Genomic DNA, 70,450 nt, shown 5'->3' on the forward strand with positions numbered 1-70,450 from the left:
AGACCCTGTCTCTGAATAAAATGCAAAATAGGGCTGGGGTGTGGCTCAGTGGTTGAGTGCCTCTGAATTCAGTCTCTGGTACAAAAACATAAAATAAAATAAAATGGAGGGGAGCCAGAGGTGGTGGTGTGTGCTTGTAATCCCAGCAACTCGGGAGGCTGAGGCAGGAAGTTCTCGGGTTTGAGACCACCCTGGGAACTTACCAAGACCCTGTTTCAAAAGAAAATAAAGAACTGTAGAACTGGGGCGGTGTAGTTCAGTGGTAGAGCACCCTTGCATTCCCACCAACACTTGCCGCTTTCTGTTTTGTGCCCATCCTTGTGGGTGTCAAGTGGCATCTCGTTGTGGTTTGGATTTGCATTTCCCCAGTCATTAAGGAGATTAGCTTCTTTGCATGTCCCTCTTGACCATTTGTATTTCTTCTTCATATGTCTATTTAAAACATTTGTTGCTTACTTCTGGGTGCAGTAGTGTACAACGGCAGTTCCAGCAACTCAGGAGGCTGAGGCAGGAGGACTACAAGTTTGAGGCCAGCCTGGGAAATTTAGTGAGACTCTAAACAACTCAGCAAGACCCTGTCTCAAAATAAAACAGACTAGGGGTGTGGCTCGGTGGTCAAGCTCCTCTGGGTTCAATCCCCAGTATATATACACACACATACACATAAACATGCATGTTTGTATTTTATACGCTACTCTTTCTACCCTCTCTCTCTCATGGATTCCTGAAAAACAACTTCTCACTGAATAACTAAGAGTCACTTCTTGTCCAGGTATTGGCAAGGATAAGTTACTCCTGGATGCATTAGTCAAGGAAACACTTGCTCTCCTGATTAATTAAGTCTTAATGATTTACTTCTTAACGATTAGGCCTTAATGATTCGACTCCATCCCAAAGCCCTGGCTCTCTCTGCACCCTCCAGTGGCTGTTCCAGGGCTGGACCTTGTCTGTTCCCCTCATCTGTAGGCCCGGGCTCTTTCTGTCTTGCCGTTCTCCACCCTTAACTCAAGGCTTCAGGGACTACTGTGCATAGGGAAGGGAGAAGAGTGGGTGGGTGGAGCCTTTCTCTGTCCACTCTTCCATGGCCAGGGCTCAGTTACCTGTAGGGGTGCTGTCAAGTGGAGCTGAGTTAGAAAGGGAGAGACCTCGGTCTGCACACGCCCAGTGAGGATCACACCACCAGCCATGCGTCTCACTGGGTTATTTTGGAGTCAGGTGAGACCCAGGGTCTGCTTTGTGATCTCTTGCTGGCTGATCTCCAAGGAGCCAATGTGGGGGGGGGGGTGGACACAAGGATCATTTTTATAAAAACCGAGGTGGCGTCTCACTGTGTGTCCAGGCTGGTCTTGGACTCCTAGGCTCAAGTGATCCTCCCACCTCAGCCTCCTGAGTCTCTGGGACTCAGTGTGCATGCTACTGTGCCTGGCAGTGTCCCCTTCACATGGGAGCAGTTTGGAAAGGCACTGAAGATCTTTCAATAGATCCACTGATTGACGTAGCCATAAAATTTGGTGAGTGGGGCCAGGGGGCCACAGCACAGCATGAACCTTTCCTGTGACTTCCAAGTGTGCTGCTCGTCATCGATCCAGGTGGATGATCTGAACCTGGAGCTGACCGTTTGGTTCTCACTGGGTGCCTTTTCCTTTGGGCTATTACACACTCTGACTCTGGTGGCCCAGCCACGCGGCCCAGCCACCCTTGTGCCCCCTGCCCTCCCAACCTCCTGATCTCTGCCACATGCCAGGACCTACTCCGGCTTCTCTGCAGCTGGCGTGTGCGTGGTGCAGTTAGTGTTGGGGCGCAGGGACCTTGGCAGGGCGTCTCCGGAGCCCAGGGAGCCGGCTGGTTCAAGTGCTCTCCAGCTCGTTCTCACGCTCTCCTCTCTTACGTTGTGCTTTAGGGTTTGTGCTGATTTGTTTTGAAATCGTGGGTGCAGGTTGGACATTTTGTCTCAGGATTTCATTTCAGGGCAGTAAAAATGCTCTGGTAAGAATGGTCAAGTTGAAGGTTCTGGTCTGACAGGTTGGGATGGGTGATTCCCAGGGGGCTGCGGGGCTTGCAGCGGCTGGCTGACAGGCCCACAGGGGGCGCTCTTCCAACAGCTGCTGAAGGGGCGGAGGGAGGACCAGCCGATGTAAATGCTTTAGTGCACAGTGGTGGCTTAGGGTAGATCTGTGCTTGTGCCAGGCCCTGGGGCCAGCACCCAATGAATGAGTGAATGAATGAATGAATATTAAAATAGTGTGATCAGAAAACACCCGGAACATAAATCTAGTTTAGATCAGTCTCATGGGGCTGGGGATGTGGCTCAAGTGGTAGCGCGCTCGCCTGGCATGCGTGCAGCCCGGGTTTGATTCTCAGCACCACATACAAACAAAGATGTTGTGTCCGCCAATAACTAAAAAATAAATATTAAAATTCTCTCTCTCTCTCTCTCTTTCTCTCTCTCCCTCTCTCACTCTCTCTTAAAAAAAAATAGATCAGTCTCAGAACACTCTGAAGTCAAAGCTTTTTGAGCTGCTGTTCATTTTCCACTTGGAAATCTCACACTTAATTCTAGACCAAGTCAAAGAAAAACAGTATATACCACTTTTTCTAGTCTTATTAGGAAAGTGCTAGAAACACCAAACACATGGCCAAATGGAAGAAAAACATTGAATAACTTCCTCAAGTAAAGGGCTAATGATTCCACTGTCACCAATAAGAGAAGTGAAAGTAGGAGCCTCTTACTCAGAAAAATCACATTAGGGGGCAAAGAAAGGAAAATCATGTGTCTTGAAAGTTTATTTATAGTTGGGCATTTTTCTCTTGAAAATCATGTGTCTTGAAAGTTTTATAATCCAAACTACTGGGAAGGCTGAAACAGGAGGATCACAAGTTTGGGGCCAGCATCAGCAAATTAGTGAGATCCTGTCTCAAGATTTCAAAAAAAAAAAAAAAAAAAAGTGGGGGGGCTGAGGATGTCTTTCAGTGGTCAAGTGCCTCTGGGTTCAATTCCCAGTACTGGGGAAAAAATTTTTCCAAGCTGGAGAGCTGGGCAGGGCAGCCAGTGGAGACTGCTTGGCTGGTCTACCCCTGTGAGAGGCTCAGGTGTGGCTCCATATTCCAAAGTCAGGTGTTCACAGATACTTCACCACTTCCCCAGAGGTATGGAGTCTACTTTTATTTTTTCCAAATTAATTTTTCGATTTTATTGCCTTTACTCAAAAATGTTGAACAATATATGAAAAAGAATATTCAGGATTTTTTTAATTACCTAAAGAAATGGAAGTGCCTTATCAGTTCCCATCAATTCCAGGCCTGGGAGTGAGCCTCCTGTGAGAAAGAAATCATTCAGATGAAGTGAACTCTGTCTGTCCTCTCGGTGAGGCCTGGAATGGCTCAGAGGTGGGCGGAGTGCCCAGCGTATGAGGCCCTGGGTGGGACCCCTAGTAGCACCAAGGAAAGGCGGCCAAGGACAGGGTCATCAGCCCTTTCCCTGGGGAGCCTATTCGACCTGCTTGAACCCGGAGAGACCAGTCTGGGCAAAACAACAGGACTCGGCTTCAAAAACAGCAACACACACGGCAGGCCTTGCCAAAGGTCCCTCACACCCCAGGGCAGGGGTCGGCAAGGGTCCCTCACACCCCAGGGCAGGGGTCACCTAGGATCCCCTCACACCCCAGGGCAGGGTCACCAAGGATTTCTTCATACTCCAGGGCAGGCTTCCCAAAGGGTCCCTCACACCCCAGGGCAGGGTCACCAAGAGTCCCTCACACCCATGGCAGGGTCGCCAAGGGTCCCTCACACTCCAGGGCAGGGTCGCCAAGGGTCCTTCACCCCCGGGGCAGGGTCGGCAAGCATTTTCTTTCCTTTTTTCAGAGGCATGAGCAGATTTACTTAGGATAGTGGAGACCTAGTCCAGGGAGAACGGGGCCATCTCAAGACGGAGGACTCTGGAGTACAGAGAGGAAGGCGCATCCCGGGAAAGCGGCATTGGCTTCTAGGGGGCAAGAGGGCAGGCTGTCGCTGAGGACCGTGCTGGGGCTTCTCCTGGAGCTCTCTGTTCTCCTACACAGCGCAGTCTGTGCCTCTGGCTGGCGCTCACTGTGTGCCGAGGACCCTGCGGGTCCTGCACCAAGTGCCCCCTGTTCCTGGGACTCCTTGGGCCCTTCTTCAGCGATGTCTTCTCCTGGGACAACTCTGGTGTGGTCCACATGGGGACCTCTGGAGGCCCTGACTTGGCCTCGTGAAACTGGCCTACTAGTTTAAAATCAAAACTTGGAGACCAAACCCAGGGAATGAAAGGGCTAAGGAAAAGCAGCCCAGGGGTTGGCCCTGGCCCTTTAAGGTCGGCCAGGACCTAGGACATCATGGACCCCCTAAGGCCTTGTGACTTCAGGGAGTCTCCCCATCTCCCAGTCAGGTGGATTGTGAGGATCCCTGGGAACAGGAAGCCAACATGTGCACATTCTGCAAAGAGGAGGGTCAGAGAGGGAAATGCTCCTGATTATTCCAAGGGGGCCATGGGTGCTCAGTTAGACCCTGGCCCATCCTGGTGGCTGGCACTACTGATGGGGGAGGGCAGCAGAGCCAAGAGGCTCCTCACAAGGCCCCAAGCATGACCCCTGGGCAATCTCAGCTGCCCTTAACCGTAGGTAGGAACCAGTCAATTTTTTACCAACCTGGCCTTAAATACCTGGAAAGCATTTTCTTAAAGGGCCATATTTTTTCACCTTTGTGGGTCTGGTCTATTGCAGATCTGAGGTGACCGCATGGGTGTGGCTGTGTCCCAGTGTAACTATCTACAACAACAGGCAGAAGCCAGCTTTGGCCACGGGCTGCAGTGGGCCGACCCCTCACATCCCTGGGGAATGTATTAGTTGACTTACTATTGACCATGAATGTCCAGTCCATGAATTCGAATGTTACGTTTATTTATCTTAATCATTAACACATATAACGGGCTTCACGAGGACACTTCCACCAGGGCACAGATCAAGCTTTGGTCATGCCCATCTTCCTGCCCCTCGTGCCCTACCTCCTCCCTCTGACTGCCTTCCTAAATCCTAATAGCTCCTCTTCTACTTTCAGGGCCTCCCCTGCTCCCCCCCTCCCCGTTTCCACATAGGAGAGGAAATGTACAACAGTCGTCTTTCTGTGTCTCCTTGATTTTGCTTAACAGGAGGTCTTTCAGTTCCATCCATTTTCTGCAAATAAGAGGATTTCATTCTTTTTGTTTTTTCCAGTACTGGGTATTGAACCCAGGGGTGCTCTACCTCTGCACTGTAGCCCCAGCCCTTTTAATTATTATTATTATTTAATTTTGTGACCGAGTCTTATTGAGTTGGTGAGGCTGGCCTCCAACTTGTGGTCCTCCTGCCTCAGGCTCCTAAGGACCTAAATTTATAGGCATGTGCTACCATGGCCCGCTGACCTGGTTCCTCTCTACGTACTGAATAATGCTCCATTGTTAGGCCATATTTTCTTTATCCATTCATCTGTTGATGGGCACCTGGGTTGATTCCATATCTTGGTTATTGTGTGTGGGTGTCTCTTTGTATGATGACCTCATTTCCTCAGATATGCGCCCAGCAGGAGTTCTGTTTTTTCTTTTGTGAGGAGTCTACATCCTCTTTGCACTAATTTACGTGCCCACCAACAGTGTTGAGGGCTTCTTTTTCTGTGCAACCTCATCAGGACTGGTTATTTTTTGCTCTTTTGCTAACAGGCTGAAAGTTAAAAAGTTGCAAGTGACCTTTGGTAGGGATGCAGGAGCTTTGATCCAGGAGAGAAGCTCATCTCAGTGTTCTGCTGCCCACAGGCCACCCATCATTTTTATATCTAAATTAGCACATTTATTTCAGCATAAATCTGTTGACCATCCTGCTGGGCTGTTTTTCTTTGTGCACAAATGCAGGAGTGGGAGGAAGGGAATGTAGGGCAGGATCGGGGTGACCGACAGTAGAGAGGGCTGGGGTGGAGGGTCAAGCTTGGTTTAGGTCCTTCAGCGATGAGAGGTTATGAGTCTGTCTGGAGTGGTATCTACATACACATGTGCATATGTATCTATATTATTTTACACAGTTCAAAATGTTCTCTGAGAAATGGGTCTAAAATCAGCTCCTTTTCTGGAACCATTATGGGTTGCAGACTTAGCTACATGTGTGTAGCTCTGCTTGAGCAGATTGGAACCCTCTTCTGCCTCCTTCATCTTGACCTTGAGCCCTGCTCTTTTGCCAGACAGAAATCTGAACCTGGCTCCATACTTCTGCTGCCCTACCTTGGGCAAGAGGCTGCCGATCTGGTCTCATGGATCTCTCAGGAGTCACACTGACCTCCAGGCATTTTGAGGATGGGGTCAGATGGTGTGTAACACACTGGACTGTCACTGCACCACCTGTGGTCACTGAGCACAAGCTCTGCTTTCCAGCCCCAAACATTCCAGGCATTTGGACACTGAAGAGCTGAGCACTCAGGACTCTGGCACAGGGAACATGCAGTCTGTGGGACAGAAAAACAAATAGAATGGGAAATTGTGCTACTTGTCAAAGGATGAAATGACAATGATTTAGTTTAAAGATCTTAATTCATTTTCCGTTCTATTCTAGAATGTCTCCATACTTCCTTCCATAAAGGTGAGGACACACAGAATAGAAGTGGTTTTACTGACAGAGAAAGGCCAAAGAGAGCAGAAACAACAGAAAAAGCAAATTGAGCCTTTCAAAGTTACTTTCCTTGTGAAGTGAGGAAGAATAATAGAAAAACAATGGACGTGGCTAACACCAGACTATTTTGGGTTGCTCTGCCTAAGGATGTAAGGCTGCCGGGATGAAGGTAGAGCAGACAGGGTCCTCACCTTGAGCCAAACTGCCTGGGAGAGTAAACTCCTTTTCCTGGTTTTAGGAGGGCAGAGAAGCAGCTCAGTTTGGGTTTGATGACAACGAACTTCAGCGCAGGTGACTCCCCTTTGATGCTTATTCTGGTTTTGGGGACCCACTGCAGGAGGATCCTTGTCCAAAACAATGGTCTTTGTAAATTTTATTTAACAAATCAATGAGCCTGGTGAGGAAACAGGGGCTCAGGTGAGATTCCAGGCTGGAGTGTGTGGGTACACGTGTGGCTGTGTGGTTATGTGTGGAAGATGCATGTGTGTGTGTGTTTGCATGCAGAGTTTGCTTGTCTTGCTATTTAGTGTTCCACACATTCAGTTCTGCTCTACCCTACCTGGAAGGAATAGATGGTCAGCAGCTCCTACAGCCTGAGCCACCCGTGGGAAGCCATGCCCAAAGCATGCGGGCGGCGAGGGCAGGGACCCAGGCCTTCCTTCCTCCTGAGCCCCTTCCTCTCTGTCTCTCCCTCCTCCTTCCAGCCTCTCCTCCTGGGTCAGATTTCTGGCAAAGATGGAAGGCTCAGTCCTGGGCTCTTTGAATTCCTGGGAGGATGAGCTAAGCTCCAGAAATTTCCTTTCCACACACCCGAGCCCCTCTGGCCCCGACCCAGCCCTCAGTCCTCAGTCTGATGGGGACAGCCAGCTCCAGCCCTGATGTGGACCCACGGGAAGCTCTGCAGATGGTTGGGAGCCCAGCTAAAATGGGCACCAAGTTGTTACTCTTCTGGGTTAGACAGGGCTGACCTGGGCCCTCCTAGAAAGCACCTAGGGAACGTTTCCCATGTCCATACCTGCTCTAGACTCAGTGGAGCACAGAGCCTTCCCAGATTTCCCCCTGAATTGCTCCCTATCCCAGTCTTCACCCCAGCCCCAACACAGCCTGCCTTGGACACAAGAAGCCTTATTCAGGCTCCTTTCCACTGTCAGCCATCACCCCCCTTCCCAGTTTTCCACAACTGTGTTCCGAGAGAGAATTTTCTTCAAAGCTTAAATAATAAAAGCTGAATTAAATGTATTTATTAGAAACTAACACTTCCCATAAATAGGAAGTGATTGTTAATTTGAAAACCAGGAAAAGAAAAACTGAGGTTAGAGAGGAGATCTGCAGTGCTCCGGGGGATTCAAGGTTGGCCAGCACTGGAAGGAGACTTTATGTCTGAGGGCTCGAGGAGGACAGACTGGATGGGAGGACAGCCTGGACAGCGGCAACCTTCCCTCGTCATCTCATGTGGTTTGATGTGTCTGTAAATTACCTGAATGAATATTTGTAAACTGATGGGATCTCAGAGGACCTTGGCTAGTCATCCCTGGCTCCTCTGGGCCCCAGGCCATGAGTCCTCATTGAATAAAAGGGGACAAGACTACACCACCTTGCCTATCTTGCTAGGTTGTCCTCAGGGACAAAGGAAATCAGATGGTGATCTAAAAATCACAGGAGCTCTGAAGGGTCCAGTCAGGCATAATGGGTAGGAGCAGGAGCCCCTGGGGGCGCATTTTGTAAATTCATGGTGGAAGACCTGTGTTGGTCTTCCCAGTGTTGGGGTGGAGGGGGCTGCTGGCATTTAGCAGATGGGGGTAGGGATGCCAGGAGTTCTGCAAATGCATTGATCTATACCTAGACCAATGATTAAATGACAGCTCCCACCCCCGTCGGCCCTCTGGCGCCCCCTATAGGCAGAGACGAACATCAAGCCATGGGTCGAACCAGACCCTGGGCGGCCCAGCTTCTCAGAGCAATGAAGTCACTTGGATCTAAGAGTGGTACCTTCAGCTCGAGGTGAGTTGCCTGCCCTGCCCAACACGAGCCCAGATGGAGCTCAGTTACACATCAACGGCTCCCTCCCTCTCTCCTCTTTCTTCCTCTTTGTCTCTATTTCCTGCTATGCTGTATCTCTATACCTAGACCAATGGTTAAATGACAGGTGAATGTCTACATTTTCTTATTGATTTGTAGAAGTTATTTGTCTAGTAGGACTATCTTGGTCAAAGCCAAATCAGGAAATCAAAACCACACCAATAATTTAAGCAGAAAAAATTAAATATGAAGAATTGTTAGCTATAAAAGATGGCTAGCTACCAAAAAGGTACAAAAGTCTATTGCACATGCCTGTAATCTAAGCTCCTTGGGAAACTGAGATAGGAGGATCTCAAGTTTCAAGGCTAGCCTCAGAAACTTGGCAAGAACTGTCTCAAAATAAAAAATAACAAAGGGCTGGGAGTGTAGCTCAGTGGTAGAGCAGCTCTGGGTTCAATCCTCAGTGCCAACAAATGCTGGGTTTCTTTTCTGACTAAAACGCTCAGGGATTACTCCAGTTGAACTGGGCTGACTGGACTGTGCAAAATAACCACACAAGAGACACAAACACCTTTTTCTTTGGGGTCGCTATGACGGCTCCTCTGACCTTAAGGGTCCACAGAAAGAGAGAGAGCCCACATGAGCTGACCCCCTTTTATTGAGGAGAAGCTATTCAAATGAGGCAAGGGGTCAGTTTTCAGGGGGCTGAGTCTATCTTCATGATGTCCACTGTCAGCAGGTTGACTGACATCTGGGTAGGCCACACCCAAGGGCACAGTAAGAGAAGGGGACATATACAAGGCACTTCCATGAAGATTCTAGCCTAAACAGGGCAAGGGATTATATTACAAAGGAATAGGTGAGCACAGCTCCACCCACGGGGCTGTCGTAAGACACACCCAGGCACGAATACACAGTCACTCAACCCTGGAAGAGCGGGGCAGACTAGCAGCATGGGTGCCTGATGCCATACCGCCCAGTAGGGGAGTTAACTCAGTCACATGCAAGGTTGGTCTCCCACAAACACACACACACACACACACACACACACACACACACACACACACGGGACAAAGAGCACAAGAGGGCTCTGAAGCAGGGTGGCAAGCTTTTCCTGCCAAGGTCTGGGCGGCAGACATTTGGGGCTTTATGGACAAGAGGCACTATCAAGGATACATGTTCCTATAGCAACACAGAAAACAAGCATCTACTGTCAGGTAGACTTAGAACAAAGCAGCCCGCAAGGGAAAGGAACATCAATCAGGTGCCTACAGAAAGCCTGTCAATCAGCGGGATCTCCTGACTAGCACCTGTCAATCAGCAGGACCCCCTGGCCAATCCTGGAGTTCAGCCAGCTCCCCTGACCAACTCCAGCGGGGCAAGGGACCCTAAAAATCCCTTTTCCTGTCCCAAGCCCTTCCCTTCCTGCCTAAGCCCCATAAAATCCCAGTCCAGTCGAGTTCCCACGCAGTTTCTCCTCAGTCCCTTCTCCTGTCCACTCTATCAGTCTGATTGAGTTCCGCCCTGGTGAGTCTCAATAAAGGCTCGTTCAGCGGCCTTTTAAAATCTGCCTCCTTGGGCTGGGGATGTTGCTCAAGCGGTAGCGCGCTCACCTGGCATGCATGTGGCCTGGGTTCGATCCTCAGCACCACATACCAACAAAGATGTTGTGTCTGCCGAGAACTAAAAAAAATAAATATTTAAAAAAATTCTAAAAAAAAATGAGGGAAAGGGTGGGATGTCAATTAAAAAATAAATAAAATCTGCCTCCTCTTGGTCACCCCATGTCCTGATCTCACATCTACAACATTTTTATTGATGGGATCCAGAATAAAATATTGAGTACATGTTTTGGAATGCCGTTCAATCAATGAGGACTGGTTTAACATTTTGCTTAGTTGAGGTCCAGGTGTAAAACCCACCCTCAGCTCAAGGGCAGTGCAGAAGCTGGAGTGGACTGATGGCTTTAAGCCCTACCTGTGGGGCCGGGCACGGTAAGCAAGGAAGGACTGAGAAGGAGGGCATCTCCCTGATGACTGGGTGTCAGGCTCTGCAGAGAGAACCGGGCCCTCTGCCCAACAATACAGACTTGTTGAGGGCACAGGTGGGAGGTTGAGGCCACACTCCTCTAGAGAGATCTGCTCCAACCTGGGCAGCAAAGCCGGTCCTCCCAGCTCCCACCCCCGTCGGCCCTCTGGCGCCCCCATAGGCAGAGACGAACATCAAGCCACTGGGCGCACCAGACCCTGGGCCGCCCAGCTTCTCAGAGCAATGAAGCCACTTGGATCTAAGAGTGGTACCTTGAGAGTGGTACTGGAGCACTAGGTGATGCACATGATTTTCTCAGTCTGTTTGACTTGAAAACATTTGTGTTTCATAGGACGCAGTATTCAAAACGGAAAGAAATAACACTTCGAAAAGTTAATCTAGCTCCCACCTCTGTGCCTGCTCACTCAGTCCTGGCCCCCAGAGACTCTGTATCTTTATTGAGTGCTGCAGTCTGGCTGGGCACAAATAACCGGGCCACCACAAAGCCTTGTAGGTTCAAACAGCAAGTCTTTATTCCCGAACTCTCACCGGCACTCTACATACACTTCCTGGGAACACACTTCTCCCGGAACCCTGGGAGAACTCAACGCCCAAGGGCAGCAGGATCCGCCCTAATCCCAGCAGGATTTGCCCTAATCCTGAGCCGCCCTATTCCTGGAAGATCCACCCTAATCCCGGAGCCGCCCTAATCCCAGAGCAGGGTCACCTTTCAACCATTCCCTCTAGCAAAATGACAGGCGTCATTCCGACTAAACTGTGGCTCTCAACAATTGAGCTGTTCTAAGTATGCAAGCAATGCTTATTTTTAAATTTCTGTTTTAAAGATTTCACAATAAAGTCTTCTTCTTCATACAAATTCTAAATACTTTGGCAACTATGTCTCTTAATTTTTCTCATTTAATGGCCTCTGGCTAAGGTGTCTTGTTTATGAGGGACATCCAAACACCAAGATTAAAAGCTATTTTCCATATTTTCTTCTATGACTTTTGTACTTTAGCTTTTCCTTTCCTGCATTTAAACCAGCTGGGCTTGACAGTGTGAGGTGGGGATGAGCTTCTGTGTAGTGGTGTTTCCGAAAGACCCGTCCCTGTCCCCTATGCCAGTCCAGTAACGAGGACTTGAATTTGACAAAAAAGAAGGTTATTGCTTTGCTAGTGTTACCGCTGTTGACCAGTGACAGTCCTTGCTTCCCCAATGTTGAAGAATAACACTAGAGAAGCACGCCGAGGCAAGGTCAGAGTAGAAATTAGAAGTTTATTAAAGGACAGCAGAAAAGACTTCTCCTGGAGAAGAAGGGGACCCAAGAGGTGGAATCCGTGGAAGTGCAGTTGTTTCCCCTTTGTATAGTTCTTTCAGTGATGGCATGTAGGTTGGAAGGCCGGAGGGGTGGGACACAGGTGGGCCAAAGAAGTAATCTGGGCAGGGAGGACTTTATTAACACTTCTTTGGGATGGGCTATCTCCAAATATTTTGGGGGCTGTTTCCTGGGCTCCATTAACCTTCCTTTGGGATGGACTTTGGGCCTAGGGCTTTTTCGGGACTTCATTAACATTCCATGAGTTGTCCTGCGTTTCCCGGAATTCATTCAACATGGCCTCCATTTTAGATCTTACTCGATATTAGACCCGATTTACCTAACTACACTGACTACCTAACTTTAAATCTGGCTTCACTAGCAAAGGAGACACAGGGCACTCCTGTCCCAGAGACTGTGATCCTGCCATCAGTGGGAACTGGGGCTGTTAAAGAGGTGACTCAAAGGCTGCATTCCCCGTGCTCTCTGTTGGAGTTAAATTGAGAGATGGTCGTTTCTGAGACGTTCTGGTGCCATCCCCAAAGTCTGGAGGACTTCTTTCCTATGGTGGGTGTGTGCTCAGGGACAGATACCTCTGCCTAAGATGGGCCAGAAAGGTGATCCTGTCTCCCTTGAGATTAGGGAGGAACAGGGAGAGATTAGGGAGGAGCAGGGAGAGAGGAAGAGAAAGAACCGTGTCCATTTAAAAACCAGTTGCAGTAGCAGAGCAGCAGGGCCACATTCAAAGCCTGAAGTGGATACTGTTATAATGGGAGGTGGTGGCCATTACCCAGGTCCCTCTCAGCTGCGCTCCTTGGGCTCCACTGCCTGCAGACTGCTCTATGCCTTGCCTTCTATGTTGGCTTCTGTCTTGGATGTCCCTGGGGCCAGAGCCACTTGGGAGAGCCCCAGGCTTTTGAAATGCTTGAGACTTTCTGGCGGGCTGGACATTGAGGGCTTGGTCCTCAGCAGTGGGCGTTTGCCAGCTGGGCAGGTGCCTGGCTTTCTGTCCTTTGCAGCCCTTCCTGGGAAGCAGGGCCCTGGTGGCCTCCTGGGGGATGTGGGGCCATGTGCTTCCTCCTCATCCTCAGGGGTAGAGTCCTGGTCACCCTCCTAAGCCACACCTTGGGCTATAACCCTTTGGCTTTCTGTTTTCTAATGTCAGTCTCAAATTCATGTTGCAAGGGTCTAGGGTTTTCCGTTACATTGACCAGGAATGAACGCTCTCCGTTGAATGCATTGCTTGCTAGGAGCCCCTTCTTGTCTGAAGAAGGGCAAGCTCAAATTCCTAGGGGAGAGGATGCTATATACTGTAAATACTCCTTGTCATTTGTGCTAGTCAGCTTCTCATGACTGTGACCAAAATACCCAACACAAACAACCTGCAGGAGGAAAAGATCTATTTGGGGCAGGGTTTCCAAGGTCTCAGTCATGGTCAGCTGGCTCTGATGCCTGGACTGAGGTGAGGCAGAGGTCATGTGGAGGAAGGCTGCTCACCTCATGGTGGGGAAGCAGAGGGAGACAAGGGAGAGAAGATGACCCCTTGTAGGGTATGGGCCAGGGACCAGCTTCCTCCCTACCTCCTACCTCCCAGGCATCCAGGCGGTCATCACTGGGGTGATTCCCTGAGGAGGCCAGCGCCTCATAATCCAGTCACTTCCCCCAATCCTACCTATGAACCCATGGGGCTATGGGGATGTTCAGGTCCAAACCATAACGTGGTGGATCTTGAGCAGGCATATTTGGTATAGAATGGAAATCATGAAACACAATGGACTATGAAAGTGAATCTCAAAACACTGTGCAAATGTGAGTTTTAATATATAATAAATGTAACTCCCATTCTCCCAGGAGTTCATGTTTAAAATTTATCCCTGGTTACCACAGGTTTGAAGATCATGGATAATGTTAGTCTTTCTTAATTGTTTTAATTTTTGCTATAAATACCATTACTTTGTATATAAAAATAAATGAGATTGAGTCATTTTAAGAAAATAGAAGCAGACTACCAAGCAACTAAGCTCTGGTGAAACCAAGCCAGGCATGTTGGATCAGGCCTGTAGTCCCAGCTGCTTGGGAGGCTGAGGCAGGAGGATCACCTCAGGGGCCAGACTTGGCAACAGCCAGACCTGTTTCTAAATAAACAAACAAATATATATATATATATATATATTTTCATTTGTAAGTTCTACAGAACCAGAACTGGTCGTCTTATATGCCAAGAAGGAAAAAGCAGACCAACCAACACGTCCCAAGCACACGTGTGTACTTGGTCCCTCCGTGTCACCTCTCTGCATTGGACCTGAGAGCTGGGCCATGCAGAGCTGTGTGGCCAAGCTCCTGCATCAGGCCCACTGGACAGACCAAAATGGAGTTGCTGGTGCTGATTTCCACCTCCCCAGGTAGGAAGAAGCTAAGCCATGCCTCTGGTCACTGGGGAAATCAGGAGAGAGGCAGCGTCTGTAAGGGACTAGCGAAACGTCGGAGGAAGAGACCACAAGAGACTGGCTTCATGCAATAAGCAGAAGGGATTTTTATTGAGGATCCAATTCAGCGCGCTGAGGCTCTAGGCTCACTCAGGAAGGGAGGGCAGCCCAGAGCAGAGGTTGAACAATGCTTAAGTACACTTTTTGGGGAGGGTGGGGGCTTTGCATACATCATAGTCTCCTTTAACAAATCACCACACACCGCGGGAAAATCAAACAACAACTCCTAGACTTGATTAGTACATTCATTGGCGGGAACAGGGCGAGCTGGAGTGATAGGTCATTCCTAAGGAGGGGGTTACATTTAAACTGATTGGTTCGGGCCCTGTATGTCTACGTGACAAGCAGCACAAGGTCTTGAATGCCTACATGAGGAGTTACACAGGATCCCAGGCCATAAATCAACTAAATGGCCAGTAGGGCCTTGTCTTAACTGCCTCAGGAATTTAACCCATGCTTTGCAGTTTAGAAGCAGGTTTATAATGCCTGGTCCTTTACATTTTAACTCAGGCTTTGCAGCTTAGAAACTTCACCCTTTCACGTCAAAGCTCAACAGGCCAGGTTCATCTGGGATATGCGGAGTCCCCTCAGCTTTCACTCATTAAAGGATGGACGGCGTTTTGCTGTTTCTGCTTCCTGGAGCCCATCTCTGCCTCTAAAGCCAAGGCCTCTGCTCGGCTTATGGGAAGGCTCCTGCCACATTGTGAAAGAAGGTGTTGCCATTTACTTGGACACTGCTTATTCTTTTATGTTCCCTGAGGACAGAGTTTGCTACCACCCTCTCCTAGTTTCAGAATCACAAAAGGCCACAAGTGAGACTGTGGAGCTTGTGAAATCTGTGGTTTTGCTTACGTATTTGTCAGGGTGCTTTGTTTTGAGCAGCTTTGAGGCTGCTTACCAAGATGAGGACTTTGTTAAAAGAATGTTTGCTTTGTGGGAAAAAAATGGGAGGAAGATTAGATGAGAGAAATAAGATAAGGTGGACGCCCCCCCCCCAAGGCCCTGCACTGCTTGCCTGGGTGTGCCTGGCCCATGTGATCTTGGCTGGGCGCAGCAGGTGGGCTGTGAGTTTGCCTGTGGGAGCTCTGAAATGGGCTCAGCACTGTGACATTCACACTGTCTGGTTTCCCTAGCGCTGCGCTGCGTCCTGAATGGAGTATCCTTTGGTGTGTGCTGGGGACGACTCTGGGACACTGCGATACCCAAGTCAGTTGCAGCTCACATTCTATAAGAACCTGGACAGCCTCCCCTGTGCTTTGGTCATCTTTAGATGACCTGTCATACTAACAGTAATGCTGTCAAGAGGCTGAAAAACCAGCCTCTACCTCAGAGCAAAGCCTGTCCAAGAAAGGGACATGACCTTTGTCCTTGGAAAAACCCACAGAGCACTCCTAGGCACATTCCCACCCTGCTAAGTTGTTTATCTACAAATAACAGGAGAGATCTGCTGCCCCAGGTGTCCCTGACTCAGTCATGCTAGGTGGAGATCCATAGCAACCCCCTAGCAGCCACCAATCAGCATGGGACAGGGAAATACCTGGGATGCCAGATGACCCTCCCAGTAGTTTATGGTGGTTGATAACATATTGGGAAACCATGTAGTTCAGCACATACACCCCTCTTGGCTCAAACCAATCAGTTCAAACCAATACCCCTTTTGTTCTGACCAATCACCCCTACCCAACTTGTTCCCGCCAGTGAATGTGCTAATCATGTTTTAGAGTTGTTATTTGATTTTCCCACGTGTGTGATGATTTGCTATGATGTATGTGAAGTCCCTGCCCTCTCCAAAAAAATGTATAAAAGTGCTGCAAACCCTGGGCTCGGGGCCTCTCAGCGTCACCAGTTGGTGTGTGTGTGCGCGGAGGACCGAGCTAGCTCGCAATAAACACCTCTTTGCTGCTTACATCGATCTTGGGTCTCTGGTGGTCTTTGGGGGTCCTGAATTTGAGCATAACAAGGCGTCACACCCTGTATTGTTTGGTGAATAATAAGAAATAGGTCTGCGCCTGTTCAACAGACACAGTGGAAAACAGCATCCACCCATGTTCGTTGAGCCTGCACAGGCTGACATGCACACTTCTCTGTTCCTTTCTGGTGCCTTTAGCGTGTAAGCACATGCTCTCCCACCGAGCTACCCCCAGCCCTGTATTGGATATTCTGATTCAACTAACTAATGCATGGAACTGGAACATTTTATCTTCAAATCACCTCCTCAGGTGAGACAGTTCACAAACATCGTTTAGTGATAAAGGCTCAATAAAGGTTAAGTGACCCCCTCAGCCACCTGACTATGAGACCACCTCCCTGCTCTGGTATCCCTTCCCAGGTCTGAGTTCCCACTCCCAGCTGCTCTGTAAACCCTGGGTACTTGTAAGGGGCCTTGAGTATCAGACAACTTGAGGTAAAAGCAGAAGAACCCCTTTTAAAACATGTTTTTATTAGTGTGTTCTAGTTCTACAGAGTGTGGTTCATTGCGACACAATCAAACATGCAGAGAATTTAATTAACTCTAAGTCAGCCTCTAGGACCTCCACTTCCTCCCCTGCGCCCCCCTGTCCCCTCCTCTGGTCCACTTGTTTATTCTTTTCTTGTTTGTTAAGTTGGAGCTTCATAGACATACATGTGAAGTCCTCCCTGGAGTATGCGCACAGGACAGAGCACAGCACATCATGGCCTGCTAGCTTCACTCCACACTTCTCCCCCCTCAAGCCCGCTTCCTCTACTCCATCCATCTCCCCTCTATTTAGTGGGACTGACCCTGCTTCCCTTTATTTTGTTCTAGCTTCCGGACATGAGAGAAAGCGTCCAAACCTTGATGTTCCACTCAGCATGACGACCTCCCTTTCCCCCACTACCAGCCGACGTCATGATTTCCTTCTTCTTTATGGCTGTGCAGAACTCCACTGTGTATGGGTGCCACATTTTCTGTGTCCATTCATCTGCTGCCAGGCTCCTGGGCTGGTTTTGTAATTTGGCTGTTGTGAACTGTGCTGCCATAAACATTGAGGGGCGGAAAGTGGAACTACCACATGACCCAGCCATCCCACTCCTTGGTATTCATCCAAAAGGGAAATATTTTTGATGGTGCTGCCTAGGTGCAGACAGGCAGATGTCTCATGAGGATACTCTCGCTGCTGCAGGTTGGGGGGCCTCTAGGTACCTCAATACACATAGGTTCCTGGGTAGCACACATTGGGGAAGGGAAGCTCCTGCCCTTCCCACAGGCTTACACCATGCATGTCTCCATCCGTAATACCCTTTATAGCAAACCAGTAAGCATCAGTCAAGAGTTCCCCAAATCTGTGAGCTGTTCTAGAAAATTAACCAAATCCAAGGGGGGAGTGGTGCTGAGGGCCATTGCCAAGTAGGAATGACGCATCGAAATTTCCTTGCCAGCGTACCCCATGTTAAATGGACTTGCCTTGGAAATTCACTGTGACATTGCATGTGTGTTTGAGAAAGGTGACCCTGCTCAAGGACCAGGGTGGATCCAGGATTAGGGTGTATCCTGCAGGTTTGAAGAAGTATCCCGCTCCTTGGGTTTAGGGGCATTCCCGGTTTAAGACAAGTTTAAGGCGTTCCCAGTTTAAGACAATATGGGTTTTAGGGAAGTTGGAGGTTGAAGATTATTGTTGCTGGAAATAGGGCGTTCCTGCTACCTGAGCTCCTGTTGAGTTCTCGTGAGATTCAGAAAGTATTTTGGGAAAAAAAGCCTCGTGGAGTAGGTGAATTGGGCGGCAGCAGAACTTGGATTTCCCCAGAACGTGTGTAGAGGCCTGTGTGAGTTCGGGAATAAAGAATTGCTGTTTGAATCTACAAAGCTGTGGTGGCTCATGATTCTGTGCCCAGCCAAGACATTGGCATTTGGTGGCCCGTATGGGGAATGTCTGAAACTTGGAGGTAAGTGAAATTCCTTGCCCCTGAGGGAAGGCGAGAGAATGGGTGACCATTTCAAAAAACAATGTGTTCTTGTTTTGATTTATTTCGTTTTTGTTTCAAGCTGCCTGTCCCTAGAAATTTCTCAGGCAAACTGGGAAAAATGGTTGGCTCAAGGTTTGAAGTTTGTCAGCCCGGAGAAAGAGAAAATTGATACAGCGAATTTTTATTCAGTTGCGGTTTTGTTTTGTGTTATCTTATTGGGTTGCGTTATCTTTATAGAAGATTAGAAATTAGTAAAAAAGAAACCGAAAAGGTGGTAAGTAAATTGTTAGAGATTCAGACCATGGAGAAAGACATTTTAGATCAAGCAAAAGAGAAGGTCTCTCGAGCTAGTCAGAGAGAGGAAGAAAATTTAAAGGAAAAGGGGTTATTAGGAAAAAGGCCAAAACAAGAGGCTGTTACTAACTCCGTTTTATTACCAGAGGGCGTAATTCAACCAACAGCCCCACCGATGGAAACAGCTGAGTGGTCCTCAAACCCCATAGTTGATAAGTGGGATCCTGAGACAGGACCTCAAAGATTAGCATGCCCTGTACTTGAACAGGTAGGAGGGCAGCGAATTCACCGTGCTTTAGATTTTAAAACAGTGAAGCAATTAAAGGAGGCTGTAACAACCTATGGTCCTCAAGCTCCCTTCACGGTAAGCATGGTCGAGTCCATTACTAACTTGGACATGACGCCAGCAGATTGGGCTAGCATGAGTAAATCTGTGTTACATGGAGGACAATATTTGTTATGGAAGGTTGCCAATGAGGAATTTTGCATGGAGACAGCTAGGCGAAATGCAGCAGCCAGTTACCCTCAAAGAAATCTAGATATGTTGTTAGGAAAAGGACCTTATGAGGGTCAACAACAACAAATTGAATATGATCCTGCTATATATGCACAAATTGCTACAGACGCAGTTAGGGCATGGAAGACTTTACAAGGACATGGAGATTTACAAGGTCAGCTATCTAAGGTAATACAGAGAGCTAATGAACCTTACACTGACTTTGTAGATAGGCTTATTCAAACAGCTGCCAAAATTTTTGGGGATACAGATGAAGCAATGCCATTAATAAAACAACTGGCTTATGACCAAGCAAATCGTTGCTGCAGAGAGGTTATTAGACCATGGAGACATGAAGATTTAAACACATATATTAAATTATGTAGAGATATTAATGAACAAGGGCAAGTCTTGTCAGCTGCAGTACAACAGGCTTTAGATGCCAGGCCAAAAACATGCTATAATTGTGAACAAACAGGACATTTTAAAAGGAGTTGCCCCGTAGGAGGGGGGTTTAACAAAACTAGAAATCAAAGGAATAGAATACCGGGTATTTGCCCACAATGCCATAGAGGGAGACATTGGGCTAATGAATGCCGTTCTCAAACCACCATAGAAGGTACTCCCTTATCAAAAAACGGACAAGGATCAGGTATTTACCCACGATATCGTGGAGAAAGGCATCAGGCTTCATTGCCAAAAAACGGACTGGGGGGCCCAATGCTCCGGGGCCCACAACCACAAATATACGGGGCAGTGGAGGAACCCAGCAACACCATCAGGGTGGTGCCCAGGACACATTGTCCATTAAATCCCTCATCAGACAAACCCGAGGGAGCGCAGGGTTGGACATCTGCGCCTCTGCCAGAGCAGTATTAACTCCAGAGATGGGAGTTCAAATCATTCCTACAGGAGTAAAAGGACCTCTTCCCCAAGGAACAGTAGGCTTATTATTGGGACGTAGTTCATCTACATTAAAAGGACTTATGATAAGTCCTGGGGTAATTGTACATAAGCCTAAGGTACTTTGGAAAGATATTCTAACAGGACAATGGAAAGGTCCTGATCCAGTTATTGTCTGGAGTCGGGGCTCTGTCTGTGTTTTTCCACAGGGAGAACAGCAGCCGATTTGGATTCCAGAGAGATTAACTAAAGCAATTTCTACAGAAAAAGAAGATGATTTGACTCAAATCCATAACAGCTGATATCCAGAGCTCCAGCTTGGCTATTCTTACATCTTCGACAGTGATTAACCAAGGTGTTTTTTTCAATATCTATTTTATTATTGCATTTTTCCCACATCATAAAGTTCTATTTTATTTTTGAGCTCATACAAACCTAGGTTAATGTTTTTCTGATCAGTTTTATTTTTTGACTGTGTTTTATTTTTTGACTGTGGAGTTTTTAAACATTGCAATGGAGATTTCACCTAGGTAAAGCTACAAGGCCTTTATTGTCTTATGTGTTGTATGTTATGTGTGCACTGTTTTGTGTTGTATGTCTGTATGTGTGTATGTCCATATTTCATATATGAGGAGTGCTCATGAAAAAATGGATCCGAATTTTTTTTATTCACGTGATTTAAATGGTTTAATTTAAATTACGTAAACAGCTGTTAAGGATTGTTTTTAAAGGTGGTTAACAGATCTGTTTGTTTACTAATTTAAATTAGGTAAACAGCTGTTAAGGATTGTTTTTAAAGGTGGTTAACAGATCTGTTTGTTTACTAATTTAAATTAGGTAAACAGCTGTTAAGGATTGTTTTTAAAGGTGGTTAACAGATCTGTTTGTTTACTTTCACCTTTCCTTTTCATTATATTTAATAATTCTGTTCAGGATAATGTCTCTTTAGCGTCATTGCCAGAATTCCCATCTCCATCCTAGTGCCGGTGAAGACTAAGATAAAACCAAACTACAGCTTCTATGATAGCTATCACAGTAAACTGCATAAACTGATGCATCAATGAATATAACTCAACAAGTAATGCTCAATCAAGGACTCGATTTACTTTGGGAAGAAATGGACATATTGATAGACTCCTCTGATTTGAATTGCCTGCAGAACTTGCCTGGACTATATATCAGTTGTATGCATTGTGAACTATTGTTTGGTGCAGCGAATTGTGGTAGTGCTGGCATATCTTTGCTGATGGTGTCACCAGTGATGCAATTTCCTTGCCAACGCACCCCATGTTAATTGTGGTAGTGCTGGCATATCTTTGCTGATGGTGTCACCAGTGACGCAATTTTTCCAAAGGAGCCGTCAATTGGCTTGGTGTCGTGGCTTTTCTGTATCTTCCTCCCTTCTACTAGTGATGGTCTAAAATTTGGGGGCCATCAAAGGTGAGGCAAAGAACCTCACCCCCCCACTGGCACCAAGGCTAAATTTGGGGGCCAACAGAGGTGAGGCAAGAACCTCACCCCCCCACTGGTGCATAGGCCTATCCACAAGCATGGCTGAATGCTGGACCGGTAGTCAGTGACGGGTTGATCTGATTGCAGTGGTATCAACCTAAGACAGGAAGCTGACGCCTAAAGGTCAGTTTTCTCATGACGGGTAAGAACCATATGTTGAATTGGACAACCTACCAGGCACGGTCCTTAAGCCACATTGCTTGTTGTTTAATTAATCAGAAGGGGGGAGATGCTGAGGGCCATTGCCAAGTAGGAATGACGCATTGAAATTTCCTTGCCAGTGTACCCCATGTTAAATGGACTTGCCTTGGAAATTCACTGTGACATTGCATGTGTGTTTGAGAAAGGTGACCCTGCTCAAGGACCAGGGTGGATCCAGGATTAGGGTGTATCCTGCAGGTTTGAGGAAGTATCCCGCTCCTTGGGTTTAGGGGCATTCCTGGTTTAAGACAAGTTTAAGGCGTTCCCAGTTTAAGACAATTTGGGTTTTAGGGAAGTTGGAGGTTGAAGATTATTGTTGCTGGAAATAGGGCGTTCCTGCTACCTGAGCTCCCGTTGAGTTCTCGTGAGATTCAGAAAGTATTTTGGGAAAAAAAGCCTCGTGGAGTAGGTGAATTGGGCGGCAGCAGAACTTGGATTTCCCCAGAACGTGTGTAGAGGCCTGTGTGAGTTTGGGAATAAAGAATTGCTGTTTGAATTTACAAAGTTGTGGTGGCTTGTGATTCTGTGCCCAGCCAAGACATTGGCAGAGTGGAGGGAACCCAACTACGGCTGGTCACTCTAAAACAGGTACACCTAGGGCCTGTGATTCCCATCAACTTGAGGGATGTCTTGGGAACTGAGCCCTCATCCTGGGTGGATAGTGTCAGAGATGAACTGGCTCAGAGGACACCCAGCTGGTTTCTGCTGCAAAAACTAGAGAACCGGGCATGGCTTGTGGTGGGAGAATCCTCACACTTCTTGGTGACCAGAGGTCACAGAGACCTTGTGTTGTGTAGTGAGAGTAGGGTGGGAGGAATCAAGTTTGTTTTCCTCTACATTGCAGAGTGGTTGAGGGAGTTTTTATAATTTTTCTTCTGAAAGGGAGACAGAAGCAAGTGGATAGGATAGTCCAGTACAGACCCTCAGTGCAGGACAGAGATGAGTCCTGAGAAGGTAAAAGGAGTAGAGTTCACGGCATGAGGAGAGGAGGTGTCTTCAGGAAGAGCAAGGCATCTTCATGAGGAAAGGGGGTGTATTCAGGAAGAGCAGGGTGTCTTCATGAGGAGAGGAGGTGTCTTCAGGAAGAGCAGGCATCTTCTGAGGAAACAGGGTGTCTTCAGGAAGGGCAGGGCGTCTCCACGAGGAGAGGAGGTGTCTTAGGAAGAGCAGGGCATCTTCATGAGGAGAGGAGATGTCTTCAGGAAGAACAGGGTGTCTCCACAAGGAGAGGAGGTGTCTTCAGGAAGAGCAGGGTGTCTTCATGAGGAGAGGAGGTGTCTTCAGGAAGAGTAGGGTGTCTCCACAAGGAAAGGAGATGTCTTCAGGAAGAGCAGGGTGGCTCCACGAGGACAGGAGGTGTCTTCAGGAAGAGCAGGGTGGCTCCACGAGGAGAGGAGGTGTCTTCAGGAAGAGTAGGGTGTCTTCACAAGGAGAGGAGGTGTCTTCAGGAAGAGCAGGGTGTCTTCATGAGGAGAGGAGGTGTCTTCAGGAAGAGCAAGGCATCTTCATGAGGAAAGGGGGTGTCTTCAGGAAGAACAAGGAGTCTCCACGAGGAGAGGAGGTGTCTTCAGGAAGAGCAGGACAGCCTCATGAGGAAAGGGTGTGTCTTCAGGAATAGCAGGGTGTCTTCATGAGGAGAGGAGGTGTCTCAGGAAGAAAAGGGCATCTTCATGAGGAGAGGAGGTAACTTCAGGAAGAACAGAGTGTCTCCACGAGGAGAGGAGGTGTCTTCAGGAGAGTAGGGCATCTTCATGAAGAAAGGGGGTGTCTTCAGGAAGAGCAGGGCGTCTTCATGAGGAGAGGAGGTGTCTTCAGGAAGAGCAGGGCATCCTCATGGGGAAAGTGGGTGTCTTCAGGAAGAGCACATCGACTTCATGAGGAAAGGAGGTGTCTCCAGGAAGAGCAGGGTGTCTTCATAAGGAAAGGGGGTGTCTTCAGGAAAAGCAGGGCGTGTTCATAAGGAAAGAAGGTGTCTTCAGGAAGAGCAGGGCATCTTTACGAGGAAAAGGGGTGTCTTCAGGAAGAGTGGGGCATCTTCATGAAGAGAAGAGGTGTCTTCAGGAAGAGCAGGGCGTCCTCATTAGGAAATGGGGTGTCTTCAGGAAGAGCAGTGCATCTTCATGAGGAGAGGTGGTGTCTTCAGGAAGAGCAGGGTGTCTTCATGAGGAGAGGTGGTGTCTTCAGGAAGAGCGGGTGTCTTCATGAGGAGAGGGGGTGTCTCAGGAAGAGCAGGGTGTCTTCCCTGTAACAATGGGAACCTGGGGCTGTGTGCAGGAGGCAGACAGACAGAGGCATCTATCTCCCTAGTGGAGTGGGAGGTAGGTTATCACTGCTGCCTCCACCTCACTGCCCAGCCCTGGTCAGGCCAACCCTGTCTCTTTCCGGGACCCTGAGACAGCCTCCCGCCTGACCTTTCTGGTGTTGGTTTGCCTTGCCTGCCCTAACCCCCAAACTTAGTTTCAGGTAACAGAGGAGGTGTAATGCAGCGACCTCAGTGGGGTGCTTTTTCAGGAGTAGTCTATTTCCCTGTCCCCTAACTCCTCAGGAGGAAGTTCTTCAATCCAAGGTCTGGGGACACTGCCTAGTAGTCATGTCTCTCCCTGCCACTGAAGATGCCTATGGCTTTGTGAACGCCCCCTGACCCATCCAGCTGTCCTTCAGGAGCCCTCATGTTCTCATGGCCCAAGCTCTGGGCATCAGACACGCAGCTCCCTCCAGTCATACTCTAGGATCCGCTAAAGCCAGTTTCAGAATGTCTGGGGTGAGTGGGTCCAGAGTCTGTGGGAAGCGGTCTTTTAAATACTGGAACTCAAGGCCTTCAATGTCTATCGCAGGACAAATCCAAGTTCCATAACACAGCCTTGTGGACACCTCTGCTCTTCCCAGCTTGGCTCCAGACTCCTTCTGTCCTCACCCAGAGATATGCCCGTCTATGGCCTTTTGGGTACCGCAGTACCTCTGTGGGACACACTCCTGCTCCCTCACCTTCCAGTGGGAGCTGACCCCTAGTGACACATCTTCCCAAGGCCTGTTCCCACCCACAGATCCGACGCCACCCAGCTACAGCCCATCATGTGTGGACTGGCTGGCCTCCTCAGGTAGTGTGCAGCCTGGGGTGGAGACAGCCCCAGCCCACTGTCCAGGTTCCTTCCTGGCACCCCTCAGGCCTGGTGCTCTCAGTCTTGGTTCACGTGTGTTATGACAAAAACTCCAGTTTTGACACTTCCCTTCAAATCTAGCCAGAATTTCTCTCCCCATCTCCCAGTCAACTTAGGTTCTGCTCTTGGGAAGTGCTACCCTTGAAGGGGCAGAAGAGGAGAGAGAGCTGCCTGAAGAAATCTCAGCTTCAGCCACAGCGGCACCACTGATAGCCCCGTGTATGCTGAACAGGGTGGAGAACAAGGCCTCCCTTCATAGTTTAGGGCAATGTTTCCGTCCTACAAATATTTTTTTTCCCTATCCTAAAATTTTTTAAAAAGATTGCGCAAACCACAGGGCTTCCTCAGGATCATCAGCATCACGTATGTAGCCTTCCCCTGCCCAATTTCCATGATTTAATCCCATTTACAAAGACCTGCATGATACTTGCAGTGTGGACTGTTCATCAGGTGCTGCCTACTGGACCTGAGCCATTCGGAAGGCTCCCCAGCACTTGGTGTCTGCTGATGTCCCTACAGCGTTGGCAGGATGGGGGAGTGAATGGCATTTCACCTTAAACATTCCCATCTCTTCAGGGTCAACTATCTGGAAAATTAGTCACACATTTCTCTTCTGAAAACTGAGTTCAAATATGAATATGCTTGGTATAGAAGATAAAGACCTTCCACAACGCTGAAGTGTCCCACCCCAAAGATCTGGCTGCTTACGTACAAACTGTCTTGTTGTTATTTTGCTCTTCCACTCGCCAAGGAAACTCATCACTGAGGGGAACAGACCACTGACACAGAACAACGTGTAGAAATTAGAACACTTTATTATAAACATTTCCAGAATATAAACTGATTTTTTTATTGAGACTTTTCAAAACTTTTAAAACTATATGAAACATTATCTTACTATTATTATATTTATTTTCCACTTTCCAACCTAGAAAATATAATGCCATTAGAGCTAACAAAGGAAAAAAATCTAAATTGCTGCATAGAGAAAAATCAATCAACTAAAAAAAAAAAATCCCACTCAAAACTAAAACAATCCCAACCAAGAAACAGATTCTGCAAAGTCTATTCATCCTCAAATTTAAAATAAATGATCTCCCAAGGGAAATAATCACATCCTAGCAGTTTGATGAATAAAAGCAGAGTCACTCTCCTAAAGAGAAACCCATCGTGTAAGAACAACATAATAGTGCTTTTAGAAAAGGAGAAACGGTGACTCCCCGTTGGAGAGCAAGCACACGAAACGTTGCACGTCTGTGGCCTGCTAGGAATCTAACAGGGCCTGATCACAAGGAAGCCCTGTGCATACCAGCACCATAACCAGCTCTGCAACCCTGTCTTCAGCGCCACCCGGGAGGACCAGCGCCGGCGCTTGCTTCAGAACCCGAGGATGGACTGGTCCCAGAGCATTTCCTCCTCGGTCCTCTCCTGGCCTTGGTCCTTGCTGGCTTTTCTGTGCTTGCGGCCCTCTTTCCTCGAGGCCGCTGCTCGGCTCTTTCTCTCCTTCCGGCTCTTGGGCTTTCCTGCACTGACCTGCGTGGCTTCCATCTCCACCTTTGCTTTCTTTCTTTGGATGCTCCTGTGTCTGCCCAAACCCAGTTCCTTAGAACCTCTTTTCCTCCGGTGCTTGGGCTGCTCCTCCTCTGCCTCCTCTCCAACCTCCTCGGGGTGTCTTTTCCTCTTCTGATGCGCCTGCTTGTGGCCGGCTGGACGGGCACTGGGGCTGTTTCCTGAAGAGAGGTGCCTGTGAACACTGGACTCCAAGTCATAAGAGCCACAATTGTACTCTCGCTGACTAAGGTTCCTGGGCACTGGTGTCCCTAAGAAGCAGTGCTTGGGGAGCTGAGAGACGCTCAGGGACTCTGGTCTCAGCCTGCCGTCCTGAGCTGGCAAGCACTGAGGTAACTGGCCGTCCGCTGTCTGTAGAGTACTGCATGATCTTGGGTGGGTCTGGACAAGTCCAGGTGGTGGTCTCTGGTCAGACATTCTGTACCTGGCTCTGGAGTCGACCTCCTCTCTGTGCCCACAGGTTTCCAGGTAGCCCTCTCTCATCTTCCTGAAACAAGTCTTTGGCTCTAAGCCTCTGGCTTTCTGCACTTTAATGTAATCTTCAAGCTCATCTTGAAAAGAGTCATATGACTTTGAATGCTTCATTAGGTTGGCAAAAAGGGATTCTCTGTAGAAGAGATGGAAGAAAATCCTTACTAGATAATTTTGTTCTGAATATTTCCTTTGCTCTTGAAAAGAACTTTGAAAAACAAAGAAGCCTAAACAAATTAAAACTTCCTTCATCATAAATGTTAAACAATATGACAATATAGGCCAAAAAGTGGCATCAGCATGGTCACATACGTCCCAGGCCACTCAGGGGGACCTTCACCCTCTCCACCATGGAAGGAAGAGGCAGAGGGGGCTGACAGGAGACCTGTCACAGGACTGAGATGAAGACACACACGGACATGTAGGGAAGAACCACGAGTGGTGGCCCCCTCTGAAGGGTTAGATAGTTTCAAAGCTCTATTAATCAGTTTTCTGTATGTGTTTTCTCAGAAAAGTCCTAGAACCACTGAGAAGTAGTCTGATCTTTAACATGTTCAGTTTACTCAAACAAAATGAACACACATACTCACCTGACTACGTACTGTAAGGCTTAATAATAAAAGGATGACTAATCACAAATTTAAAAAAATTATATATGAAAATAAAATAAAAGGATGTTTGTGAAATAGTTTCTGGAAATCAGAAATTCAGCTCTAAGACGAAAACTACTCGGGTATAGGGCATGAAGGCATATGAGGGAACAGAGTTCTGTTTCTCCTGCCCAGCGCTAGGGTTTCATTCCGTTACTTCTGATTGGTAGGAAAAGCATTCTAGAATACCTTCTGGTTTGTTCTCTCAAAGAACTGATGTGTGAGGGCTGAGGGAGGAAACCGAGGAGACGGCACCTGGGGACACCTGGTGTAGAGAGTGTCAGGAGGAACGTAGGAGGGGATTGTCTGTGGTCCTGGCGATGGAGCACAGGGCCTAGAGCAGGCGAGGAAGGCAGGCAGGCGTTCTCACACTGAGCCTCGTGCCCAGCCCTAGTCTGTTTTCACTGAGACAGGGCTCACCAGGCTGCAGGCGGCCCCACCCTGTGGTCTCCTGCCCTGGCCTCCAGGTAGCTGCATCTCAGGCCTGCTTGGCTGTGTGTAATTCATGCTGTTTTTCTGCTTGCTTGTCAAATTATTTTTGCAGGGGAGAGGGGACAAGCAACAGGATTCCTGATTCTCTCTCTTCTCCCACCTCAAGCCCTGATTAAGCAGCAGAAAGTACACTAGGGAATGATAACGCCTGGGTGCTATCGGTGAGGTTTCACCTGTAAGGCAGGAGGCAGCAGCAACCCTGTGCAGAGCTGCATTTCCCCTTTCACAAGAGCAAGCCGCACAGCACTCTAGAGTCACTGCTGACCAGCTCTTCTCTTGCCAATGAAATCCACTTTTCTCTAAATGAAACCCAATTGGGTGAGTTACAAAAATCAGCTCCTATTCCATGTAAATAGCACAAAAATTCTGACTAGGATAATAAAATAACAAATGGTTAAATATAGGCAAAATATTTTAAGAAATATTTCTGAAAAGAATAAATAGAAATGGCCAATAAACACATGAAAAGATGTTGAAGATCATTATCATCAAGAAAATGTAAACTATGTAAAGACAAACCTCACCATTATGTACCCCTATAATGCACCAATAGAAAATACAGGAAAAAAATGAAAAAGAAAATGTGAACTAAGCTGGCGCAGTGGCCCACGCCTATAATGCCAGGGACTTGGAAGGCTGAGGCAGGAGGATCACAAGTTTGAGGCCAGCCTCAGCAACTTGGTGAGGCACTAAGCAACTTAGCAAGACTCTGTCTCAAACACTAAAAAGGGCTAGTGATGTAGTCCAGTGGTAAAGCATACATCCCTCAGTTCAATCCCTAGTGTTATTATTAAAAAAAAAAAAAAAAAAAAAAAAAAGGAAAGAAAAGGGAAACGTGAAGTGAAACCACAGGGAGCCATCCCCACCCTCCAGGACGCCTGAAGTGAAGATGGCCTGAAGTGAAGACTGCAGTGCCCCTCTCATGAGAGTGGACAGCTGGAGCTCCTGGGAGGGGCTGAGGGGTAGAAAAGGGCACCACCACTTTGAAATCAGGCATTGGGGCTAAGCCCAGAGGTGTTTTACCACAGAGCTACATAATCCTCAGTCCTTTTTTTAAAATTTATTTTTCAGTTGTAGGTAGATAAACAATATCTTTATTTTATTTATTTTTATGTGGTGCTGAGGATCAGATCCAGGGCCTCGAAACATGCTAGGTGAGTGCTCTACCGCTGAGCCCCAGCCCCCCAAGTCCTTTTTATTTTATATTTCGAGAGACAGGATTACGTTGCCCAGGCCGGCCTTGAACTTGTGATCCTCCTGCTTCAGCCTGGTCCATTGGGACCACAGGCGTGGCTACCGCAACTCACTAGTCTGGCAGAGCTTCAGTCAGCTTTTTTGTTGCTGTGACCAAAAGACCTGGCAAGAGCAATTTTAAGGAGAAAAAGTGTAATTGGGGGCTCACGTTTTCAGAGGTCTCAGTCCACAGACAGCTGGCTCCTTCCTCAGGGCACAAGGTGAGGCTGGAAGAGTGTGGCGGAGGAAGGGGCTCAGGAATTATGTCAGGAAGCAGAGACTCCACTCACCAGGTGCAAAAATATACCCCGAGGGCACACCCACCTCCCATCTCCCACCTTCGCCAGCCACACCCTACCACACAGCTCATCCCATCAGGGAGTAGTTCACCGACTAGGTAAGACTCTCATGATCCTCTAAGCCTCTTTGCATTGTCTCACACATGAGCTTTGGGGGGACACCTCACATCCAAACCATCACAGGCAGTTTCTTAAGAAGTCACACATACATTTACCAAATGATCCAGTTTATATCACTCCTAGATATTTATTCCAAAGAAAAGGAGATCTATGTCTACACAAAGGCTTGGACAGCAATGTTTACAGTAATTTCATTTGTAACAGCTCCAGAAAGAAAGAAAATGTCATTAATAGGTGAATGGATAAGCTAAATGGTGTTACGACTGTACAATGGAATAAATACTATTAGTGATACAAAGTGGGAACAATCCCAATTTCCATCAACTAAAACAAAATGTGGTACATTCATACAATGGAATATTATTCAATGATAAAAAGGAATGCAGTACTGATACATAGTATGTCGTAGAGGAACATGAGGACACTATACTAAGTGAAAGAAGCTGGTCCCCAAACACTGCAGAGGGCACAGATGGGGATGAAGAGGTGAACAAAAGCTTACCCTTCTCAGGCTGAGAACTTGGTGGAGATACCTGATCATATTTACCCATTAACTGCTTCAGATTTTCAGAATGAACTTTCTTCAAATAGTGAGGCTGTGCAAGAATCTGTGAGCTAAAAAACATGATGCAGAAGATTACAACTCTGTATTGTGTAATACTCTATTCTTGCTCACCTGGAACAAAGCACAATCTTGTTATAAAGATTAAATAATTTGGAGCCAGGTGAGATGTCACATGCCTGTAATCCCAGCAGCTTGGGAGGCTGAGACAGGATTGTGAGTTCAAAGTCAGCAACTTAGTGAGGCCCTAAGCAACTCAGTGAGTCCCTGTCTCTAAATAAAATACAAAATAGAGCTGGGGATGTGGCTCAGTGGTGGAGTGCCCCTGGGTTCAATTAAAAACAAAAATTAGGGTGGGGTTGTGGTTCACAAGTACAGCAGCCGCCTGGCAGTTCTTCGTGAGGCACTGGGTTTGATCCTCAGCATGATATAAAGTAAAATAAAGACATTGTGTCCATCTATAATTAAAAAATTTAAAAAAATTAAATAATTCAAGCTAGGCGTTGTGGCACATACCTATAATCCCAGTGACTAAGGAGGCTGAGGCAAGAGATTGAAAATTTGAGTCTAGCCTGCCCAATTTAGCAGATCCTGTCTCAAACAATAAAAAGAGCCAAGATGAAGTTCAGTAGTAGAGTACCCCAGTACTGGGGGAGGGGGAAGGGAAGGGGGGAGAAAGAGTCCTCCAATTTAGAAATCAGTCGGTTTTCTTTCTTTTTCTTTCTCTCTTTTTTTTAAACACAATACCTTTTATTTATTTATATGTGATGCTGAGGGTCTAACCCAGTGCTTCACACATGCTAGGCAAGCCACAACCCCAGCCCCTCTTTTTTCTTGAGACAGAGTTTTAGCTGGGTGTAGTGGTGCATGCTTGTGATCCAAGGAGCTCAGGAGGCTGAGACAGGAGGATCGTGAGTTCAAAACCAGCCTTAACAAAATCGAGTGCTAAGCAACTCAGTGAGACCCTGTCTCTAAACAAAATACAAAATAGAGCTGGGGATGTGGCTCAGTGGTTGAGTGCCCTGGAGTTCAATCCCTGGTTCCCCCCTCCAAAAAAAAAAAAAAAAAAAAAAAGAGACATAGACTTGCTATGTTACCTAGGCTGGACCGAACTCTTGATCTCAAGAGATCCTCCTGCCTCAGCCTCCCACGTAGTGGGGACTATAAGTTTGTGCCCATGGCCAGCTTTAGAAGCCATTAATTTTTATGTTTTTATTGGTTTTTGTTTCTTGAACCAGGGGGTTTTTACCACTGGCTATATCCTCAAGTCTTTATAATTTTTTACTTCAACACAAGGTCTTGTTAAGTTGCCCAGGTACTGGCCCTAAACTTGTGATCCTCCTGCCTTGGCTTCTAAATCACTGAGATCACAGGCATGTGTCACTGTACCTAGCTATGTTCCTACTTATGAGAAATGACCAGCTGCTTCTCAAAATACTTTGCCCTTCCTTAGTAACAAACCTTAGGCAATATGTCTAGTTAGAAGATGACATTTCCTGGCCACTCTTAAAGATTCGGTCATCTGAATAAATTCTGAAAGAAAGCTTAAGGCCATGTAGGGCTGCAGCAGAGCTCCTTCCTCCTGCTGCTGGAATGAGACACCTGGGCGGAGCTCAGCATCCTGGGCATGGGGAGGGGAGCCAGTGCCCCAAGGACCCATCTGGTCCTCTCCACAACACACGTCATGGAGCTGTTGCAGCTGCCTGGCACTGCATACCTCCAACCTCCCGTAAGTAGGATGAAGAGGCCTCTAGAGGTTCAAGCCAGGGAAAATCTCCAAATTAGTTTAAACTGACCATGTAACTAAAGCGTTGATATAGGGAGAAGGAGATGCAAACATTTTCAGAGTACAGCTGCAAGTGGTTTTTATTGTCTTGTATTTACACGCCTTCCTACATTGACTGTTACTTTATAGTTGTAGAATCTTGTGGTCATGTCTTCAACAGTCCTGGCTTTCGCTGTGGGGAAAGGATCAGACTAGACATACTCACAACTATGGCAACACACAGATCATCAACCCCACTCTGCAGGTTGAGAGAACAGAGAGGTAACAAGTCATAGGAGAGCGGAGACCTGAGTCCACTCGATCCCAGGCCAAGACATGCCTGCAATCACGGTGCTCTATCTCAGCCTTACATGAAACCGCAATTCCTACAAGCTCACCAGTGGGTGAAAATAGAGCTACTCCTCAGAGCTGCAGAGCTGGCTTTGTGCTTCAGGTCAGTAAATGTGTCCAGTACTCCTGGTCTGCAGGTACCAGACCTAAGAGATCCAACAGCTTGTCCGGTCTTACGAGAATGAAAGGGTCAGCGTGGGAAAGATGGCTTCCTGTGCTAGGCAAAGCAGGAGAGTACAAGACCGCCCTTTCTCCAGGAGATCCCCACGCAGGGAAGACTACACAGGGAGCCCCACCCACAAAGGGAATGGGCACGGGCAGGATCGCATCTCACCTGCAGGCTCTGTCATGCCCATGACTAGTTAAGGAGAATCCCTCTCTTCTGGATCTCAGTTTCTTTGGCTATAAACTAAGAAAGTAGGGCCAATGGATTTTGTGTTTTTGTTTTTGTTTTTTTTTTTTTTTTTTTTGGTTACTGGGGATTAAACCCAGGGATGCTTTACCACTGAGCCACTTCCTCAGCCATTTTTAGTTTTTGAGACAGTGTCTTGCTAAGTTGCTGAGGCTGGCCTGGAACTTGTGATCCTCCTGCCTCAGCCTCTCAAGTTGCTGGGATTACAGATGTGTGCCACCGGGCCTGACTGACTAGTAAATGTTTACCTTCTGTTTTTAACACTCTTATATTCTAAGACTAAAAATTCTAAACAAAAAACACACACAAAAGCCTAGGTCAAGGGTGAGACTGCTACATATCATATTCATAACCTTCAACTACTATAAGGGAAGCCTCTTTGGGCCTTGATCCAGATTAATAGGTTCCTGCTCAAGCTTTATGATACTATAAGAACTAAGGATTCAGGGGCTTTCTGGAACCAGTGGAAGACATGGGGAGAGCAAATGAATTTTGGAGTTACAAAGACTTGAGTTTAAACCCTAATTCCAAAGGGGTAAGTCACTCTTGAGCCAGTCGCACCATCTGTCGAGAGGACAGGGGCACCTCCTTCATAGGGTTCTTGTAAGGATTAAACAGATGACACTCTGAAGTTCCCTGCTCCATTTAAGCTTATAGAGGTCCTGTTCTCTTTATGTTCGACCTACCTCATCATAGGAACTTGTTTATTGGTCAGACTGAAGCAATAGTCCACGGAGGCCTTTTATAAAAAAGTATCTGTGACAGTTCAGTCTTTGTTCATTTAACGTGGTCCCTATAGAGGAAGTAAAGGGAGGCAAAGACAGAGGATCAGATTAAACACCTAAGGCAATGTTTCTGACCTTCAGCTAGTAGCATCATTTCATGAACCATCCCAAATCTTCATTTCCCAAGTGCTTACAGGTGACAGCAATAGCTTCTTGTGCTCATTAGAACAGCAATTTTAATGTGAAAACATTTAGTAAATCTCTAATACGGACACATTTTGATTTGGTTCAGAATACTGCTCTGAAGGAAAGGTTAAGGGGCACCGTGGGACCTGGACTTCTGGGACGTGATCTGGAATACCGATATTGAAGAGTGGGTAAGAGATCATCATCATCCTGGTGTTTTGTTTTAGAGCAATCACAAGAAATGTAGCCCACTTTATGGTGCTGCTGACTTCAGCTGCAGCAGGCCCTCCATGTCTGTGGGTCCACATCCTCGGACCCAATCAACCGTGGTTGGATGTGTTTGAATGTCTATCCGAACACGTATAGACCTTTTTTTTCTTGTCGTTATTTCCTAAACAATATAGTATCTCCACTGATTACAAGCATCTACATGTATCTGGTATATGAGCATCTAGAGGTGACTTACAGCACTGAAGGATGTGTGCGGGCTGTGTGTAGACACCATGGCATTTTATCGGACAGAGTTGAAGGACTGTGGATTTTGCTCTATTTGGGGAGGTCCAATCCCCTGCAGACACTCCAAGATGACCCCACAGCACTAATGTCCTCCCCACAGTTGCTATAAATGTACCCACACAAATCTCATTGAGTAGGCTCCTCAAGCCCCTTAAAGCTATACTTACATATAACTTCTAGAACATGTGCGAAACATTTTTTCCTCATAATAAGTAATTTATCCCAAAACGACTACATTAATACTGAGAACTGAACTTCAATATAAAGTTCCTAACAGTTTAAATTTATTTTACAGAAGTTTGCCAGTTTATAATTAGGATCTACTATGGTCTTAACATGTTCCCCTAAAATGTGTGGAAAACTTAATTCCCAAAGCAACCGTGTTGGGAGGCAGGGGCCTAAAGGGAGGTTTGAGGTCAGGAGGGCTTCTCCTTCACAAGAGATTGATACCAGTTATACAGGGGGTCAGGTCGTAGTGTGATCCCTCCACACATGGCTGCCCTCTGCCCTGGAATGGTGTAGCAAGAAGGTCTTCGACGAAGGCTGGCACCTAGACACGGGAAATCCTAGCCTCCAGGTCTCCTGGGCCCCGGAATTAAGAGCCTGATCACAGCAACTAAGAATATTTAACAACAAATCCCTCCATTATGTGCAACTATAAAGCACCAATAAAAAAATAATGGGGGAAAAAGAGCTTAATGGTAGTTGCTAGGAGGAAAAAACCCCCTCTCCGAGGCCCATTAGTAAGATGTCCCTGGCAAAGAGTCACTGGCAGTAAATAAATCCAAAATTGATGAGGCACTATTTTGTGAATAACATCACGTAAGCCATACTACAAGAAGCTGATTCACAATCCACCTCGTGAAGTGAAACTCACTTAAAAACCTTATCTATTATCCTGGGTCAGGGACACAGGACCAACTAGGGGACACAGCCTGGAGAGAGAGCTTTCACGTACCACATGCTCTTCTGATTCACTGGAATCTCCCAGTTGCCTGTATCCTTTAAATAATCACTAAACCTTAATCCTGGCTTTTATTACTGACTCACGTGAGCCTGATTTGACAATCCAATCTATGTGCTAGCTAAAATTGTGCAGAGAAAACCTGAAGGCTGTGTAAGGGTGTGCTCCTATAATCCCAGCACTCAGGAAGCCGAGGCCGAGCTCCAAGATCCTGTCTCAAAGTAATAAGCACTGGGGACGCAGCTCACTGTTAGAACACCTCTAGGTTCAGTCCCCAGTACTGATAAAGAAAAAAAAAATCTAAAAAGGTACACAGTAAATTTAATGGGAATAAGATAGGGGAGAATATTTAAATTTTGCTTTAGATATGCCTGTATTATGCTAATTTTTGCAAAAAAAATATGACCTTGTAAACTAAATCTCCTGAAGTATTTACATTATACTGTATATATTCAAACTAAGCTTAATTTCAGTACCAGTGTATAGATTTTAAAAGGTTTGCTTAAAAATATGTGCTCAAGATAATAATTGTAAATCAGAACCAATTTAGGAAGAACTTGATGAGTAAAATGTATGTCATATATCATATCTCTTAGTTTTGAGTTGTTTTAAAATATATAGTTGTACTTGGTTTTAAAGTAACAAGACAAAAAACGTAACGACATAGGTTTATATACTTCTCTTTCCTCCTTTTGGTTCCGGGCTTGAGCCCTGGGGTGCTTTAGAACTGAGCTGCAGCTTTAGACCTTTTTTTTCCCCCCCATTTATTTTGTTACAGGATCTTGCTAAGTTGCTGAGGCTAGCCTCAAACTCAAGATCCTCCTGCCTCAGCCTCCCACTGTTGGGATTACAGGTATGTGCCACTGTGCTTGATTAGAACGTCAGGATTCAGAATTCATAAAGAACTGTCCATGGTGATGTGATCTCCCACCCCCTTGAGATAGGATCTATGTCGCCCAGGCTGGCTTTGAACTCTTGGGACCAAGTGATCTGCCTGCCTCAACTTTCTGGGTAGCTGTGACTATGGGCGTCAAGTCAGTTTTAATGGTACTATTAGGATTTTGAAAGTGAGAAAGAAATTTTAATAACTGGGAACAGGATAATTCTTTGATAACATTTGGAGAACTCTTCTAACAAGTTCTTTAAAAAAAAGATATTAAGTATCTTGTTTTCCTCTTCTTGTTTATCTATGATCATAGCTGGCAACTATTTATAACTATGTGAAATAATAAGCTTTTATAACTATGTAAAATAAAAATATAAGCTGGGCTTGTGGCAAAAGCCTGTAATCCTGGTGACTCAGAAGGCAGGACAATCACAAGTCCAGCTGCCCCACTCAACAGATGACAAAGTCAAGTTCAAAGAACTGGGGACTTACTCAGGGCCATAGAGTGAGTGGAGAGACTAGCACCAGGGCCTGGGACAAATCAAGACTCCTACTCCAGTGCTCTCATTTACCACCCAAAGTGATTCAGAAAGGTGACTGTTGGCACCACATGGACTGACACCTATTAATGTTTCCTGCACACATTTAAAGTCACTGCAAAAACCAAAACAAACACCCAAATGCCACGTTTGGCAAAAAGTTAATTTTCCATGAAGTGCTGTTTGCACGTCTTATGGGTTGGCCATGAAGCCACACTGACTTGCATCTCTCCTGACACCCATAAGCTGTTCAGACACACTGACAGGAAGTTTTGGTGTAAAAGAAAAAAATATATATTTCAGCCAGGCATGGCAGCAGATGCCTGTGACCTCCAGGTTGAGAAGGGTATGGCCAGCCTGGGCAACTCAGACTGCCTCCAATAAAATAAAAAAGACTGGGATGCACCTCAGTGGCTCAATCACCTTGCTGAGGGGATGAAGTGATAAAAATGTTTCTGATTTTTGTTGTTGTTGTTGTTCTTTTGTTTCAAATCAGAACAATGATACTAATTCAGGCTGACTGAAGACACTCATTTGATTGTAATGGAATTCTAATTAGCATATATATATAGGGAATAGAATTTATAATTCACTGCTTATAAAAATGTTTTAAGAGTTATTTTATTCCTTGGTCATTTCTCCAAAGTGAAATAAGAAAGATTATGGAATAGCACCCAAAATATACACATCACAATAAAGTATTTTTATAGTTATTACATTTATGGTGTCACTCCTAGTAAAAGGGTCCTAAATCACTCTTTAATATGAACTCCATTATTTTTCACTCTGCATAAAGAAAGTGACTTAGGGTAACCCAGCAAGCGCCCCTCCCTGAAATCACCTGTGGACGTTTTGCAGCCTATCCAGGCCTCCTACAGGCGGGCTGTCCGCAGTGGAGGGTACTTGGAGGAACCCAAGTCTCTTACACCGGGACGGGCAAGAAACTGTGTGTTACAGGAAATGTGTTGGTGATAACTGTAAAAACTCTCCAGATCCCTGTAAAAGACATTTTTTTGAATATATTTTTTAGTTGATGATGGACCTTTATTTTATTTAATTATATGCACTGCTGAGGATCAGATCCAGGGCCGCACAGGTGCCAGGCGAGCGCCCCTCCACTGAGCCCAGGCCTCTAACAGCTGAGGCTGGGTCCCTGCAGAAGCGCTGTATTCTCTGCTCTAGCCGCCGCCCCAGGACAGGCCTGCTATCCCGGGGCGCACCCCGACAGCCCCTGCGAACTGCTCCTCGGTCCTTCTGGGAGGTGTGTCCGGGGCCTGCGAGCCACTCCTCTGGACTGGTCAGCGGGGCCGGTCTCCGAGGGGGGACCGAGCCGGGGACACGGGGCCCTGCCAGCACGAGCACCAGCGCCCTGCGGACAGGCGTGCCCACCTCTCCCGCCCAGCGCCCGGGACGCCCGGGCTCCCGGGGCAGACCCGTCCCGCTCGGCCCGGCCCGCCCGGCGTCCAGCTCCACCGAGGCCCCGCAGGAGCGCGCCGAGGCGCAGGCGGCGTCGGGACGGGGCTGGGCCCGGCGTCGGGACGGGGCTGGGCCCGCCCTCCGACCCCTGCGCCGCGGCATGGCGCCTTCCCGGCCACGGGCGGCGAGGCAGGGCGAGGGACGAGGCGGCCGCCGCCGCCCGGCAGGAACTCACCTTCTCGGAGGCGGGGCGGCGTCGACAACTGCGGCCCCCGCCCCGCCAGCGCCGCGGCCGGGCCGCGCAGCGGGTGGCGGAGAGGCGGGGACGCCGCCGCAGCCCGGAGCAGGCGGGCCGGGAGCAAGAGGCGGAGACCCGGTTTCCCGAGGGGAAGTCGCTGCCACCACCGGTGGCTGACTGGGCGGCGCCGGCGCCATGGCGGCCGAGCGCGCTCCAGCGCCTGCGCGGCCCCGCTCTTTGCAGCCCCCCCTGCGCCACGCCCTCCCGCGTGCCCCGCCCCCTGATCGGCCCCACCCTCTTGCTGCTCCGCCCCCTGATCGGCCCCGCTCTGGACAGTCTCCCGCGCCACGCCCTACCGTGTGCCCCGCCCCCTGACGGCCCCGCTTTCGGCGTGCCCCGCCCCTGCGCGGCCCTACCCTTCCTGCCCCGCCCTCTGCGCGGCTCTGCACTCGGAAGTCCCCCGCGCCACGCCCTCCCTCTTTCCCCGCCCCCCGCGCGGCCCCACCCTCTCGCGTGCCCCGCCCCCTGCGCGGCCCCGTTTTCGGCAGTGCCCCGCCCCCTGCACCGCCCCGCTTTCTGTGGTCTCTGCGCCACGCCTTTCAGCTTGCCTGATCCCCTGAGCTGTCCGGCTCTCGCCTGCCCCCGCGCCACGCCCTCCCGCGTGCCCCGCCCCCTGCGAGCGCCGCGCGGGCTCGGCTGGCACTTGGCCTCTGGGCTGTGGTTCCGCCTTCCCATTGGAGGAAGGGACAGCTGCTGAGGCTGGAGACCCGGGGACGCGCGTGCCTTCCACCTGCACGACGCATCGCGTGCGCGCTCCCCTTCTTCCTTATTACGCACTTTAATACCCAACGTAGAGGAGGCGCAATCCTCGGTCGGGACTGTTGTCTTCAGGGCACCCTAAGTGACCTCTCTCTCCCCGCTCTTTTTCAGGCTTTGAGCATAGACGTGCAGCACACGAGGCTCTATCCAAAGCAGCACCCCTGTTTGCAGTCATCACCGCCTCTCTCCTCTCTGTCGTACACACGTAGCACACGTATGTGGTCACATCTATGTTAGGTTGCTTTTGTCAACTCGTAAGGCTACTCGTCCCTGTGTGAAGCATCCTGGGACTTGTTTCACTTAACGCGGGGTTAACCGTCTGCGCAGTCGCAAGTAGCTGTGATTTATTTAGTTCCCTGATGGACAATGCTCCACCCATTTTCTCCTTGATTGGCGTTTTTCCTGATAGGCTGCGCAAAAAAACGTTCCCCTGGTGATCTCTGCATTCCTGTCACACTGATACTGCCTGTTTCACGTCTCGCCTCTTTTGATTGAAACACGCTAAGATCTGCCTTCTTTTGATTTCAGCAGCTACAGTCGATGCTCATGTTGCTGCTGAGGATTCAATAAAGAATAATTGGCTCTCCATTGTTAGTGGGGAAAAGTTAGACTGAGTCCTGTCAGCTGTGCACGCCCTGATCTCATTCTCTCCCACTGCCCTCAAGCCCCACCCAGCACTCACCTTATGATTCTACAACATTAAACTTTTATGATTACTACAAATACTCCACTACTGTGTTACTAAACTTTTTTATTTGCTCCCTCCTCCTGTAATGCTCTCTCCAGAGAGAGGTAAGAATAGAAGCAAGCATGCTATCTTATTTTGTTGTATTTTTTGCACCGCTTGGGACCAAACCTGGGGCCTCACTCCCTTGGGACCCTACTTCCTAATGAACTCCTTTTCCTAAATCCAGCATTTCTCATTCACATGCATTGTTTCATAATTTTACGGCATATATATGGAATATTGATTTGCATGACTTAGAATTTTACATAAATGTTATTATACATCCTGCTTATTCCTCTGGAATTTGTCTCCACTTTCCAGTTTAGCGGCATTCCATCCTGTGAACACACGGTCTTCATTCCCCAGCCATTCTCCTTGGACGGGAGCTGTTTCCCAGGCTTGTTCTCACAGACGGTGCTGCATCAGGGCCCTCGTGAAGCCTCGTGCACATGAGTGGTGGTTCCTATGGAGGAGATGATGCTGTGTCTTCAGTAGGAGCTCTTAGCCACATTTCTTCTCAGGACCTCCATTTCTTATCTTCCAAAAGGCACTGGTTCCCACCTCAAAGGGCACTAGGGGAACGTGGCAATTCCAAGCATTCAAACATCTTGCTAATAGAATCTCTTTCCAATGCACACGAGTCACTGGACATGAAAGGCCTGGGACCAGACTAGTGAAGGAAACAGTTGTGTGCTCTATGTGTCCTGCTGTCTCTCCATGTCCACCTCTCTGGGTCCTTGGGCGTATGCTGGTCTCCTCCAGTTCTGATTTCCCCTTTCTTCTTCCTCTACCCTTCTTTGGAAGATTGCCCTGGTTCCTCATTCTCACCTGGATAAGATTTTCTCTTTGTCTCCTACTCTCTTTAACCATCTTCAAATGCTTTTCCATAATCCCCTTTATTATTTATTTATTTGCAGTACTGGGGTTTGAATCTGGGGTGCTATACACTGAGCCACATCCTTAGCCTCCTCTTTCTTTGTGGTTCTGGGGATCGCACCCAGGACCTGTGCATGCAAGGCAAGCACTCTATCAACTGAGCTATATACCCATCCCTTTTAAATTTTCTTTTAAATTTTGAAACAGAGTCTTGCTAGGTTGCTTAGGGTCTGTCTAAATTGCTGAGGCTGGCCTTGAACTTGCAATCCTCCTGCCTCAGTCTCTCATGTCCCTGTAATAACAGGTGTGTGCTACCTCACCTGGCCCATAATCTCCTTTAAATGGTCAATGTCTTGAAGCCAGGCCCTACATTTTGTGGGTCAATGTGCCTCAGACCCTGATTATAGTGCTTGCTACATGTGCTGGTAAGTGCATGTGGAATGAGGGAATTTAAGAATTCTCTGATGGAAAGCAGTTTGAAACTAAGGATTTCTTAGAGGCAGGGCATTGGGACCAAACCAAGGGCCTCATGCATGTTAGGCAAGTGCTCTACCACTGAACTATATTCCCGGCTTCATACTTATTTTTGTGAGAACACAGGGACCAGAGGGAATGTATTTTTCAGTGATGAAACTGCATAGAACATAATGAGTATTGAGGAGAGAACCTGCACTGCTCATCCTAGGTGTGGGCTAGATGTGCACAAGAGCCTTTCTTTGATAGTGTCTCTGACATTGCTTTTGAAATGAGTGAATGCAGCAGCCAGGGGATGGCTGTTGAAGCAGCAAGCTCCTGTGGCCTCTTCTAGGTGTCCAGGCATGCAGCCATTTTAGTTTGAGCAAGGCTTGGCAAACATTTTTTGAACAATGCCAGAGAGTAAGTTTTTTTCGGTTCTGGGGACTCTGTGTTCTATTCAACTCTGCTGTTGAAGTGTGAAGGCAGCCTTAGAAAATATGTAAATCCAGTGGCTGTTTTCTAATAAAATTAAATATATGGCCATTAAAATTTGAATTTTGTGTGATTTTTTTTGTGTGTGTCACAAAATATTCTTTAATTTTTTTCCCCCAAACCATTCTAAAGGACCCCGGCCTAAGTGAAAGTTAGGGCTGAGGATGTAGCTCAGTGTACAGTTACTTGCCAAGAAGCGTCGGGCTCTGACTTTGATTCCCAGTACAGAAAAGGAGGGGAAAAAAAGCTCAATGAACCTCAGTACCAGGTACTGGGGTGCAGGGGCTGGGACCCAGCCAAGGGTGGGACTCCTGTCACTACAGCAGGCCTCAGGGAAGATGTAAAATCCTGCAGTTCCCAGACTGGACACTAGATGGCGCTCTCCCCAGGCCCGTGGCTCAACAGGGACCTGAAGGCTGGAGTAGTTTTCCCCAGGTGTGGTAGGTCAGTGGCCACCCTATTCACACAGGCACACCAACTTCCCAAAGATCCAAAACCTATCATAGACTGTGTATGTCTGTTTTCCCTCTCCATGTTCATACTTTTTGTGCATATTCCCTGAATCGTCACCCACCCAGCTGAGGGGAGTTAGTCACTCTGAAGCCTCTATGTCATCAAGGCTCAGGATGATCATGTAAATACAGGTTTATGGTCAAACATCCGGGAGCTGCAGCAGGCTCTGGATACAGAGTCTGCCTAGGTGCATGTAAGCCAGCAGAGCGCCTCCTTATGCTGTGAGGATACTTGCAGCCCCTGGCTCATCTCATGGCATGGTACTGACCGCTGTTTCCAGAACAGCCCCCAGGCCTGGCCTCCTCCTTACCACCTCCTTCCACCACGGAGGTGTGTGACAGGGACCTGGCACTACCTTTGCTTTGCACCAATGGCCTTGAACTCTTGTTAGGGTGTGGGAGCATTGGGTAGCCGTGGTAATGTTCTTTGCGCGTATGCGTGTGTGTGTGCCCGTGCACGCGTGTGCACAGGCGGGCATTTCTGCTGACACAGAGGTATAGCGACAGCCTGGGCATCTGCCCCATGGGGTCATTCTTGTTGCTGCACTGCAGACCCCTCTTCTGCTCTGGGTGCCCTTGGGCTCAAGTGGTCTCCCTTTCCCCAGCCTCACCTTCCTTCTTTATTCAGATACACATGAAAGAGACCCTGTGCCTTTAAAGTGATCTCCGATGGGAAAACTCCCAGCATGGTGGAGTGGAAAAGGGTCCTCAACCGCAGTGTGATTTGAAGGCCTGGGAGGCTCAGTTCTGTGACCTGAAGTGACAGTCACACGCAGATATGCCACCCTGGTCCTGGAGGATCTCTCAGGAGGTGTGGAATGAACCTACCTCTTCCATCCCTCATGAGGTATGATGTCCAAGAAAGCTCTGGTGTCCTTCCTGTAGCCTTTCTCTGGTGACCTCCACCAGGGTGACAAGAAATCCCGAGGATTTGGAATGTGCTTTTCCTGAAGACAAGGAGCAGCCGTTCCCAGAGGAGGCAAGTCCACCACAGGGAAAAGTTTAGAGATGTGATGAGAGTCTTTGGTTATCACAGTGACCCTAGGTGCTAGAGGCACGATGCTGTCCATCCAGGGCCACCAGGAAAGATGGGCATCCTGGTGAAAAGACACTGGAGGAGCTGGGGTGCCAGCCAGGGCAGATGGGCTCAGAGCTGTTTCATCAGGTCTGTGCTCACATGCGACCTGGCAGGGTCCGGTGCCTTCTGCCCCCGACCAGCCTGGTCTGGGGCCAACTCTCCTGACTCTCTTATGCTGGCCAGAAATGCTGGCTGTCCTGGAAGCAAGGAGCAGCCTTGGATAATGAAAAACCCTTGCCTGTCCCAAGAGGCTTAGATAGCCAGATGTGCGTCTCCAGCAGGTGAAAACCCCGTTTATAATCACCTGGTCCAGAACTCTGCTTTGTATGGAATCATAGAGCAGTTTTTAGAAGTTCTATTATCCACTGAACATTATAGGGGAGATTGTGCCAAGAGACATCCACCATCTCAGGAAGCCATGCCCTGGGCACTGTGCCCCGCGTGGGGTTTGTGTCCCCAGATCAACCCACACAGGGCTTCACTCAGACGTGCACAGTTATGACCACTCCATCACATCTCTACTGCGGTTGGACCCAAGCATGTGAATAGTGAGCAAACCGGCATCTTAATTTACCATCAAGGTATTAACATTTATTTTTTAGTTGTAGGTGGACACAATACCTTTATTTTATTTTTATATGGTGCTGAGGATCGAAGCAGTGCTTCATGCATGCTAGGCCAGTGCTCTACCTCTGAGCCCCAGCCCCAGCCCCACCATCAAGGTACTTTAATTTATTATAAGTTACCTTTCATTTTCTTCCCCCCTTATTAGGGTGGGATAATAGTTGGTTGTGTTTTTTTTTTTTTGTAAGAGCTAGTAAATTACACTCTGTATGAACTTCCTTTCAGAGTAGCAGAAGAGCCTTAGGTGATATGTACTGTGTGGAGAGACACTTCAATACTTTATATGTGAGTTTCCCATCGCTACGGTAACAAATCAGGACAAAGTTAGTGACTTAAAAACATGAAGTTATCATCTTACAGTTCTGGAGGTCAGAAGCCAGACCTGGGGTTCGCCGGCTGAGATCAAGGTGTCACAGTGCTGCGCTGTCCTGGAGGAGCGGGAGGGAGGGCCTGCTCTGCTGCCTTTTCCAGAGTCGGCCGCTTCTCTGCCCGTGACTCCTTCCTCCATCTTTATGGTCAGCAGCACTGAACCTCCAGAGAGCTCTCGGACTCCGACCCTCTGGCGTCCATTGTGACGACTCCTTCTCTGACCCTGACCCTCCTGCCTTGCTCTTATGGGGATCCCCGTGATCACATTGGTCCCACCCAGATAATCTAGGATAATCTTTGTGTCTCAAGATCCTTAATTCAATCACATTTGCAAAGTCCCCTTTGCCATGTGTCTCAATGCTACAACTGGATATCATAGACTGAGTCACTTATAAAGAAAGCGTGTTCCACTTGTGGTTCTGAAGGCTGGGAAATTCAAGACTGGGTGGCCGTATCTGGTGGGGGCCTGCCCGCTGGTGGGGATGCTGCGAAGACCCAAGCACCATAGGTTGTCAATAGAGCATCCCCACGTCCATCTCTCCAGTGCCATTGGACCAGGGCCACCCTCAGTCCTCCTTGGACCTTGATTGCCCTCTGCACTCCCATCTCCAGATGCCGTTGTTGGATCCATTAAGCTTCAATACCTCACGTGGGGATCACGTTCATCACTGTTTTCTTGTGGGTTTGTTTTTTTGTGGTACCTGGGATTGAACCCAGGGGCATTCTACCACTGAGCTACATCCCCAGCCCTTTTTAAAAATTTAGTTTTGAGACAGAGTCTTGCTACGTTGCTGAGGCTGTCCTTGAACTTGCCATCCTCATGCCTCAGCCTCTAGTGCTGGGTTTACAGGCGTGCACCACCTGCCTGTCTCGGCATGAGTGTTCATGGAGACAGTCACTCCATGGACATCCTATGTCAGGTATGTTCAGAGCTCTGGGGATTTGATCCTGGACATCCTTGGGGGCCTGATTCTGCCTTCAACAGTATTCCTGTCTTTGATCTGGTAAGGTTGCACCCAGGGATATAACTCAAGCTCTGGTCTTGGGCGGGTCCACTTTGTCCTCCATGATGGCTTGGGCTGAACCTGTTTCAGTCCAGTGTCTACAGGAGAGCACAGGGCCCTGCCAGGCTGAGGGAGGACCAGCTGTCACCAGGCAACATGGGTGTGGGCACTTCGCTGGAAGCCAACCAAGTCTCCTCCATAATATTTTTTTTTTCTCTTAGGAGTGTGTGATGTTTACTCTTTGAGGCACCAGCTTTCACCATCTTAAGTTGGATCCATCTGAAGTCGCCGAGATACCATCCAGCCCGCCGGGCTGTGAGCGACCTCCACACCAGGATGTGCAGTCTGAGAGGACTTGGGGTGTGCTATCCGGAGCCACCGGAGAGTGGGGAGAGGCAATTTGCTTGAAGGTCCATTAGAATTCCTGCACAGCTTGGAAGTCTGGGGAGGACAATGGAACGGAATAAACAGAGTAGAAGAGCCGTCACTGAATGATGTGACATGAAGTGCCAAGTGCCAGGCTCTGTCCTTCCATGTGACCTCACTTAACTCCCAAACAAGTCGGCGAGGTAGAGACGGTCACCTTGCTCTTAGGTTTTGTGTCAGGGTGACAGTAACAGACCCTTTACTGCTAAGCTACATTCTTCCCAGCCTTTACCTTTTTTTTTTTTTTTGAGACAGAGCCCCATTAGGTTGCCTAGGCTGGCCTTGAACTTGTGGTCCTCAAGCCTCAACCTCCTGAGTACCTTGGATTACAGGCGTGCACCCCCATGATGGGCTGAGACTGGATAATTTGTAACAGAAAACTTACTGACTCGTGATACTGGAGCTTGTGAAGTCCAGGCTCCAGGGGCCACGTCTGGTGAGGGCCTTCTTACTACATTGCCACATGGTGGAAGGCATCAGAGGAAGAGAGAGAGGAAGGGAGAGAGAGAAGGAGGACGGGAGGGAGGGAGAGAGAGCAAGAGGCGTGGGGGGGTCGGGGGTGTGGACAACAGACAGAGGCCAAACTTTTATCAATCCTTTCATCAGGAACCCAAAATAACTAACCCACTCCCTTGACAATGGTCTTAATGTGCTCACAAGGGTAGAGACCCTGTGAACCACTCACCCCCTAACCCTAACCCTAACCCTAACCTTAATGTGTTCACAAGGGTGGAGACCCTGGGAACCACCCACCCCCTAAAGGTCCTGCTTGTCAACACTGTTGCATTGCGAACTAGGTGTCCAGCACAAGGACTCTGGGGACACATTCAAACCATGGCAGGAGGTATCCAGAAACTAGAAATACTACAGGGAGGATAAGCCACATCTCCAGAACTGGGCTTTTCTTCGGCTTCCGTGAGATGGGCCTGATGGCTAGGGAGAGTGGCACTTAGTTCAGTGAGGATCTCAGAACTGTCCCTCCACGGCCCTGGCACCAGGCGAGTAGGACAGAGCACGCTGGAGTTCTCCTGGCAGTCGATGGTGTTTAAGGGGAGGTTGATGGGTGGATGGAGACAGAGGCCCGTGTTTGTGAAGCCGGCCTTCCCTGTGCCCAGCCTGCCTCTGACACAGCTGCATGGCCAGTGATATTAAGGACAAGACACCCTCGGACCTCCATGCCACCTGGGGGGGGCCATGCCCCGGACCTCCATAACACCTGGCAGGGGGCATGCCCGGGACCTCCATGCCACCTGGGGGGGCACCCTCGGACCTCCATGCCACCTGGGGGGGGCCATGCCCCGGACCTCCATAACACCTGGCAGGGGGCATGCCCGGGACCTCCATGCCACCTAGGGGGGGCATGCCCAGGACCTCCATGCCACCTGGGGGGGCACCCTCGGAATCTCCATGCCACCTGGGGGGGCATGCCTGGGACCTCCATGCCACCTGGGGGGGGCACACCTGGGAGCCCCAGGTGGTGCTGGAGAGGAGCAATGCCCCTTGGAACCTGTGCAGTTCTGTTAAGCAGCGTTCCACTAGGCAGAGAGACTGGGGTGGGAGGAGCGTCCGGCTTGGGAAATGCGAGCCTGACAGCTGAAGGGTCCCAGAGCAGCAGGCCACCTTTCCTCTTCCCTTGGGCCACTCTGGAGGTCTGCTCTTGATTGATAGAGGCATCTGGCTGCTAAAAATACCCTCCTGCCCGGCTCCCTGTTCCAGCTCCAGCTGAGCCGGCACACGCACACGCACACAGCTTCTTTTTGCAAAGAACCTTTCAGAACCGGTCAGGCCCCATCCCAGGGCTGCACTCACCCATGGCATCTTCTGCTTTCTCCGCTGTGCTGGGTGACAAGTGAGACCCTCACCCTGCTGCTGTCCTCTCGCCTGCCTACTCCTGCCTCCAAGAACAAGGTAGAGGGGGAGGTGAGGGCCCAAGGCCAAGGGGGCAGGGAAGGGGAGGTGGCCTGTCCATTTATAGTCCTGCTCTCTGGGATGCCGAAGGTGCCGAAATAGCAGCAGTGACAAAGGGCTTGGCCCAGCGCTGACATTCCCCGTGCGCCCGCAGACTCTGAGATGACAATAGGGAGCATGGAGAACGTGGAGGTCTTCAACTCCGAGGGCAAAGGCCGGGGACTGAAGGCCACCAAGGAGTTCTGGGCAGCAGACATCATCTTCGCCGAGCGGGCGTATGCCGCTGTGGTCTTTGACAGGTATGGGGCCCTTGCTTTGGCTTGTGCCAAAATAGGTGGCTCTCATGGTCACCAGGGAGGGGGTGGTGACCATGGGGTCCTCTTAGCGAAGTGGCACTGCTGCCAGGTAACTCCCTTCTCAGCATTGCCTGAGATGTGCTGTGGACTCAGGGTGGTGGAGGTGTCCAGAGGCCCTGGCATGTCCTCCTGGCACACAGCTGTGGGTGGGTGCTGGGGGGCAGAGGTGGGCGTGGTGCTGTGGCAGACACCTTCTGGCAGAAGGCCCGTCCTGTAAACTTCCTTTGATACGTTAAATAAGCCAAAGACTTGTAGACATATGTTCAAGAATCAAGGAATTGCTGAGACTTGAAGAAATCAACTGTAAATACACAGGTGACACAGGGACCCATGTGCCCTTCAAAAATCTTGTCCAGTCCTGGTTCCTTCTGTCTTTCCTGAGGTAACCTGTGTGATGATTTAAATGTATTTCTTTCCAGAATGTTCTTGTGTTATTACCTACAGTCACTGGCACTTACCAAAGTGGCCTTTGGTTTCTTTTTATAGAGATGGCCTCTTCCTTCAAATGCCCTTTTAGAACCTCTCCTTTCCCCACACCACACACTCCTGATGGCCATTCCTGGGGGACTGGAAGCTCTAGAATCTTCCTTTCAATCCTTGGGGACCTGCCTCCTTTAGGGATGCATAGCACTGTTCACGTTGGTCCAGCTGCTCTGCGGACCCTGGGTTTGAGCTGCCCGATGAGTTCGGCCCCCCAGACTCGTGACTCCTGGAGTTGGGGTGTGGCTCAGTGTAGGGCATGCGCTCAGCCTGTGAAGGCCCTGCTGATTCTCCACGCCATCGAGCCTCGGCAGGGAGGCCTGCTGTGGCCATTGCTTGCTGGTGGCTGTTCTCTGGGTGTGTGGCTGGAAGAGCCACCCCCAGGCCATCAGAGTGCTGCCTTCAGTTTTAGTAGTGTCTGCCATGACCCTGTCCCCGCAGAACAGCCACTTTTAAATTAGCTCTTAAAATTGGTTTTCAAAAGCCCTGCCTGGTAATTAAATGAACTTGATGCTTTCTGAGCCTGCAGTTGGTGTGACCTGCCTGATGTTTACGTGGCCCGTTGGTCCCTGTGATTGGCTGTGGCTCCGCCTGTCCTGGGTATGGGCGCTGCTTTCCAGAGACACTTTGCTGGGCACTCAGGGAGTCCTCTCCCTGCTGCAGGCCCTCTGGGGAAGTCAGAGAGCAGGCCCTGGGGATGGAGTGAGGTCTCCCTCACCAGTCCATGTGTGTGTTGTGTGTGTATGTATGTGTGTGGGTGTGTGTATGTGGGTTTATGTGTGTGTGTGTGTGTGTGTGTGTGTGTGTACATACAACAAGGAGTCAGCTGGATTTGCAGTTAAAACACAAAATTCAGAAACACAGGGTCTGGGACTGCTGGTCCTGTTCTGGGGCCAAGCTGCCCCTTGACCTTAAAAGAGCACCCCCACTTAATGCCTCGGGTTCCCCGGAGCCCATCTGGGGCCCGGTCTCCTACCAGGAGTGTCTGGAGCTGGGCGGGTTGCACCGTTTAGTTGTAGAGAAGCTTGAGGAGAAGTGCGTCATGGCAGAGTGTCTGCTCTCTACACACTGTTGTCTCCTCGGCTGGTTGTGCCCAGGTGTCAGCATCTGACCACATGGCTGTGGGGATTTTTCATTTAATGACTACCTATCTCTGGGCAACATACCCTCTTCATGGACACAGAGGTTAAGGACTGTGTGTTCTGCCACTTGCTGAGGATCAAAAGTGTAGGTGGCTTCTGTATCTCTGTTACTATGAATAATGTGTTACTAAGTTGAAGTAATAACTAGAAAAACAGCCTTAGAGCATGCTGCAGATAAAATGCTATACAGTATTTCATATTGTCATTACAGTCGTCGTAGGGTGAAGGGGGTAAATGGTCTCCAAAATGATTAAAAGGGGGCTTGGGGCATAGCTCAGTGGCAGGCACATGTTTAGCCTACAGGAGGCCCTGGGAAGGATCCCCAGCAACACACACACACACACACACACACACACACACACACTGATGGGGAAAATGTAATAGAGATAGTGTTTGAAAGTGATTCACCCAAATTCCTCGCTGCACAGAGGAGGGAGCTGTTTCTATGGGCATCTCATGCCCGAGACAGCCTGGAAACGGTGAGAGGAAGGCTTTGCCCATCGAGGGCTCCTGCTGAAGCTCAGAGACTGTTCAAGAGAAACACAGCTGGGCAGGTAGGACAGGGTCACCCAGGAAGTCCCTCTGTAGACGTGACAGGCTCTAGTCCACAGATCAGCAGCACAGGCCTTCTGCATGAGGCCTGTTTTTAGTTGAGTAGTGCATTAGATGAAAATCAGTTCCTTCAATTAATCGGTGGTGCCTACCGTATCCTGTAACATCCTAACTGTTGTGATGAAGCACAGTGTGAAATTGGGACGGGAGGCCACCAGCTCCCCCTGGGGTGCTCCAGCCTGCTGCCCCTTCTCCTCCCTTCTGAGTCCTGTGTTCTGCCTGCCCGGAGCCCAGGGGTACCCTAAGCTTTTTCTCATACACTCTACTGCTTTTCTCATATAGTTTATTCACAGGGTGAATATTTCTAAGCCATATGCAACTTGGTTTCTATTTCCTTTTTAATCAAAGGTACAACAATGCTTGTGGTTTTGTGCCAATTGCTTCCTTCACTCTCAAGTTCATTCTCATCCATGTGGCTTTGCCTAATTAATAAATAAATAAGCTGTGTGTTGTGTGTGCCACATGCATCTTCCACCCCCTGATGGACGGTCAGGGGAGCCTTGTTCCTCTGTCTCTTGGAGGGCAGACACTCGAGGTGCGTGCCCTTGCTGGCTTGCGGGTCTCCGCTGCCTGTGCGTTCCGCTTTCCCGCCCAGGGCTGGCGGGCAGGGGTGAGCTGGTCTAGCTCATGCTGCTGAGCCTGGCCCTCACAGCCGCATGCCACGGTCCTCAGTGTGCTCAGGATGTCTTCCCCTTTGCCGGCTGGACACATGAGGCATCTGCTTAGAGGTCAGGGAGACACAGAGAGCAGATGTCAGAGAGCACACCAAGAGCTGGGAGGACTCTCTCAGGCCTCGGCAGTGTGCAGTGTGTCCCATGGTCCCTGGCAGGTGTGACCAATCCCTCAGGCACACCTGCCCCCCCCTGAACTTCAGTCTGGCCTCAGAATCCTCCCAGCAGGTGCTCTGGTGGCCACTGCCCACCATCCTAGGAATGGGAACTGGCTTTGAGATGAAGTCCACTTGCCCCCCGTGGGTGCTTCCATGGGACTGGGTGCCAGAAAGGAGGGAGAGTGAGGTGGTGGAGGAGGGAAACTCGCAGGGAGCCTCTGTGAACACAGAGTTTTAAAGTGGTGAGACACTGGTTTGGGGATGAGCTGGCAGAGGCCCTTTAGCTGTCCCCTCTGAGGGTTCCCAGATCCTGGGAAGACAGGTACAGGGAGCCCACAGGACCTTAGCCCCATGCCCTCGCTGTTCTGCAGTGGGGTGGATCTGGGAACTGGTGATGCTGGATTGATTGTTGCTGTTTAGATTTTTTTCTACTTCATTTTAGAAAATTTGTAAATTGTAGAAAAAACAAGGAGGGAAATTAAAATGATCTGAAATCCTACCATTTGGAGAAAACTATGATTAACATTCTGATGTATTTCTTTCTGTCTCATGAAAATATAATACATATAAAATGTTCTCTTGCTCCTGATGGGGTGTATGTGGGCTGAGGGTGCTGGGAGAAGCACTCCCTTGACTGTAGGGTAGTAAGTGCACCTGATTGTAAGGTGTTAAATTCCAGGTAGTAAAATACGGGGGAAGAAGTTAGCTTTAGAATGGAAGGAATATGGGGCACATATAGTATTTTATCAATTCCAGGACGTATATTTCATTTTAACATCTCCAAGTTCATCATGTGAGGTGGGGGGTATAGCTCAATGATAGAGCACGTGCTTAGCAAATGTGAGGCCCTGGGTTCAATCACTACAAGAGTGAATAAATGAATAAAAATAAGCAAATAACATCATGATGGATGCTACAATCTATGGTTCATTATAGTTTAATTGGCAGAATTTTTTTGTTTCTTAGTGGTAAATACAAATGGTGTGTTTAATAATCATTTAATACTTCTAATAACTAAAGAATATTAAGTGGTGCACTTAGTTACTTTAGGTTCAATGTAGTGGAGTTGTATATATTTTTTTTTCTCAAGAGATTAAATTATTTTGAAACCTGTTTTTTTCTTTTTAAAAATATCTTTAATTTTTTTTTTAGTTGTAGATGGATAATACCTTTATTTATTTATCTTTATGTGGTGCTGAGGCTTGATCCCAGTGCCTCGCAAATGCTAGGCGAATGCTCTACCACTGAGCCACAACCCCAGCTCCCCCAAAACCTGTTTTCTTTACTTCACAGCATGTTGTGACATTCCAAGCCATTAATGTCCTTCCACACCTTTTACACACCCATGTAGTGCTCCTTTTGTTGACCCGTGTTTATTAATTTAACCAGATATCAAGGGGGGTCCTACTCTTTCCTAGTAAGTCTTCCCATAGGTGTCTGATTATTTATTGAAGATAAACTCCTGGAAATAGATTTTTTTTTTTTACTTCAAAAGACATTTGTCAGGCTTTGCATGTAGATTTCCACATAACCTCCCCAAAGGGGCCACGCTGCCTTCTCTGGCAGTGAAGGTTTACCTACCCGCCCTAGCCTTGGTGAGCAGTTATTAGTTACTTTTTTATGTTTTCCAACTTAATCTGTAAAATCTTACTTTATTATTGTTATAATTTGAGTTTTCATTATTAGAGAAGTGAACTTTTAAACTGTTTATTAGTCATCAACATGTATTACTTTATGATTTGGTTTTCTTTGAATGTCCTCAAGTTTTAAGAAAAGAGGGTCCCCATTAGGACGGTTCCCCACAGTCTTCACCTCTAGAAGGTGTGAGGGTGACCACACCCAGTGGGAGCTGCCCTGTGAGGTGGGCCTGTTGGTCTTCTCCTGGGCTGGTGGTGGGCAGCACAGTACTGTTAAGAGGCTGGGCAGTGGCAGCGCTGCAGCCCCCAGTCACTCAGCTGTCACCAGGTGAGTGACGGACACTCCACAGTGCGTTGTGTTGAGCTAGGGTGTTGGTGGCCAGGTGACCACACGCATCTTTGTCTTTTCTTTGGCTGTGCTGGGAATGGAACCCAGCGCCTGGGGCACCTGGGAAGTGCTCTACCACTAAGCGGCACCCGCAGCCCTTCATGCATTTTAACTCAGGATATTTCCAACTTAGGATGTGTTCACTGGCACATGTCCCTGTCACAAACTGAGGAGCATTTGCACTTTCGTGCTCAGATGTTTTCCCCTCCTTTATGTGCAGGTCTTCACCACTGCCTGCGTTTCTTGAAATCCCTTCTGTTTTGATTTCAGCTCTTCTACAGTCTTCTATTAGTTTTGACTTTAATTTTGCAAGTCTTTCTTTGATCTTATCTGAAGACATTTTTAGAGGTGCATATTTTCCCTATGTGTGCCTTTTAAAGTGATGTCCAGCTTTGCTTCTTTCTTGTTCCTTCATTGCACTCTGATTCCTATTGTCACTGTGGTTTTCATCTTAGCTGACTCAGTTTGTTTTATGTCAAGTAGAAGGAGAGACAAAGGGCTCAGGAGTGACTCAGGCCTTCAGCAAATGGTCAGGTCCTGGCCTTTTCCCTGGGTGGCCTGGAACTCTTCCAGACCCTCAAAGGAAAACCTCCATATTTTTAACTCCAAAATCTACTGGATAAGCCAGGTAACTTATTGTAATATGAATGAAATTCACCACCATTGCCACCATCATCACCATCACCATCACCATCATCACCATCACTACTACTACCACCACATCACTACCACCACCACCATCACCACTACCACCACCACCACCACTACCATCACCACCACCACCATCATTACTGTCACTACTATCACCACCATCACCATCACCACCACCACCACCACTACCGTTACCACCACCACCATCATACCACCACCACCACTATTGCCATCATCACCACCACCAATGCCACCATCACCACAATCACCATCACCACCATCGCCACCATCACCGTCACCACCACCACCATCACCATCACCACCACCACCATCGCCATCACCACCAACATTACCACCACCACCACATCACCATCACTATCATCACCACCATCACTATTACCATCACTATCACCATCACCATCACCATCACCACCACCACCACCACCATCATTATTGTCACTACCATCACCACCATCACCACTATCACCATTACCATCATCATCATCACCATCACCACTATCACCATTACCATTAACATCACCATCACCATCATCATCATAACCATCATCACCATCATCACCATCCCTACCACCACCACCACCACCACCACCACCACCACCACCACCATCACCACCACCATCATCATTGCCATCACCACCACCATCACCATCGCCACTGTCACCATCCATCACCATCATTACTTTCAAACAATGTATATACCTAATAACTATGTGGCCAAACTGGAATGAATTCAGAATTGGGCTGGTCAACAGAAGTATAATACACTTCAAATAATTTTCAAATAATTTTGGAGAACCTCTTGAAATAGCCATCTGAAAATAATGAATTGTCCTTTGAAAGAAATAGTGTTCTGAACATTCTGTTTCTCTTTCTCTCCCTCTCTCTCTCTCTCTCTATACACACACACACACACACACATACATATTTTAATTGTCAATGGACCTTTATTTTATAAATTTATATGCGGTGCTGAGACTCGAACCCAATGCCTCATACATAAGACATAGTCAGGCCACAGGCCTTTTTTTCTGGGGCACCTGAAAATTTCCAGTCCCTTGGCACCCAAAGCCTCGCCTGCCCTGGCCGGGGTAGGCCTGGAAGTGCTGTTACTCCTCTTGAGGTCCCCTGAACAGTCCCCCCATCTTGGATTTAGAGTCCATGTGGCCTGGGGGTTCCTAACTTGGATCCAGGGATCCTTCACCATGGAAATACCTGAACCTGGAAGGTCCAGCTTTCTATGTGTGGGCATATCCGCTTCTGCCTCTGGGAGAAAGTCCACAGCTTCCATCAGGTGTGAGTGGTTCCAGGCCCAGATGAATGCTGGGGCCATTGGCTTTTATGCAATCTTCTGTGGCAGATGAGGAAACTGAGGCTTAGAGAGGTAATGGTCCCCCAGGTCACACAGGGTGGGTCCCAGGGAAGGACTGAGTTGTCCAGGCCATTGGTTCTCATCAGCTGCACTCCCACCCCCAAAAAGGCTTCATGGCTCTGCTACCAAGCTTTCTCGTGCAGTGTTCAATGCAATTAATGGTATTTCGTTTTTTTTGTTGTTGTTGTTTTGTTTTGTTTTGGGTACTGGAGATTGAACTCAGAGACACTCAACCACTGAGTCACATCCACAGCCCTATTTTGTATTTTACTTAGAGACAGGGACTCACTGAGTTGCTTAGTACCTCACTTTTGCTGAGGCTGGCTTTGAGCTCATAATTCTCCTGCCTCAGCCTCCTGAGCCACTGGGATTACAGATGTGCACCACCATGCCCAGCCAGTATTTAATTTTAATAAAAGAAAAAGCATCCATCAATTTCAGAAGAATCAAAAGATGATTATAGCCAGGTGCAATTACGCCTGTAATCCCAACTCAGAAGGCTGAGGCAGGAGGATCCCAAGTTCAAGGACATCCTGGGCAATTTAGGGAGACCCTGTCTCAAAAACAAAATAATAAGGGCTGAGGCTGAGAGCAGAGCACTGCCTAGCATGTATGAGGCCCTGAGTTTGATCCCCAGCCCTGAATAAAAGGTCACCGGCTCCCAGGTTCCAGGAATTAGGACATGAACACCTTGGAAGGATATTTTTGAACCTACCACAACCAGTAATATGAATTTTCTAGATCAAAGTTCTTTATAAAGTATAGTAAGAAGAAGGAAGGAGCCAGAATAATTTTGGAGACTTTTCTTTTAATTTTTATGACTCTTTTCTGTGCTAGGGATTGAACCTAGGGTCACATACATGCTAGATGAGGGCTCTGCCACTGAGCTATATCCCCAGAGCTTTTAAGTCCTTTAAATAAAACATGACCAAGTCCAGATGATTCTGGGTGGGAGTTAGGGTGGCTGGGACATTGTGCGTCTAGACACCTGTGTGCAGGGAAAGCACAAGGGGCAGTGAGGAGGAGCTGAGGACTTTTAAATAAATGGTCCCAGCCAGGCTGCTTTTGAAAACTGAACAAGAGAGAGCCCCTTTAGGCCCAGTGGGGACAGCTGGGCCTTGGGCCTCTGGAGCGCTGCGTGACCCGTGGGAAAGCCAGGATTAGCCCCGCAGACGCAGGACACACATGTGGCCTTTAATCTGGGAGCAGCTGGTGAGTGGAGGGTGGAGGGCAGATGAGGCTATAAATAGAAACAACTTAATAACGGGATTAGAGAAATTCCTGGTCAATTAGTTCAGAAAATGCAGGAATCAGTGTCTGTTAGGGTGATCAGGTGGCAGCCTCCCAGGTCTGCCCTTGCTGAGGGCGAGTCTCCCCTTTGGTTTGGCATTTGGCTGCAGAAAGCTGCAGGGCTCAAGTTCTCTACAGTCCTCAACGGCAGACTTAGGATGGGTTGCTTTTTAAAAATTTAGGCAAATCATCTCCGCAGAGATGTCATCGTTACTCATGTGCATCTGAGGGCTGAGCAGAGTCTCAGGTCGGGGTGTGGACACAGCTGGCGCAGGGCTAGCATCCAGGTATGGGGTGTGTGACCTCCTCACGGGAGGAGTGGCAGGGAAAACCTCAAGAGTCAGCGTTTCAATAAAATGTGGCCTGTAATCCCAGCAGCTCTGGAGGCTGAGGCGAGAGGATCATGAGTTCAAAGCCAGCCTCAGCTACAGCGAGGCCCTAAGCAACTCAGTGAGACCCTGTCTCTAAATAAAATACAAATAGGGCTGGGGATGTGGCCCAGTGGTCGAGGGCCCCTGAGTTCAATCCCTGGTACCCAAAACAAACAAACAAACAAACAAACAAACAAGAAAGTGGTGTTAGAGATGGATAGGCCATCCTGGGCCTCCTCCAGAGATGCCATGCCACCCAGTGTATGCCTAGGCGCACAGGACAGTGAACAGCAGCACAGCAACGTCCCTCAGGGCCCCTGGGCCTGAAACGCACAGTAGGGAGATGTCTGGAGAGAAACGGAGCAGCCAGCTCTGCTCCTGTGGCTCATCTCTCACAGGCCATCAGTGGAGCCCCTGGGCCTGCAGGCTGGGGACGTGCACTGAGAGGGCAGTCCACGTCTCCCAAGCCTGGTCACTTTCCCAACATCCCTTCCCAGTATGGTGCCTCCTGCAATCTCCCCAAGAGCTGGCCACTCCTGTCTCCTAGAGCACCCCGCCCGCCGCTCACCCACCTCCAACTCACACAGGAGACCTGGGCCTCCGAGTGTGCACACAGCCTATCTGGGGGGCCAGAACAATGCCTCCTCTCCCAGGTGACAGCTCCACCTCAGTGAAGTAAGGGCTTCTCCCTGACCTGATGGTGTTGCCTTCATACGTGTTTGTGTCCCAGCCCAGCCTGGGGACTGCAGGAGGGCGAGATCAGCCTTCCCTGTGTTCAGGCCCTCCATTACCTACCTCAGTGTGCAGCACATAACAGATGCTCAGTAAAGACTTGTGAAAAGAAGGAGGAGGGGAGGAGTGGGGGGAAGGGTGAAGAAAGGAAAGAAGGAGTGAAAAAAGGAATTTGAGACACTGGAGTTGTCTGGGCGCTGGAAGGGGTGCTCTTGAAGACCCCCTCCCCCAGCGTCCGGGTAGCCTGCGGAGCTGGGGGGCGCTCTCTGAGCCTCAGCTGGCCCGCCCACGGCGTGCACACCTCGACTTTGCATTTGTCTGTGACTATTTCCATACAAGGAGCGGAGCAGCAGCTGCCCCTCCGTCCCTCTTGACGCTGACAGGTGACAGAGCACAGGGCACAGCTGCGGGGCGAGGAGCGAGTGGGGACCAGTGGCCAGGAGAAACCACACAGGCTGCAGGAGGACAGTGGGCTCTGGGGCATCTGCCCTCATGCTGGGAGTGGGTGCAGCAGCAGGCACTCGGGTGAGACCCCTGCGGGACAATGACCACCAGGGCTCCAAAGGCTGTGGAGAGGATTTAAAAAAGAAGACTCCACACACCTCTGGAAAGGAGCTCTGTACAAAAGAGACCTGCCACTTCCTGTGTGAAGGGCACCTGGGAGCCCAGGAGGCAGTCTTGCTGAAGGCCACCCAGCTGAGCCTGGCGGGACTGCACTCTCCCAGAATCCAAGCAGTGGTTTGGGGATTTGCTTCTTTTGGACACTCTTCTGTGCTGGGGGAAGGGATGGGGGTATTTCCATCTGGGAGGGGCCCTGGTCCCACCAGGAGGGTCTCCATACCTGGCTGTACTCTCCTCCTCTCTGGCACCTTGGAGAGCAGGAGGAGCTGGAGGAGAGCAGGGGCTCAGAGGTCACCTGACCAACCTCCCCGTGTGACCGGCGGGCCAGGCTGCCATCCAGGGAGCACCCACCTGGTGGGTGCCAGGCTGTGCTGGCTACTTCACACCTATTACATCAAAATCATTAAATCCTGAAAAATCACCCTGAGGGTAGAACTTCTTTGTAAATTTCTTCTTGTTTTAATTTAAAAGCAGTAATGATGTTTCTTTCAAAAGCAACAAATATTAGTCTAAAAGATATCAATAATGTAGTTGTTGCCATTCCCATCTTCACATAAGGAATCAGGGCTCAGAGAGGTTAGGGGACTTGCTAAGGTCACACAGCCAGTAGATATTAGAGTCAGGAGTTGAACCCAGCTCTAACTGACTCCAGATTTGACCTTCCACATTATCCAAAAACTCTGGAGGTTTTCCCTGCTACTCCTCCCGTGAGGAGGTCACACACACCACTGATGAGAAGAGGGGAGGACCAGAGGGCTAGGCTTCTCCTTCTCCTAGTTTCTAAATAAGCTTCCCCTTCCTGTCTACCTGGTATTTCCCGTGTGCTCCCTGGAAGCAGCAGGATCCAGGTTTCTTGCTCCTGAAAGTCGAGGCATCAGTGTCCCCCCAGAACAGGTAGGGCACAATCCCGGGCCCCCCAGACCTGGCAGCAGAAGCTGGATTTAGCAGGACCTCCGAGGATGTTTGTGCAGTGATCCAGGACCTCAGTTCGCAGGTGCGGCTCAGGGCTAGGGCAGCAGGTAGCCAAAAGAGGGGCCGCCTGTCCCAAGGGCACCGGGATTTGGAGCTAATTTGCAATGCTTCCTGGGTTTCACCGGCCTTTGAATGGCTCCAGGCCCGGGGAACTGCAGGATGGATCCCAAGCCGACTTCCTCCAGTGGCTCTGGAGGAAGCACTCGCTCACACTCAGACCCACGCTAGTCAGGGTAAGAAAAGGCCATCCTGATGGTCACGTTTACTATGTCAGATTTGTCCCACTGCACATTTAGTTTTTATGAGAGGAATGAAAGCGTCTTATGGGGAAGTGACGAGGTGGAAGGAGGTGGGACACTGCACTGATAGGCTTACTGATCCGAGGCAGGCGACAATCAGTGATTGGAAGGCTTCCTGTCACTCAGCCTGGTGTGAAGGGTGAAGGCCTCACTGGAACAGTCAGGGCTCTGTCTCCAGCCTCCTCCCCAAAGTGGTTGCTCGTGACCTTGAAGCCGCATGGTCCAACCCTCTGGAATTTATTCTTAGGAACATAATTTGGCTATAGTTCATTGGAAGTGGATTATTCTAAATTCAGGCCTTAGTAGAAGTGATTTAAGTCAGCTCCTGGGAGCTGGGGACAAGTGCCAGGCCAGGAAAACACACCCTAGTGAACCTCGGGCCGTGCAGACCCAGGACAGGCGGGATAGGGGTCCAGCCAGGGGCAGGCCATAGCGGGCATTGTCTGCACAGTTACAAATCAATGACAACCAAGTCCTACTCATCTGTTTCTACTGTCATCATGGCCGGCAGCCCCCATGTCAGACCATGGGCTCCTGCCCGCCAAAACCCATGTTCTAAACAGTTGCTGTTGACTGACCTTCACATTGGCACATTTAAAAACACTGTCTTCTGCCAGGGGTTTGACTGGACAGACTCTCAGTGGCATCATTGTTCCCTGACACAGCAGGCCAGGCTGCTGTTTGCTTTGAGAGCTGCTCTGGGGACGAGACTCCTTTAGCTTGTGCTGGCCACGTCTCCAATCCCGTGATACCACATGGGTTAGGCCAAGCAGTGAGTGCAAACATCAAACGTCTGTTATGTCAGTTGATCGCCTAGAGCTATTCACATTTAAGATTTATTTAATTTATTAATTACTTTTTTGGTACCAGTCATTAAACCCAGGGGCACTTAACCACTGAGCCACATCCTTAGTCCTTTTGAGTATTTTTATTTAGAGACAGGGTCTTGCTGAATTGCTTAGGGCTTTGCAAAGTGGCTCAGGCTGGCTTTGAACTCTCCATCCTCCTGCCTCAGCCTCCTGAGCTGCTGGGATCACAGGTGTGTACCGCCATGCTTGGCTTAAGATTTATTTTTTATTAAAAAATATTTAAGAATTTGGGGGTTGTTGGGGATTGAACACAAGGCCTTCCTCTTGCTATGCATGTGCTTCACCACTGAGCTACACCCCCAGCCCCCAGTATTTAACCTTTAAAACAGTGACATGGGCACTGTGATATTTTTAATATTTCATAAATTCTTGAAGTTTTTGCAAATTTCAATGTATCCATGAAATATGAATGTATATTATATTTATATATGTGACTAAAATATGAGGTATATTAGATGCTCTAAAAATACCAATTTGGGGGCTGGGGTTGTGGCTCAGTGGCAGAGTGCTTGCCTTGCACATGTGAGGCACTGGGTTCGATCCTCAGCACCACATAAAAATAAATAAACAAAATAAAGATTAAAAAATGTATATTTAAAAAAACAAATCCCAATTTGAGTGTAAGGCATTAGACAGTCCCAGTGTGGGGTGTCCTCTGATGGACAACCCTGGAGGGGACAGTCATGGAGTGCCAAGTGACAGCAGGCACCACTGTGCAGCTTCTAACAGTCCTGCCCCAGGTCTGGCTTGCCACCCTCTTTCCTGCCTGTGTTTCTGTTCCATCTGGTCCTGATGTCCCAGAGATGGCGTCTCCTGCTGCTCCTCCTTCCCCAACCTAGGAAAGGCTCTCAGGTGTGCCGAGGCCTGGAAGCTAACACACCAGCACAGAAGACGCTCTTGATGAAAGGGAACGCCACACCACAAGCAGCCAGGAGGGGACAATGGTGATGCCTCCATTTCCTGTGAGGCAGTTCAGAGCCAGGAAGGAACTTCCGGCTGTGATGTGTGTGTGCGCCGTCTTGGTGATGGTTTGGTACACAGATGTGCACCATCTTGGTGACGGTCTTGTGGACAGATGTGTGCGCCCTCTTGGTGATGGTCTGTGGACAGGTGTACCTGTTGGAACCTATCCAAGTGTACACACTCTCAGGGTGGCCTGAATGCACTTTGCTTGGGGAGAAGGACATGAGCTTTCAGGAGCTGGAGTAGGTTTCTATAGTTTGAATTTTTTTTCTATAGTTTGAACACAGGGACACTTTATCACTGAACTACATCCCCAGTACTTTATTTTTTTCTTTTGAGACAGGGTCTCACCAAGTTGATGAGGGTGGCACAAAGTTGCTGATGTTGGCCTCAAAATCTTGATCCTCCTGCCTTAGCCTCCCAAGTTGCTGGGATTACAGGTGTGTACCACCATGCCTGGCTTATAGCTTGAATTTTGAATGTCCCTCCAAAGCCCATGTGTCAAAGGCTATCACCAGCTGCTGGACTGGTGACATGAACTGGGTTCAAGGGAGCTGGCTGTATAAATAACTATGAAAACGGTGAAGAAACATGCAGCAAATGAACGTAAGTTTCTAAGGCAAGACAGTTTGGTGACCCCAAGGGACAGCTCCAGCGCTAGAAGGAGCAAGAGAGTTAGCATACCCCAAACCCCTGTTTTTATTTAGGGGAAAGACGTTTGAGAAAGTTCCACCCCAATAAGGCAAGGGAATGGATTTTGAAGGGTGGAGTCTTGCTTGGTGGTGTCTTGGGGTCAGAGGATTGACTGACGTCTTGGGAGGCCACACCCATCTCAGGTGCTTTGTGGGATCACAGGCAGAGCGAGAGGAAAGGCACACAATCAGGCAGCAACGTTGGGCCACTCCCCTCATGCGCTTAAATGCACATGGCTCACACACACAGCCCACGGATGACTCTGACTAGAGGCTTGATCCCCAACCTGTGGTGATTTTGGATGATGATGGAAACTTCAGGAGGTGGCTGCTGGAAGGAAGTTAGGCCACTGGGGTGCTCCCTTGAAGAGGTGCCACCTCCTCCTCTTCCTGTCCTTGCTTCCTGGTTGCTGTGAGGTGAGCAGCTTCCTCTGCCATGGGCTCCCACCAGGATGTGCCACGTTGCCACAGGCCAAAAGCAATGGGCCAGCGGACTGAGGACTGAAACGTCCCAAGCCGTGAGATGAAATAAACCTTTCCTTTTCCTAAGTGGACTATCTTAGCCTGGTGGGCACATCTGCAATCCCAGCGACTTGGGAGAATTGCAAGTTTGAGATCAGCCTCGGCAACTTAGTGAGACCCTGTCTCAAAATAAAACATAAAAAAGGCTCAGTGGTTAAGCACTCCAGGGTTCAATCCTCAGTATCAAAAATAATTTAGGCTGATTATCTCAAGTATTTTGTTATAGTAACAGAAAGCTGGCTGGCACATACATTTGGGGGAGGGTGCTGAGGATTGAATCCAAGGCCTCATACATGTAAACATGTGTTCTACCAATGAGCTACACCCGCAGCCCAGAAGAATATATTTTAAATATGTGTGGTTGATTGTATATCTATTCTGTCCCTATAAAGAATATTTAGTGCCCTATGGATAGACAGAGACTCTGATTGGGCTCGTGCCTTTGGGAGAGCTTGGGAGGGTCTGGAGACTATTTATAATTTGATTTTACACTAATGTATTTTTGTAAAAGAAACTAATGGAAGTGCAAAGTCAAGATCCAGGAAGTGTAAGTGGGACCTCATTGTGATACTATTCTCTATCCTGGACACGGGGATTGTAAAATGTCCTCACCCTTTTGGGGGCTATTCTTTCGTGTTCTTCAGCAAGCCAGTCTCTGCTAACAAACTTCAAACTCCTGCTAAAGAATGCAATCCTGACATGCGGGACTTGCAGCTCCCCCTCTCTGGGGCTCAGGGACTGCACACGCTGGCCAGGCCCTGTGGTAGCTCGTGTGCCCGCTCTGTTGGGCATTCACGACAGCGGCCTTCTCCCTGGTGCATCCCTGTGGCTCCTGATGGGGGCTGTGGAGTCTGTGCAATTCTAAGTATGCGGAGGGACTCCTTCTGTGTCACAGGGAAGCTTGTGGGGACGAAGGTGGCAGAGCAAGGAGGATGTTACTGTGGGGATAACCTTGAATCTCCCTAACTTACAAATAAGCACTGACCTTCCACACCCTGGAGCACTTCAGGGTCACTAACAAGTTGCCAGCAATGCACCTGGGTGGGGACAGAGCAGGGTGCTGGGTCTGCCAGCGGGTGGCTGGGGGCCGCCTGGACTCTGGGAAGTCCGGGCTTGGCTTGGAGCAGCAGCTCACGCAGTGCCCTCTGCTGGCTCTGCATGTGTCTCCCCCTCTTGATGCCACTGTGCCAACATGGGGCCTGGCCTTGGGCTGGCCCCCGAATCTGACCCCTTGCACTGGCCCCTGGACCTGGCTTGATGGCATGGTTATGTCCACCTTCCTCTGACTGCAGGGAACATCAGAGGCCACCCAGGAGGGAGGACTCCAGGGGCCACACTGTTCCTGCTGAAGGAGCTGTGAGCCTCTCACTTGGAGCAGGGAACGAGGGGGAAGCAGGCAGGGGGTTCCCATTCTGGAAGACCGACCCCCTGGGGCAAGGGTCCAGTGCCCCCCATGAGCGTGCAGGCGATGGCTTCTGTGGAGGCAGATTGAAGCTGACCGACAAATAGACTGGCCACCAGTGCTGTCCTCTGAAGAGGTGCCAAGCTTCCCTCCCTGGGAATTAAGATTCGTGGTCAGGAAGGGATCCAGGGATCACGGCACTTGGGGGGGGGGCTGTGGAGTTCCTTCAGGCTCAAGCTGCCCCTAAATGCCCATTTTCTTATCCTTCTGAGATCCCTGTGTAGACTGTCGACTCTAGCCTGGGTGTCCACATCTGCTGCCTACCATGATGGGAGAAGAGGGTCCCAGGGAGTCCCAGAGAGAGGAGGTCTCCACCCAGGAACAGCGGGGTCTTAGACGTACATGAGGGGAGAAAAGTCCAGCACATGTAATAGCGGCTCAGGGATCTATTTAGGAAGGCCAGGAACATGTGTTCAAGGGACACTGGGCCATCTCTAGAGTGAGGGATGTGTTTGGGGGCTCCCCACCTCTCTGCTAAAGGAAGCTTGGTGACAGGTGGGTGTGGGAAAGTAGGTAGGGATGACCTGAGCCTGCGATCTCAAGGTGGCCTCCAGTGGCCATCCTCGGGATCCTTAGGCTGATGTCCCATTACGGGATCAGCAGATAACACCAGCAATGCCTTAAATTAAAGGTTTTTCAAGCTATCACGTCTCTCTTTGCTTAATCTATTTATTGGGGGCTTAATTTACAGTGCTCAAGGTAGTTGTATAAGTGAGTACTTTATGGTCAACTTCAAGATTTACAGATTTCCCCAAAATGTGGAGAGACAGACCTGGAGAGTCATGGCCTGTAGATCCAGAGGCCTGGAGAGGTGTGGGGGAACCTCAGGTTAAAGGCACAAATGTGCAGCTGGGACCTGAAATGCTGGGCTTCATTCCAGAGGCCACTTGCCTGGTGTCAGGCTACGTCTAAAACTATTTCCTGTGTGGCCTGTGTCCTTCTTTATTAATGGCTGGGTGACACAGGGCACGTGGCTCTCTGCAGGGAACACGGGAGGCTGGAAGCTGGGATAAGAAGACTGGCCCTTTAATGGGCGTGCATTTCCCACCCTCCCTCCCAGCCTCTCTCTGAGCTGGGAGAGTTTCTCAGGTGACATCGGTGACCTATTCTTCCTGTAGCAAAACCCAGGACTGTGCGGGTGCAGAGTGTGCAGACCTGGTCACCCACATCATGAATTTAAGAATGGCTAGTGAAATGGGCCAGATGGTCCTGTTCCATCGTGAGCGTGTGTCACTGTGTATTAACAGCCCACTGTCATGTAATCACAGTGCACCAGGTGACAAAGGCACTGGCATGCAGAGGGCAGAGGTGTCTCCCACAGGGCCACGAGAAATGCCTGCTGCAGGATGGCCAGAACTAGAGGGGACCTCGGGAAGCTCAGGCCCCTCATCTGAAAGGTGGGAGTCTGGAGTTTGGAGTGATGAGGACCAGCCCACGGAGCTGGTTCCTGAGCCCAAGTCTCCCCACTGGGGTAGGTATGGTTCCAGTGCATATCAGGGCTTCCTGTTCCAGGTGTGGCCCTGCCCCATGGCAAGGTGTCGGAGGTGGAGATGCAGGACTGTGGCCTGCAGTGGGGCCCATGGGCAGAGTAGGATGAGGTCTTCAGGTTGCCAGGCTCCAGTGCCCAAGATGAAGCTGTGGCTTCAAGGGACCAGGGAGTGTGCACACACCCTCAGGGAACCCTCCCTGTGCCTCTCCCTGTGGCTCCTGGGCTGCCTCCGGAGGCCACCACAGCCAGGTGGGTGTAGCCTGTAATTCTAGCAAGTTAGAAGGTTGAGGCATGAGGATCCCAATTTTGAGGCCAACCTGTCTCAAAATAAAAAAGAAAAATAAATAATAGTGTTTGGGCTGTAGCTCCATGATAGAGCTCCCTGGGTTCAACCCCCAGTGCCCCAAACCAAACCAACCACAACAAACCAAAAAGGCCACCCCAGAGGTGAGCCCGAACCTGAACTGAACTCTGAGCTCAAATAAGTGTCTTTTCATTGTACCTCTTCTGTGGGGGTCTAGCACTGTCAGCCGGAGCACTGAGACCCCTGACCTGCTCTCTCTGCCCTGCCAGCCTGGTGACCGTCGTGTGCCACACCTGCTTCAAGAGGCAGGAGAAGCTGCATCGCTGTGGGCAGTGCAAGTTCGCCCACTACTGCGACCGCACCTGCCAGAAGGACGCCTGGCTGGACCACAAGAAGGAGTGCTCGGCCCTCAAAAGACACGGGAAGGCACCCAACGAGAACATCAGGTCAGGCCCTGCAGACCAGGAGGGATGTCCAGGGCCCTGGGCGGCTCACTCCTCCCATTCCCCCCACCCAGCTAAGAGGGAGGCCGGGGAGTCCACAGTGCACGCAGGCAGGCTCTGCAGGCCTTCCAGGGCCCTGTATGCAACAGCTGACCTGCCAGGGTTGAGACATGGAGGTTTCCACATTCAGAAAAAACACGGTTTTGGCTTCTCTAGAAACAACGGCAGGAGCTGGGATCTGACAACCGGTGGGACAGAAGAGTACTGTCCACTTACAGTGGTCTCCCAGTCACCTGGCTGCTCTCGGCCTCCGCGCTCTGGGCACCCTCGCCCCTGCACACGGGGCCTGGCGCGCATCGGCCGCGGCTGAATGAACGCAGCATGACAGTGACCGTGACTGGGAGCGCGGCCTGCCTAACGCTGCCCTCCCGCAGGTTGGCTGCACGCATCATGTGGCGGGTGGAGAGAGAGGGCAGTGGGCTCACCGAGGGCTGCTTGGTGTCGGTGGACGACCTGCAGAACCACGTGGAACACTTTGGGGAGGAGGAGCAGAAGGAGCTGCGGGTGGACGTGGACACGTTCCTGCAGTACTGGCCGCCCCAGAGCCAAACTTTCAGCATGCAGTACATCTCCCACATCTTCGGAGTGGTACGGCCTCCCCTCCACCCTCCACTCCCCTCTGCCCTCCCCCGCCCCTCTGAGCTGCCCCCCCCCCCCCCCGTCTTCTCCTCCCTCCTTCCCTTCCTGGCTTTGGGTGGGTGGGCGCCTACTGCTGAGGGGTCCTGATGAGGATGCCCATGGCCTTGGCCAGTGGCTCCATTGCCATAATATGGTGCCCAGTCCAAGTAGCCCGAGCCTGGTGGAGAGCCCCCTGCTTACCATGCAGCAGGAGAATCTGCTGCTTCCGGTTCGCAGCCCAGGGACAGGCCTCTAAATAGCCCCATTTGAAACTAGAGACCCTGGATTGTTATTCCTAGTAAAGAGGGGAGATGGGGTCAGAGGGGGTTGTCCAGCCAAGAAGCTTCCAGAAGGTGCTGGTGCAGAATCAGGAGGGCACCAGGGGACGGAGGAGCACAGAGGCTTTAGATGAGACCTGGCCCTGACCCTCCTTGGCTTTGCTTGCTCTGGGATCTGTCCTGCCCTGACTGAACCTGCCATCCCGTCCACACACTATTTCTGCATCATTTCTGAATGACAACTTATCTTCCTGCTTATCAGCACTTGCTAAACTTTCTTCAGTCTGAAATGAAAACAAAGACCTGATCCCCATCCCTCCCTGCCCACCAGTCACCTTGGAAATAAAGCCCTTCCTCTCCCCAGGTCTGCAGGGCAGGACTGAGGGGGTGCTGGAGCAGTGGGTCCTTGTGCAGCCAGGGAAATTGGGCTTGTGGAGGGGGCAGCCCAGCTAGGGGAGCCAACAGGTCCAGGAGGTAGAGCTGCAGCTCAGTGGTCGAACACCCCAGGTTCAATCCCAGTACTGGAAAAAACAAGAAATAACTATATGCCAGATAAAAAATAGTCCAAGAGTGTTGTCAATTTTATGTCACCGCAGCTACGGGAACTGTAAGAGGGCAGGCAAAGGAAGGAGGAGAGAGACAGGCAAGGGCATGGGCTGTGTGCTCCTACACGAGGGTACAGAAGGGAACCTCGGCATGCTCAGGGGGACTCACGTGAGCCTAGGTACAGAAAAAGGGACCCAGCATTTCCATCTTGAGCCCTTTTAGAATAGAACCTGGGCCAGCATCAAGGTGCTGATGCACTTTTGCCAAGATGGAGCTCCAGGTTGCTCTTCCCTGTGGGTCATCTGGAGTGATGCAGAGCAGGGGCATCCCCTAGGCTCCTTGGCTTCAGGCTCCCTCGCAGCTGGGTGGCCTTCGCCTTGCGGGTGTCCCTGATGGCCCTTTGGTCTCTTCCTCTGGTAGATCAACTGCAACGGGTTTACTCTCAGCGATCAGAGAGGCCTGCAGGCTGTGGGTGTGGGCATCTTCCCCAACCTGGGCCTGGTTAACCACGACTGCTGGCCCAACTGCACCGTCATATTCAACAATGGCAGGTGAGTCCAGCTGACAGGGCATGCGGGGACAGGAGGCCTCCCGTGTCTGTTGACTTCACTTAACCAGAGTGGGCCTTCCACCTTGAACTGCGGTGAAAGTCCCCTGTGCGCCCAGTTGGAACCTCCCACAGACGAGCTGCGGGCTGGGAATGGTAGTGAGGAGAGAGCAGAGTGCCACGGGTCACTTCCAAGCCCTGGCATGTTTCTCCAGGCTGCCTGGCGTGTTAGATGAGCCTCTAGCGTCTATTTTAAAATGTGAAGCTGCAATCATCTCTCTGAGGTCATGCAGAACTCCGGCTGAGGGAGGCCACAGGAACATACCCTAAAGCCTCTAACATTAAGCGCATTTTCCCAGTGATTCCCCAGAAGCCAGAAACAGTAGACTCTGGGTCCCGCTGAGAGCTAGGCCTCGCCATCAACGTGGCCAGGACCCGATTTCCCTCTTCCTGCCCGTTTCCGATGTCAGTTTCTAAAGGAATTGAGAAAGACCTTAAGATGAGAAAGTTTATTTTGGATCTTGATGATACTATTTTCCCAGCATCTGTATTTGTCCTCCCAAGCCTCTTGGGGTCACTGCCTGGACCTCTTGCAATCTCCTGAGAGGGCCAGTTTTCCAGTCTGGCTTGGCTGGCAAGGAGATCACACTCAGCCATGTGCAGGGCTGACTCCCTAGGCCCTTCCCTAAGCTATGGCGACCCGGGACTCTGCTGGTCACTCTGCACAATGGCCAAGGAGCCTGGGAACCTTCCTCTCGGCTTCTGCTCTGGCTTCCCTGTGTCTACTAATTCTGAGCAGCCATGTTTGTCTGGGCTGCTTGGCTTCTGTGTGAGAAGACACCTTTGCGTTCACTGCCTGGCCACCTGCCATCTGGAGAGACCCCTGGGCCTGGCATTGGGTCCTGATTCCAGCTCCGACCAGTTTTATCTACTAGCTGCATGAGTGGATCACATCTTAGCACTGGACTTCAAATGCATTCTCAGGACACCCCCTGCCAGGTGGCAAGTGAGACCCAGAGGCCCAGGGAAGCAAGCAAGCTATGCAGGGCTGAGAGCCTTCTACCCTCAGACCTCCTCACTCCAAAGCCAGGGCACTGTCCACCAGGTCAGCCGTGTCCTGCCCTGAGACCGGCTGGAAGGGCTAGGATGCAGGCTGCTGTGACAGTGTGTGGCACCTTGCTGACTGGGCAGGCCAGCCAGTGGTATTGACTTCACCTGGTGTCTGTGACAGTGTGTGGCACCTTGCTGACTGGGCAGGCCAGCCAGCGGTATTGATTCCACCTGGTGTCTGTTTTGTCTTTCAGCCATGAGGCAGTGAAGTCCATGTTTCACACCCAGATGAGGTGGGTCAGCCCTTCCAAGACCTCTGCTCTTCTGACCCATATGCCTCCTTTGCCTGGTGTACTGGGCCCACCCCACCCGAGACTCCATGTCTGCTGTCCGTCCACGTGTCCTCTGCATGCCAGCACCCATCCTCCCTGCATGGAGTATTGTTAGTGCTTTTGAACTGGGTATCTGCTGCTCACCCACCTCTTCCTCTCTGTCTGCTCTCTCTCTCTCTCTCCTGGCCACCAAGCATGAGTCCTTCCAGTCCACATCTTAGCCCAAACCTACGTCTTTCCCCTTCACCCTGCTTGCCACAAGACAGAGGCTATGGATCTACTCACCTGCTAAAGGACCCAGTTTGTTTATAACCCCAACTTCTTGCCCAGACTGGTTTCTGAAAATAGCATCCATAACTGTGAAAATTCTGATCAACAGTCATTCATAGTATTCTGTTTATAGTTTCTGGCCAACTCTAAATTCACAGTTTAGGTTAAATTTTGCTTTTGCTTTTTCTTAATGACGATCAAATAGCTCCAGAGGGGTCTTTGGGTCGGGCTGTGCTTGGGACCCTTGAAGTGGTCTTTGGGGATGAGGGCTAGGAGAGCTTGGGGCACCTTATCTGTTGCTGTGCCTCACATGAGACTCTGGATGTGCCACACCATCTCCTGGCTTTGGGTTCCACATCAGGGGAGCAAAGGTGAGGAGGAGGGTGTCTCTGGGGACCTCTGGCTCTGGCTCCGTTCCTAAGCTCTGCAAAAAAATGCTTTAAGTAAGTGGCTGCTTGTCGCTCAGCTAGCTGGGTGATAGATGGCAGAGTGCTGAAGTACAAGGGACCTGGGTCCCGCCAGGGCAGGGACAGGTCCAGGGCAGCAGCCGCAGGAAGGGCAGTGCCA

The 70,450-nt window shown here is 49.4% G+C and overlaps 2 protein-coding genes across 8 annotated transcripts in view; one reads left to right on the plus strand and one right to left on the minus strand.

Annotated features, from left to right (window-relative positions):
- Window positions 1-25,769: 25,769 nt before the first annotated feature.
- Window positions 25,770-38,741, minus strand: KRCC1 (lysine rich coiled-coil 1). Of its 5 annotated transcripts, XM_081265213.1 has the most exons (6): window positions 38,375-38,513; window positions 37,565-37,719; window positions 33,594-33,700; window positions 30,320-30,432; window positions 29,568-29,625; window positions 25,771-27,159 (listed from the first exon to the last, which is right to left on the minus strand). In XM_081265213.1, exons 3-6 carry the CDS (start codon window positions 33,599-33,601, stop codon window positions 26,361-26,363), a joined length of 978 nt encoding a protein of 325 aa, XP_081121339.1. In that variant the 5' UTR covers window positions 33,602-33,700; window positions 37,565-37,719; window positions 38,375-38,513; the 3' UTR covers window positions 25,771-26,360. The 5 variants fall into 5 exon arrangements, with proteins under 5 accessions (XP_081121338.1, XP_081121339.1, XP_081121341.1 ...); XM_081265215.1 differs by lacking the exon at window positions 33,594-33,700; XM_081265214.1 differs by lacking the exon at window positions 37,565-37,719 and having other exon boundaries at window positions 38,375-38,486.
- An 8,742-nt stretch (window positions 38,742-47,483) lies between these two features.
- The window catches only part of SMYD1 (SET and MYND domain containing 1), a 32,761-nt gene continuing 9,794 nt past the window's right edge, over window positions 47,484-70,450 (plus strand). The window contains exons 1-6 of one of the 3 annotated variants that reach the window (XM_081265208.1): window positions 47,484-47,668; window positions 47,759-47,967; window positions 66,009-66,185; window positions 66,617-66,830; window positions 68,105-68,235; window positions 69,536-69,574. In XM_081265208.1, coding sequence (XP_081121334.1) covers window positions 47,831-47,967; window positions 66,009-66,185; window positions 66,617-66,830; window positions 68,105-68,235; window positions 69,536-69,574 — 698 coding nt within the window. In that variant the 5' untranslated portion in view covers window positions 47,484-47,668; window positions 47,759-47,830. The remainder of the gene's footprint in view (window positions 47,669-47,758; window positions 47,968-66,008; window positions 66,186-66,616; window positions 66,831-68,104; window positions 68,236-69,535; window positions 69,575-70,450) is intronic. The other 2 variants (XM_081265209.1, XM_081265210.1) reach the window with 2 other exon arrangements.

The sequence above is a fragment of the Spermophilus citellus genome (genome assembly GCF_964194105.1).
Source record: "Spermophilus citellus genome assembly, chromosome: 13".
NCBI classification, from domain to species: domain Eukaryota; kingdom Metazoa; phylum Chordata; class Mammalia; order Rodentia; family Sciuridae; genus Spermophilus; species Spermophilus citellus.

Excerpts from the sequence above, each read along its gene's own strand:
- KRCC1 (XM_081265212.1), bottom strand. The coding sequence starts at position 38,574 with ATGGCGCCGGCGCCGCCCAGTCAGCCACCGGTGGTGGCAGCGACTTCC. Across the intron at positions 29,626-30,319 it reads AAGTTCTCAGCCTGAGAAGG|CCTCACCTTGTGCCCTGAGG; the intron begins GTAAGCTTTTGT and ends ACACTCTTCCAG. Across the intron at positions 27,160-29,567 it reads GGACTGAGACCTCTGAAAAC|AGAATCCCTTTTTGCCAACC; the intron begins GTGAGCCCCCAA and ends TCTCTTCTACAG.